The following is a 72,089-nucleotide window of genomic DNA, read 5'->3' as shown; positions in this document are numbered from 1 at the left end:
CTCTGACCTTTACGTGGTCGTGTTAGGTTTCTTTTCCCTGTATCTGTTTGAGCTTTTCATATGAGTCATTTATTAAAAATGGGCAAATCTCTTAACTTTCTAAGCCTCAATGGCCTCGTCTGGAAAATGGGATGAATACTCCAGTTAAAACTGTCATATCCAACATCACTCATCTGAGTCTTCAGCTAGATTCTCTTAGTTCCCTCTGAAAAGCCTGCTGCCTGATGCCCACAGCACACTGGACACTGTCAGCCGCACGTATGCACTTTAGCTCTTACCAGGGAATTGTATAACGTTACTTGTTTTACTTGTTAATTTTAATTATATACACTAAGTATTGTGAAAATTAATGAAATATGAATGCAAAAAAGAGAATTGTGTCCATGAAAACTAATTTGAATGGTTTGGAATGACTCAATAGAAGCAAATTGCTAAAAATAATTGCTTTGACTTACATATGGGTAAAATAACAGAGACTGAAAAAAGTAATAAAAGTTTAGGAAGATTCAGTACTCACATTCATTCTTAGTGTTTTAGTTCATACTTCACTTTAAAGAAACCAAAACTGGAAATCAGAGGTGATACATTTTTGTCTTAAAAACATTTTATTTTAGGAAAGCATTGCCACAAAGCATGGAATTTTCATCATCACAAGTTCTGTTGAGGGGCTTCCCTGGCGGTCCAGTGGTTAAGGCTCCATGCTTGCACTGCAGGGCACGCGGGTTCGATCCCTGGTTGCGGAACTGTGATCCCGCATGCTGCGCGGCATGGCCAAAAACTAAGATTAAATAAATAAATAAATTATTTTTTTAAACTCTGTTTAAATTCTTTCAGTCTTTGAAACCTTTGAGTTGCAAATGTTTGATTCTGTTGTTTTATTGCTATAAACTATGCATGGAAAACAAAATAAAGGTAAGGGTTCTTTGAAATGAATGAGCCAGTCATGATGAATCAAACAAACGAGAGGTGATACATTATCGGTTTGGTGTATACAAAAAAAGAAAAAAGGGACTTCGCTGGTGGCGCAGTGGTTAAGAATCCGCCTGTCAATGTAGGGGACACGGGTTTGAGCCCTGGTCTGGGAAGATCCCACGTGCCGCGGAGCAGCTAAGCCCGTGTGCCACAACTACTGAGCCTGCGCTCTAGAGCCCACGAGCCACAACTACTGAAGCCCGCATGCCTGGGGCCCATGCTCTGCAACAAGAGAAGCCACCGCAATGAGAAGCCCGCGCACCACAACGAAGAGTAGCCCCCACTCGCCGCAACTAGAGAAAGCCCGCGTGCAGCAACGAAGACCCAACGCAGCCAAAAATAAATTTATTAAAAAAAAAAAACAACAAGACTCCAAAAAATAACCTCATATTCAGGGAAAAAGCCTTGACCCTACATCAGAAGTGAATAGGTATATATTTGTTATAAGTTAGAAGTGTCTGAAGTACGTATGAATTTTTTTTCATGATTCTGTAGTTAACTTTTTAGATTAACCTACAAATTACTGGTTCTAGTCACATCAGCTACATGGATTTTTCCCTCATAGTGTTTTGGATGGATTATATAAAGCAATTGACATTATGCCTGGCATATTGAAAGCATTTGATCTTCAAACACAGCAGTCCTATAAGGTAGATAGGATATCTTTTTATTGTCCTGATTTTATATGTGACAGATCAGGTTCTGAGATGTTGTGATGTATCCAAGATCACAGCAAGTGGCAGAACCAGGAAGAGCCTTAGGCTTCAGGGTCCATGCTGTTTCTACTAGAGCATCCGGTAGGCTGACTCCATTGGGTCTACAATATAAGACTGCTGAGCTGGAATCCTGTCTGGACTTGTTACCGTTTATGCAAAATGTCTTCATGTAAGGCAAGCTGGGGTTCCCAGGGAGTATCATTTAAGTGACTATCACTGTCTCTTTTCCCTCTCTTTTTAAAAAACTTGCTCACATTCCTGTTTCACCATCTGAATGGTACATATTAACGTGACTTTGTGAATCTTAGAAGAAGATGTTAAATTATTAAATCAGGAAATTGTCCACCAGTCACAGATGAATATGGAAGAGGATAAACATAAGTCTACTAAGAGATGATGTTTTTGAATTTCAAAATTGCTTTTTTTAATTTTTATTTTTCAAACTTATTTTACTGAAGTATAGTTGATTTACAATGTGTTAATTTCTGCTGTACAGCAAAGTGATTCATTTATACAAATATTCTTTTTCATATTCTTTTCCATTATGGCTTATCACAGAGATGATTTTTTTTTAAATCTTTGAGTCTTTAACTTCTTTTAATGTTTTTATTTTATTTTTGGCTGCGTTGGGTCTTCGTTGCAGTGCACGGGCTTCTTATTGCGGTGGCTTCTCTTGTTGCGGAGCATGGGCTCTAGGCACGCAGGCTTCAGTAGTTGCGGTGCGTGAGCTTCAGTAGTTGTGGCACGCGGGCTCAGTAGTTATGGCTCACAGGCTCTAGAGCACAGGCTCAGTAGTTGTGGCTTAGTTGCTCCGTGGCATGTGGGATCTTCCCGGACCAGGGCTCGAACCCGTGTCTCCTGCATTGGCAGGTGGATTCTTAACCACTGAGCCACCAGGGAAGCCCGATTCTTTAAATTTTTTTTTTCAATTTTATTTTTGGCTGTATTGGGTCTTAGTTGCAGCATGTGGGATCTTTCATTGCGGTGTATGGGTTCTGTAGTTGTGGTGCGTGGGCTTAGTTGCCCCATGGCGTGTGGGATATTAGTTCCCCAACCAGGGTTCGAACCCGCATCCCCTGCATTGGAAGGTGTATTCCTAACCACTGGACCACCAGGGAGGTTCCAGAGATGATATTTTGAATGACTGCTTTCTGAAGATGAGAGGCTAAACACATATTTTAAACCAGAAAATTATATTTGGATCCAAGGCCCATCTGGCTGCTTATGAATGTAATCAAAGGCCTTTTTTATGCAAGTGATTTTTAGGTTTGTAATTAATTACTGCAACCATTTGCTGAACAAAGTCATCAACCATAAATAGAGATCATATCAAGAAGGTTGAAAAAGCCTACAACCTGCTTGAGCTGGTGACAGACTGTTCCATTCTAGAGAAAATTTCACATTTTTAAGCAAAATAGGACAATAACTTTAGAGCAGTGGTTTTGAATTTTTTTTGACCACAATCCATGGTAAGGAATACCATTATTGCAACCCAGACACTGAAGTTTCATGAAACAATGTTTACCTCCTATATGCACTTTGATAATTTCATACTTTCATTTTTCAAAAAATTTGGTCACATTCTTTAAATGCAGTTCTGCTCTTTTTTGATAACACTGCTCCAAGAACACTCAGATATAAACAGTAAAGTCAGCTTGGACAGGAAAATGGAAATTCCACTGGCTTCCCTATTCCCATTTATATCCCTTGACTCAGGGGTGATATTTAAAATATAAAAATATCATTTAAAAAGTCAGCTTGCCGAAGAGATCCCTCTGAAATTTTATTCTCCATATTCACACCAATTTTTCTAACTTTATAAAAGTACTGTATCTACAAAACATTTTGGTCTCAATCTACTAATTTTACCACCTACTAATAGGTGGTACCAGGTAGTTTGAAGAAAAAAAAAAAAAAACAAGACGGAGAGATCTCTTCGGAAGTTGAATTAGGAAATTTGGCTGAAGTCAAATTTGGGAGAATAGAATAGAAAACACTGCTTAAATTAGATGTGGTGGGCTCATCTAAGACTTTGACTATATTATGTTAATCAGTAATTGAGTTTTTTTAAAAATTTATTTATTTTTGGGTGTGTTGGGTTTTCGTTTCTGTGCGAGGGCTTTCTCTAGTTGCGGCGAGCGGGCCTCTCACTGTTGCGGCCTCTCTTGTTGCGGAGCACAGGCTCCAGACGCGCAGGCTCAGTAGTTGTGACTCACGGGCCTAGTTGCTCCGCGGCATGTGGGATCCTCCCAGACCAGGGCTCGAACCCGTGTCCCCTGCACTGGCAGGCAGACTCTCAACCACTGTGCCACCAGGGAAGCCCCAGTAATTGGGTTTTAAAAATAAAGAATAATCAAATTTCTAGAAAGGCTTTAGCCAAAGTGTGACTTCTTTCCATCAAATATGTTGGAATGACGCTTCCTGGATGACGAGAAAACACAAGAACCTGAAATTAATGTCAGGATATAATTATATACATTCATTCACGCATCCACCAGGCACATACAGGGCACCATCTTTGTGCAAGACCCTGTGCTGGGGGCATAGTGGCCACAAAGGTGAGTTGAGTAGGATTCTATGTTCAAACAACTGACAACTTGTGGCTACTGTGTCAGTTACCTTATTTTAAAAAAGAGGATGATAATTTCTTCAGTGGCCCGCTACTCACAAAATTGTTATAAAGATGAAATGAGAAATAGATATATACTTTGTAAATTATAAGGGGACATTAGTAAAAACAGTTGAACAAGTAAAATGTTCAATTGTTCTATATATACTAAGCAATCATTTGACAATTTGTTTTTCTTCCCCTTTAATCATCAATTTATAATAATTCTAGGCAGCAGCTAGAAGATTTTCTTTCTGAAGTTCATTTGTCTAAAAGCTTTAACTGTATTTAGTAAAATGTTGCTGATAAAAAGTGCTAGACTTGTAGATGAACAAGTTTCATTTCCTTCTAGTCTTGGTTGTACCCTATGTCCACAGGATAATTTAACTAAAAATGTTATCTTCCAATAAAAAATAATGAACCAAGTTCCTGCTTATCTCAGTAGATAGGATTTATTGATGCACAATAAAGATTAAAAAATACCCAGAAGACTTCAAAATAACGTGAAGTACTATTAGGTCACTCTTAAAAAATTACATGGCTACAGATATAGAGGTCATAATCTCTATAACTCTGGTAAGACTCAATCCTTAAAAGTTCTAGCAATGTGAATATCACTTCCCCAAGGTGATTCTTCTCAGTCACATCAGAGCAACTCAACAACACCAGGGAGGTGCAGAGATTAATAATACATAGTCAATATCCTCTAGGAGAAAGGATGAACAACAGTAATGATTGTGGTATACAGTGCAATAGAGGTAGCTACACAGAGAGAAGGAGACTATTGATTCTGTTTGGGGAGGGTTGGGAGATATGGGTTAGCAAAAATTAATAAAACAAAACCCCTGCCTTCAAAGAGCTTAGAGTATAGATGGGGCAGCATTTGATTGACTCGGCCAAGTATGGCAAGTAGAAATGAACATAATGTATTCTAGGACATAGAGGAGGATATCTAACACAGGTCCAAGAAAGGGTTCTGAAAGAGGTGACAGGAGCCAAATTCTAAAGGAATTATTGGAGTTGGCTGAGAAAAAGTTGGAAGAAAAGCATTGGAGACAGAAAGAATAATGTACAAGAAAGTAAGGAAGCAAGAAAGAGTAGGTAGTTTAGGATGACTGGAGCTCTGGGGATACGTGGGGAACCGGCAAGCCATGAGACCAATTCCTGACCAGCTAAGGGGTTTAGGTTGAAAGCTCTAAGCCATTGATTACAAGAAGAGAAATTGCATGATCGGATTTCCATTTTAAGCTCACTCTGGTGGCAGGGTGGACAGAGATTAGGAAAGGCAAGCCTTTGGACAGATTAGGAAGCCTTTCATTCATCATGTGTATATTAAGTGCCTACTGTGTACCAGGACACTGTGGTCATCAAAAATATACATGGTTACACTTTCATGGAGTTCCACTCTGGTGGGGGAAGTAGATGTTAAACAAATGAACACATAATTACAAAATGTAGGTATTCTAAATCACTGTGAGAGAGTAGGACAATGTGACTGTGGTACATCTCTGCTGTTGCTGGCTGCCCAACATTCCTTCCTTCTATTTTTTTTTTAAATTTATTTATTTTGGGCTGCATTAGGTCTTTGTTGCTGCACACGGGCTTTCTCTAGTTGCGGCGAGCAGGGCTACTCTTCGTTTTGGTGCGTGGGCTTCTCATTGCGGTGGCTCCTCTTGTTGTGGAGCATGGCTCTAGGCGCACGGGCTTCAGTAGTTGTGGCATGCGGCCTCAGTAGTTGTGGCACACGGGCTCTAGAGTGCAGCATTCCTTCCTTCTGACAGCAGTTTCCTTTAGGGAACCATACCTTCCCTACTCCATATGATATGTCTATCACATTGTCCCTTCTTCCTAAAAGGTGGACAAATAACAAAGACTAGTCAATTAAAGTGCTCTATCCTCCTGGCCCTGGTGCTTAGGCTCCAGGCTGGGCATAGGGGCCAAACAAAAAACCAGCCAGGAACTACTCTGATATTTGTTATGTGGATGCTAGGAAGGAGAGGGCCTCTCATTCTTTTGGCTCAATGGCTTGAACCATTAACATCTTTCCTGATAAATGTAGAGAACCAGAGAATGAATCCAATAAACAGGTGGAAGTAGAGCAGAGAGAGAGAGAAAGAAAAACAAAAAGTTTTGACAACATTATTTGAGCCCCTGGATCTAACTATGCCTAAAGCTGAAGCCACCTTTGAACATTCCAGTTACACTGAAGGGAATACAGGAGAAGGAGGCGCATGCTTTGGGGAAAAAATAATGAGGCCAACTTTAGACAAAATGAATGGAAGAAGCTTGTGGGATAACTAGGTGGAAATGCCTAATAGGGTCTGGACATATGTTTCTGTTGTGTAGAAGGGAAATCAAAGATGGAGTTACGTACTTGGGAGTTACTGAAATACAAGTGAAAGTTGAAGTCAGGTTTGTCTCTGAACTACAAGGAGAATCTATAGCTTGTGACGGAAGAAGAACAAATTCAGGGGAACATTGTCATTTATAGAAGAAACAGAAGCAGAGATGCCTACACAGAATAATGAGAAAACCCAGGAGAAAGGGAGGCTATTTGAGCTGAAGATGAATAAGGTTTTAACAAGTGGGCATCCTAGGTTCTTCTCTCTCTCACATGCCCTCCCCACACCCAATCTACCAGCATATTTTGTTGGCTCTGCTTTTCTCAGCAGTTCTACCTAGACTACCACCTTGGTCTACCATTGCCTGTCACCCAGGTTATTGCATTAGCATCCTAACTGGTCCATTTGATTCCACTCTTCTGTTCCTAACACAGCAACAATGTGTGATTCCTTTACAAAGTCAGCCAGATTGTATAACTCCTCTGCTTAAATCCCTCCCTTGGCTCCCTGTATTAGTTTGCTAAGGCTGCCATAACAAAGTACCACAAGCTTAATGGGGACATAGGTATATGTATAACTGATTCACTTTGTTATGAAGCAGAAACTAACACACCATTGTAAAGCAATTATACTCCAATAAAGATGTTAAAAAAAAATTTAACAAATGCAAAAACAAACAAAAACAAAGTACCACAAGCTTAGTGGGTTAAACAGCAGAAATTTATTGTCTCACAGTTCTGGAGCCTGGAAGTCCAAGATCAAAGTGTTGGCAGGGCCATATTCCCCCTGAAGACACTAGGGAAGGCTGTATTCTAGGACTTTCTCCTAACTTCTGGTAGTTTCTCAGCTTGTGCATAACTCCAGTGTTTCACATGGCATTCTCCCTGTCTTTGCGTCCAAATTTCTCCTTTTTTTTTTTAATTAATTAATTTATTTTTGGCTGCATTGGGTCTTCGTTGCTGCACGCGGGCTTTCTCTAGTTGCCGTGAGCGGGGGCTACACTTCGTTGCGGTGTGCGGGCTTCTCATTGCGGTGGCTTCTCTTGTTGCAGAGCATGGGCTCTAGGCTCGTGGGCTTCAGTGGTTGTGGCTTGCGAGCTCTAGAGCGCAGGCTCAGTTGTTGTGGCTCGCAGGCTTAGCTGCTCCGCAGCATATGGGATCTTCCCGACCAGGGCTTGAACCCATGTCTCCTGCATTGGCAGGAGGATTCTTAACCACTGCACCACCAGGGAAGCCCTCTCCTTTTTTTTTTTTTTTTAAGGACACAGTCGTATTGGATTAAGACCCCCCTTAATGACCTCATTTTAACTGGATTATCTCTGTAAAGACCCTGTCTTCAAATAAGGTCACATTCTGAGGTACTGGGGGTTAGGACTCCAACATATCTTTTTTCCAGGGGACACAAGTCAACCCATAACACTTCCCAACTCAGAGTAAAGTCCAAAGTCTTTGCAAAGCTTCTACAAGACTATAAGATGTGCCCATTCCCCTGCTCTTCCCCACCCCACCCCTTCTTACTGTCTGACAGCATCCCCTACTATCCTCTCTCTGTCATTCACTCTGATGGTGACACAGGGATTTCCAGGTTGTTCTCAGTACACTAAGCACACTCTACCTCAGGGCCTTTGCACTTACTTTTCCCTCTGCCTGAAAAAGTCTTCCCCCTAGATTTCTGCATGGATCTCTTCATCACCTTCTTCAGGTCTTGGCTCAACCATCATCTCAGTAAGTCCTTCTCTGACCCATTATTTAAAACACTCTACATTCAGATTATTCTAGCACTCTATCATTTTTCTTGCTTTACTTTTCTCCATAACACCTTCTGATGTATCATAACACTTTCTCCTAACACATTCTGATGTACAATATAATTTTCTTATCAATTTACTTTATTGCCTATCTCTTCCCACCAGAATAGATGCTTCATGAAGACAGGGACTTGGGACTGTTTTATTCACTAATATATCTTCAGAACCTAGAACAACGCCTGGTGTATGGTAGAGGCTTAATGAACATTTACTGAACAAATGAATGAGTGGTTAATAGTGTCAAATGCCACACAAAAAAGTCAATATGAAAAAGTTAGAAGAGCATCCATTGGATTTGGCAAGATGGAGCTTATTAACACCTTATCCAAAGCAGCTTCAGTAGAGTGGCAGAGATTACCGTGGATTGGGGAGTGAATGTGAGTTGAAGGAGTAGAGATAGCAGGTGTACTGTTTTCCTATCAGGCTGGTTCTGAGGAAGGAGAGATACAGGTCTGCAGCTAGACGGACACATGGGTAGGGTGGAAGAGAACTGTTATTTTTAGATGAGAGGAACTTGGATTTGGTTAAAGGCTGAAGAAGTAGCTTAAGTAAGAGGCTGGGCTCATGTGTGACATCTGGGCCCATGGATTACCTGGAGCCACATGGCTGAGTCTCTCTGCACTGTGCACCTTAGAAGCAACTAGAACAGGGGAGGGGCGAGAGGAGCTCTGTGAGGCTGGCCACTCCTCAGCTTCCTCTGCCCTGGTACTGAGGCTGCAGGGGGCCCTTGCAGCATCCTCTCCCCCTACCCACCTGAGGAGAACTGGGGAACGGAAGAGGAGGGAGTGGGAAGAGGGCCACAGCCACTGCTGAGGCTCAGCTCTGAAGCTGCGTGGGGCCTTCCCAGCAGCTTACACACTCCTAGGAGCATTGCCCCGTTTTCACTGCTCCCCCAACCCCCAACCACGGAGCAAAAAAGATACTCTTTCTCCTCTTTCCCTGACTTTCTGATGAACCTCTTCCTTGCTTAGACAAACCTATTTTTCATACTGTTGGGAAAAAGAATGAAGGCTCTTATTATATTGGAGCTTTTTTTTTTAATTCTCTATTTTTTTAATTTTTAAAATAATTTTTAAAAACGATTTATGTATTCATGGCTGCACCAGGTCTTAGTCGCGGCATGCGAACTCTTAATTGTGGCATGCATACAGGATCTAGTTCCCCGAACAGGGATTGAACCCGGGCCCCCTGCCTTTGGAGCGTGGAGTCTTAACAGCTGGAGCACCAGGGAAGTCCCTCTATTTTTTTAATTGAAGTATAGTTGATTTACAATGTTGTGCTAATTTCTGCTGTACAGCAAAGTGACTCAGTTATACACTATATATATACATTCTTTTTTAATATTCTTTTCCATTATGGTTTATCCCAGGAGATTGGATATAGTTCCCTGTGCTATACAGTAGGACCTTGTTATTTATCTGTTCTAAATATAATAGTTTGCGTCTACTAACCCCAAATTCCCGGTCCATCCTTCTCCCTCCCCCTCCCCCTTGGCAACCACAAGTCTGTTCTTTATGTCTGTGAGTCTGTTTCTGTTTTGTAGACAGGTTCATTTGTGCCATATTTTAGATTCCACATATAAGTGATATCATGTGGTATTTTTCTTTCTCTTTCTGACTTACTTCACTTATAATCTCTAGTTGCATCCATGTTGCTGCAAATGACAATGTTTCGTTCTTTTTATGGCTGAGTAGTATTCCATTATATATATATGTACCACATCTTCTTCATCCATTCATCTGTCGATGGACATTTAGGTTGTTCCCATGTCTTGGCTATTGTGAATAGTGCTGCGATGAACATAGGGGTGCATGTATCTTTTTGAATTATAGATTTGTCCAGGCATATGCCCAGGAGTGGAATTGCTGGATCATATGCTAGTTCTATTTTTAGTTTTTTGAGGAACCTCCATACTGTTCTCCATAGTGACTGCACCAACTTACATTCCCACCAACAGTGTAGGAGGGTTCCCTTTTCTCCACACTCTCTCCAGCATTTGTTATTTGTAGACTTTTTGATGATGGCCATTCTGACCAGTGTGAGGTGTTACCTCATTGCAGTTTTGATTTGCATTTCTCTAATAATTAGTGACGTTGAGCATCTTTTCATGTGCCTACTGGCCATCTGTATGTCTTCTTTGGACAAATGTCTATTAAGGTCTCCTGCCCATCTTTCAGTTGGGTTGTTTGTTTTTCTGTTGTTGAGTTGTATGAGCTGTTGTATATTTTGGTGACTAAGCCCTTGTCAGTTGCATCATTTGCAAATATTTTCTCCCATTCTGTAGGCTGTCTTTTTTTTTATATTATTGTTACTTTTTATGGTTTCCTTTGCTGTGTGAAAGCTTGTAGGTTTGATTAGGTCCCATTTGTTTATTTTTGTTTTTATTTCTATTGCCTTGGGAGACTGAGCTAAGAAAACATTGGTATAATTTATGTCAGAGAATGTTTTGCCTATGCTCTCTTCTAGGAGTTTTATGGTGTCATGTCTTACGTTTAAGTCTTTAAGCCATTTTGAGTTTATTTTTGTGCATGGTGTGAGGGTGTGTTCTAACTTTATTGATTTACATGCAGCTGTCCAACTTTCATATTGGGGCTTTTTTTAAGAGCTGGGAAATCTTTTCCCAGAAGATGCCCAGCCTCTCCAGTGCCCATTGGCTGGATCTGGGTCACACGCTCATCCCCAAGCCCATCAATGCCAAGGGGAATAAGACAACCCTGGTTGGTTTAGTCTACTCATGATTTGCCCTAGTTATGTGGTGAGGGAATTAAACACTGGGGAAAAAATCCAGGATCTGTTAAGCCTGGGAAAAGGGAGAAATGGCTTTGGGTGGGATACAAATATTAAGGGGTATGGATAATGATTCAGAGAGGCCATTCAAGATAGAATTGGGCTGCCTGAGGAGGTAACCTGGCTCTAGATGGGTCATCAGCCTCTCTTATTTTGTATCTTACTATTTGCTGCCACCTGGTGCAGAGACATTTCTTTCCATCATGACCAAGCATCCAGCCTCAAGTTTGGGGGCACCGGAAAAAGCCACTTGGTAGTCAAAATTTCAAAAAACGCAGTAGATATTGGAATCTGTAGACCTCATTCTTGAATTCCTTCTTTGCTATATGGGTTTGATTTTTCTAGTTGTCTAATTTTTATCCTTCCGCCGGTTAACCTACAGCTTTTGTGTGTGTGCCACCTAGTGGTGAGACCTGGTCCTGCAGGCTCTCCAGGGGAGTGAGGTTCTGTGTTCTTGGAGCCCCTTGGCCGCTGTACAGCAAAAGGGAAGCAGGCAGAGTGGACTGCACACTGAGAGGATTCTAGAATGGCTACTCGAGTAGGGCCAATGGGAGGCTCCCTGGGGTTTAGCATGAAGGCACAGATCTCATAAACGCATGACAGGTATTATTACCTTTTTCCCCTCTTGGACTCCCCTTCTGCCACTCCTCAAACCTCTCAATGTCCGTCCAAGAAAAAACAATAACAGCAACAATAAAACCCACAAAAGGTTTGCTTCTTCCTTGACTTGGCAACCATCCTAAAAAATTAGGAGAGAAAGAGAGCAGGTGGACCTGGAAGGGTTCCCCTTATCCTACTGGCCACCCCACCACTGTCTGTCCTCTTATGGCCCATCTCCATCCAGCCAAGCCCTTCTTCCTCCCGCTTCCCCTTTCCTCGACACCAAGTCCTCTGCTGCCCCGCTCTTTGCTTAGACTTTACCACAGCCTCAGTTTCATCATAGAATACTCCAACCCCCGTAACTAAAAACCTGGCTTTCTCATGAGGGAAGTATACATATAATTACATAAATGCATCTGGCAATACACGGTAATTCACAACCCTCCTGAGCAGAAGCTGCTGTTTCCCTGACACTCCTATCTGAGGACCAAGAGGTGGGGATGACGTGCTTTTAGCTACCCATTGCCCGATCCTCAGTTTTTCAAAAAGCCTGTCTTCTTTTCAGACTTATATCATCAGTCTATATCATCTTATCTCCCTTCTTAAAAACAACAGTTTTTTTAAAAAAGAAAGTAATATATATACACGGTAAAGAAACAAATATTTATGAAGATATAAAAATAACAAAAATCTATGCCTACCTCCCCTATACTGTCCTCCTGCCTCACCTTCACTGCCTATTCCAAAATAACTACGGTTAATACTTAGTTGTCTATGATGGTTTATTTTATGTGTCAGCTTGGCCTGGCTATGATGCCCAGTTGTTTGGACAAACAGCACCTAGATGTTGCTGTGCAGGTACTTTTTAGATGTGATAAGAGTTCATGATCAGTAGACTTTGAGGAAAGCGGATGATCCTCCATGATGTAACTGGAGCCTCATCCAAACTGTTGAAGGCCTTAAAAGCAGAGAGTGAGGTTTTCCAGATAAGAGGGAATTTTCCTCAAGACAACAACACAGGTATCTTGCCCAAGTTTCCAGCTTACTGCCCTGTGGAATTTGGTTTCAAGATAGCCACATCAACTCTTCTTTTTTTAAATTTATTTTTATTGAAGTATAGTTGATGTACAATGTTGTGTTAGTTTCTGCTGTACAGCAAAGTGACTCAGTTATACATATACAAACACTCGTTTTCATATCCTTTTCCATTACTGTTTATGCCACCTCAACTCTTACCTGAACTTCCAGACTGCCAGCCTGCCCTAAGGACTTCAGACTTGCCAGCAAACCCTCCCAACTCACATAAGCCAATTCCTTAAAATCTCTCTCTCTCTCTCTCTTTCATTCTCTCTGTCTATATAAACGTATCCTATGGATTCTGCTTCTCTGGAGAACACTGACTAATAGAATATCTGTAGTGGGGGTGGATAGCTGTCTCCACAAATTCATACTTCACTCTCCTAGTTAACCGATGATGAGTTGCAGCTTGGTGTGGCCATGCAGCTAAATTCTCTCCACTGGTGTGGGAAGAGAAGTGAAATGAGCGACTTCCATGCCTGACCCATTATACCTCCTTGCTCTTTGTCTTTCCTGGATGACTGGCAGGGTGACACAGAGGGCATCCTCAGAAACCATGTGCTGAAGATGGCATCCCGGGTCCTTCTGGAACTATAGGGAGCCAAGTCCCCTCCTCCCCACCCCTGGCCTCACAGATCTTAAACATCCTAACCTAGATGCCCCTGGACTGTTAGGTAAGTTGTAAATAAATTTCTTTTGTGTTCAAGCTCTTACATTTTGGATTTGTTTCATAAACTAATTTAACATACCCTGACTAATAGAAAAATTGGTACCTTGAAGTGGAGTGCTATTTAAAATAAACACCTAGGGAATTCCCTGGCAGTCCAGTGGTTAGGACTCCTCGCTCTCACTGCCGAGGTCCCGGGTTTGATCCCTGGTCGGGGAACTAAAATCCCGCAAGCTGCACCTGTGCAGCTAAAAAATGTAGAATAGAATAGAACAGAATAGAATGATTGGCTTAGAATTGGTAATATTGGCTTAGCGGAAGCATAGCAGGAGGTTAGGAACTGGTATCACTGGCTGAAAAGATGGCATCTCCTCTTCTGCCATGGCAAAACGTTTGGTAGAACTGATGCTGTGGTAACTTGAAAGGCAGACACAATCCCTATTGTGCCAGTCGTGCGAGGGAAGGTGGTTGGAATGAGCCAGAAAGTATGAGTTGGCTGCTGCCTGCTGTTTTTTTAGATTTTTTTTTTATTGAAGTATGGCTGATTTACAATGTTGTGTTAGTTTCAGGTGTACAATACAATGATTCAGTTATACATATATATATATATTTTTTTTTTTCAGATTCTTTTCCCTTATAGATTATTACAAAACATTGAGTAGAGTTCCCTGTGCTATACAGTAGGTCCTTGTTGGTTATCTGTTTTATATATAATAGTGTGTTAATGTTAATCCCAAACTCCTAATTTATCCCTCCCCCCCTTTCCCCTTTGGTAACCATAAGTTTGTTATGTCTGTGGGTCTATTTCTGTTTTGTATATAAGTTCATTTGTATCTTTTTTTTTGGCCATGCCTCAGGGCTTGTGGGATCTTACCCAGGCCCCCTGCAGTGGAAGTGGGGAATCCCAACCACTGGACCGCCAGGGAATTCCCTCTTTTGTTTTGTTTTTGTTTTTGTTTTTTTTTAGATTCCACATATAAGCGATATCATATGATATTTGTCTTTGTTTGGCTTACTTCACTTAGTGTGATAATCTCTAGGTCCATCCATGTTGCTGCAAATGGCATTATTTCACTCTTTTTTTATGGCTGAATAATATTCCATTGTATATATGTACCACATCTTCTTTATCCAGCCCTCTGTTGATGGACATCTAGGTTGCTTCCATGTCCTGGCTATTGTAAATAGTGATGTTATGAACATTGGGGTGCATGTATCTTTTGATATTATAATTTCCTCCAGATATATGCCCAGGAATGGGATTGCTGGGTCATACGGTAGCTCTATTTTTAGTTTTCTAAGGAACCTCCATGCTGTTCTCCATAGTGGCTGTATCAATTTACATTCTTACCAACAGTGTAGGAAGGTCCCTTTTTCTCCACACCCTCTCCAGCATTTATTATTTGTAGTGCTGCTTGCTGTTTTTATCTAGGTATTACAAGCAAGAGATGCACTCAGACCAGAATCTACTGGTTTGCAGGCAGAAGAAGGGAATAAAGAGCTCAGAAATTTGAGATGTTGTAGATATTAATAAGCCAACTGCTTCAATACCATAAATAGCAAGAGATGAGACTTGCTGCTTAGAGGCCTCTCATTAAGACATCTCAGTCAGACAAAGAGCTTATTTCAGTCTTGCCCAGTTGTTTCAGATGTTTTCAAGGCAACTACCACTATTGAGAAGGAGAAGCTTGGGGCAAGGAAGCAAAGTGCTGAAACAGATTAAGGACTCTGTCTAGAAAAGAACTCTGCGTGTCTCCCCTGGCACATGGAACTGAATAGAAGCAAATAGATTAAAAGCCTTGTAAGTTTGTAAAGTGAGAGTATTCCTGAAGAAGCCATAGGAAGCCTGGCCTAAAAAAAGTTTTGTTAAAATAAAACAAATCCTGGACTCTCAGATTGCAAAATCAGGCTGCAAAAGCCAAATAGTCCTCGAAGAAGGACTCCTTAGCACCCACTTTAAAATATCTATTTATCACAGGTTCGTAGCATTTTGATTAGGATGTGTTTTGATTTAGTTTCCTTAATATTTCTTCTGTTTGAGGTTCATTGAACTTCTTGGATTGGAAAATTTATAATTTTCATGAAATTTAGAAAAATGTTGACCAAATATTTCTTCAAATATTTTTTCTCTCCACCTCCTAATCCCCCCACCTTCTGAGAATCCAGTTATATATATGTCAGGTCACTAGATATTGCCTCATAGCCCGCTAAAGCTCTGTTCATTGTGTTTTTCAGTATTTTTTTTCTGTGTGTTTCATTTTGGAGTTTCTTCTGCTGTCTTCAAATCCATTAATCTTTTCTTCTGCAGTATCTAATCTGTTAATCCCACACAGTGTATTTTCAATATTCAGATATTATGTTTTTCATACATATATCTTCCATTTTCCTTCTCATCATGTTCATGTTTTCCTTCTTAAGCATATGGAATACATTTATAATAACTATTTTAACATCCACATCTAATAGTTCTATCACTTGTGTGATTTCTGGGTCTTTCTTTTGACTGATGTTCCTTCAGGCTCTTAGCATGCCTGATAATTTTTAATTGGCTTTTGGACATTGTGAATTTTACTTTGTTAGGTGCTGGACTTTACTGTATTCCTTTAAATATTTGGGGGGTTTTGTTCTGGGACACAGATGAGTTACTTGAAATTGATTTGATCTTTTTGAGGCTTGCTTTAAGATTTGTTCTGTCAGTCCCAGAGCAACCACTAGCCTAGGGCTAATTTGGTCCCACTATTGAGGCAATATCCTTTCAAGGACCCTACACAATGCCCTATGGTATAAGGTCTTTCCACTCTGGCTGGTGGGAACAAAAACAATTTCCAATCCTATATGAGCTCAAGGGATTTTTCTGTCTCCTCCTTTCTGGTGGGTTTTCCCTTGGCCCTGGGTAGTTTCCTCATTACTGAGTACTGTAGATCAGTCGTCAGCCTTCAGATCAGGGACTCCCTGCAGCTCTCCAAAGCTCTCTCTTTGCACAGCTCCTTCCTTTCTAGCTACTCTGAATTATGTCTCCTTCATACAGGAACATGGCTGGGCTATCTTTGGGTTTCCCCTCTTGCACTATGGCCTGGAAACTCTTTTAAGGTAGAGAGCTGGGAAATTTGAAGAGCTCACTTGCAGAGATCACTGTCCTATGTTACCTGTTGTCCAATGTCTGTAAATTATTGTTTCCTATATTTTGCCCAGTCTTCTAGTTGTTTAAGGCAGGAAGATGAATCTGGCCCCAGTTATTCAATCATCATCGGAAGCAGAAGTCTGAACAGCCACTTCCAATGAGGACATGGAAGATAGTGAATCAGAAAGTACCACAGGGCTTCCCTGGTGGCGCAGTGGTTGAGAATCTGCCTGCCAATGCAAGGGACACGGGTTCGAGCCCTGGTCTGGGAAGATCCCACATGCCACAGAGCGACTGGGCCCGTGAGTCACGATTACTGAGCCTGCGCGTCTGGAGCCTGTGCTCCGCAACAAGAGAGGCCGCGACAGTGAGAGGCCCGCGCACCGCGATGAAGAGTGGCCCCCACTTGCCACAACTAGAGAAAGCCCTCGCACAGAAACAAAGACCCAACGCAGCCAAAAATAAATAAATAAATAAAATTAAAAAAAAAAAAAAAAAAAAGAAAGTACCACAGTCAGGGACTCAACATTCTCTGGGTTCTCTCAAGTCTTTTTTCCCCCCTCATCTCCATCGAGGTATAATTGACAAAGAAAAACTGTATATATTTAAGATGTACGACTTGATGTTTTAAGTATGCATTGTGAAATAATCAAGCTAATTAACGTATTCATCTCCTCACATATCTCACGTAGTTACTATTTCTCTCTCTCTCTCCCTCTCTCTCTCTCTCTCTCTCTCTGTGTCTGTATGTGTGTATGTGTATGTGATGAGAACTCTTAAGACCTACCCTCTCAGCAATCTCTCAGCTCCTGATCATCCCCTTAGCAAATTACAAGTCAGTTCCTCAGTTTCATGGAGGACTTCATCATCTGGCCTATTCTGATCTTTTTTTTAATCATTTTTCTGCCATCATTCCAGGCATCTATAAAATCCTCAGAGCCAACGAATCCAATAATAATAGCTACTGCTTTTTAAATTCACTGTGCCAGATACTTCATATATGTTGTCTTCTCACATTGCTCCTACCAGATAGTTATTATTTCCCCCTTTTCTTAAAAAATAAGGAACACAGGGACTTCCCTGGCCGTCCAGTGGTTAACACTCTGCACTTCCACTGCAGGGGGCACGTGTTCGATCCCTGGTTGGGGAGCCAAGATCCAGCATGCTGTGCAGTGCGGCCACAAAAACAAAACAAAACGAAACAAACAAAAACAAAACAAAAAAAGGAAACACGCTGAGTAGGTTGAGCAACTTGTTCAAGAGACAGAGCCAGGATTTAATGGTAGCTATTGTTGTTTTCACTATGTCGTATGTCCTGTTTATTAGCTTTACAATTCCTAGATATCCTTTACTGCAGCAACCTTCCCCTCCAGTTCACTCCAACAATTCATTCCCATGAATTGATCTAATTACCACCTAAAACTCTGAAATCTTGAACATTGAAATCTCATGTGAACACACCCTGTTAACCTCCCAACTCTTCCACTCCTATATCCCCACCAAACCTGCTCTTCCACATCCTAGAAACCTCCAGAGCCTTAATCTCTACCCATCATTCTCTTTTTCTAGCTTCCTTTTCTTACCAACCCAACAAAATTATCATTCAACAACACTCTTGGGTGGGCCTTTGGTTCCCTTGCTCCATCGATCCTTACAAATACTAACACCTGCTTGCTCCTCTCCTGGACCACTGAGGATGGAGAAAAATTTATTCAACAGTCCAATCAGAAATGAGTTTTGCTCAACAATATTTTTACTAATTCTGAATCAGCAGTGTTTCTTATTTTTAATAAAGTGCTGTTCCTAAATTTTTATCTCCCATTTGAAGCTTTTCTTTGCTCCTCGTTTTCAGCAGGTGATTTTGTTTCCTACTTTATAGAGAAAAACAGTTCCCTTTCAGCCATGCTCCTTCACTTTCAAACATATGTATCTACACTCATATTTTTATCTTTTTTTTTTTGAGGGAAAAACCCATAGCATTACTTCTCTTCATGTCTTTACTTACTCTCTTTGTCCCACCCCTTTTTTACTTCCTTCGGAATTTTCCATCAGTTGTTCCTTCTTTCTCTTGGATTTGCAAGCTCTCTCTCTTCCTGGCTCCTTTTCTCTTCCTGAAACAGTACTGAACTTTTCTTCCTTTCATATACTTCTTGAAAGTACAGTTGTACATTCTCTGTGTCCACGCGACCTCCGGTTCATTCTGTAATTTATAGTCCAGCTTCTTCTCACTGTTCAACTGAAATTGCTCAATTTAAGGATGCTCGAGATTCCTTAACTGATAAACTTTAGCAGTCTCGTCTCCCAGCTTGACTCTAAAACAACATTTTCCAGAGTGTTTAACAGTTGCCGCTTGAAAAAAACAGTGTGCTGCATTCAAATAAGATTGGGAAATCATGGGTTACAACATTGAACAGATTTCTTTCTTTCATTGCTATTATTTTTTTATTGAAGTATAATTGACTTACAATATTAGCTTCAGGTATATAACATAGTGATTCGATACATCTATACATTACAAACTGATCACCACTATAAGACTGATGTAAAGTTTTCACAATATTATTGACAGTATTCCCTATGCTGTGTATTACATCCCCGTGACTCATTTATTTTGTAACTGGAAGTTTGTACTTCTAATCTCCCTCACCTATTTTGAACAGATTTCTTTACTGCAGCACTTACTTGAGCTCTAAATGTGCTAATAATTATTGCTGATTTCCAGGAGAAGGATATATTAAGTAGAATCCTTTTTTATAAGGAGCATCTTGCAAAATCAGTGTTCTGAGAGTCATAATTTGGGAAACAGTGCTTAGTCGTTCTGAGTGTGGTCCAAGGACTACGTCAAAATTACCTGGCATTAGAATTGCCTGGGGTACTTGTTATGATATACAAGTTGGCATTAGAATTGCCTGGGGTACTTGTTATGATATACAAGATGGTAGCTAAGTCTCGGTATGTCAGCAGCTCTTCTATGAGAAGTTAAGTGAGAATGGCCTTTGAAGGAACATGGAGAAATTAACATGTGAGAGTATCAGAGCAATGAGACAGAGGGTGCCTGAGTCCCTAACACTTTAGGGCCGCCATATTATTCCTGCACTGCTCAGCATGTTGTATGATGGAGAAAAAAATTTATTTCTTCTATAAGCATCTGCTATGTTTGCCTTTGATAATGCAATCAAATATGAAACGTAATTAATTCAACGGTAAACAGAGAACCTACTTTCTGACCAATCATGGTGAGATTAATTTAACTGTTCTCTGTTGTTTATCGTGTGGAATAGATTTTTCTGTTGTGCTTTCCTGCTATTGCAAAGTGAAAAAAATAAGGACTCCCCTTTCAAAGTCTGTGTTACCTATTTGAAATGTAAACCTTAGTATCTGTATGGAGATCAAGGTTTGAGAGATGTGTATTAGATAATTGAAGACTAATATGGCCAGATAGGAGATATTGATCATTTATATGTAGTACCTGTTGTTAATGACTTCAGGTCAAACTGAAAAATGAATCCTAGCTTAAAAACTTATTTTTCTACAACACTATAAAAATTTCACTGAAATGTCTGATGTTTGAAATTTCAAATCTGGTTTCTTGTTTTTCTTTTGCAAGGTTTAACCAAAGTACTTTGGACAATTTCTAACATAAATCATAATCCAGAACTTTTTTTTTTTTTTTTTTTTAAAGAAAGGCAGACTGCCACATGCTGGGCCTCATTTGGATGTGTCTGGAGTCTTGGAAGCTTGACTACCCAACATTTTCCTACAAATGGACCTTAAGAGCTTATCTGAATATTGGCAGGGGAGTGCTGCTATTCGTAGATCCTTGATGGAAGAATGGTCCAATTCATTATCAAGTCTTATCATTTCTACTTTTAAAACATATCTTGGACTCATCCACTGCCCTGCTACTCCAGTCTGTCCAGATACCGTCATCTCTTGATTAGATAGATGGCTGCAAAAACCTTTCCTAATTGGGTCCTTCTGCTGCCTTCCTGTGTTGCTCCCTCCCTCCAATCCATCATTCACAGAGCAGGCAGGGTGAGCTTTTAAAAGTTTATGCTCAATCAGGTCACTCTCCTGCTTAACACCTTTGACGACTGTCCTATTGCTCTTAGGATAAAATCCAGACTCCTTTCTGTGGCCGGATGCTGATCCTCCAGCTTTGTCTTGAGCCACTCTCATCCATCACAGCAACACTTCAGTTACCCTGAGTCATCAGTAGTTTCTAGACCATGCCCAGCTCTTCTCTGTCTGAGAACTTTCATGCCTTCAGTCCTCTCTGTCAGGAATGCTCTGCCCTCAACACTTTCCTTGCCTAATTTCTTCTTTTCCTTCCAGTTTCAGCTTAGTCGTCACCTCCTCTGCCAGACATTTCTGTTCATTTACCCACACAAATGTCACAGCATTTTTCAAATTTGTGATTGCATATTTATTTATTTGCTTATTCTCTATCTTACTGTCTTAAATCTTAGCTCATGAGCGTACAGATCATTTTTTTTTAAGGGATATCACTTTTTATTTATTTATTTATTTATTTATTTATTTATTTATTTATTTATGGCTGCGTTGGGCGTTGCTCCGCACGGGCTTTCTCTAGCTGCGGCGAGCGGGGGCTACTCTTCGTTGCGGTGCGCGGGCTTCTCATTGCAATGGCTTCTCTTGTTGTGGAGCACAGGCTCTAGGCGCACAGGCTTCAGTAGTTGTGGCATACAGGCTCAGTAGTTGTGGCACACAGGCTTAGTTGCTCCGCGGCATGTGGGATCTTCCCGGACCAAGGATCGAACCCGTGTCCCCTGCATTGGCAGGTGGATTCTTAACCACTGCACCACCAGGGAAGTCCCCATGTTTGTTTTATTCATCACCATTAACTTCATGCCTAGCACACAGTAAAATTCTGTTAAATGAACAGATGAATAGGACTCTTGAAGAGGATTTCTAGAGGACAGTGACATATATCAAGGTTGAAATAAGCTATTCTTAAATGTATTTACCCTGTAAAAAAGTCAAGGCTGTAATTTTTTTGGGAGGCAGAGAACCATAACTACCTCAATTAATTCAGTAGTGTATTTGTTATCTATTGCTGCATAAAAAAAATTACTCCAAGCTTGAGTAGCAGCTGACAACAATAAACATTTTAATTTCAGTTGGTTTCGGAGGGTCAGGAATCCAGGAGTAGCTTATCTGGGTGGTTCTGGCTCAGTGTCACTCATGAGGTTGTAGTCAAGCTGTTGGCTGGAACTAGCATCATCTGAAGACTAGGGCTGATGGGTGTGCTCCCAACCTGACCAGCATAGCTGTTCAAAATAGGCCTCAGTTCCTCACCATGAGGGCCACTCCACAGCAGCCTCACAACATGTCAGCTGGCATCCCCCAGAGCAAGTGATCAGAGAGAGACAGTGTCCAAGAGGAAAGCCACAGTATCCTTTATAACCTAACCCCTGAAGTGACTACTTCTGCCGTTTTCTACTGGTCACAGAGACCAACCCTGGTGTAGTTTGAGAGGAGAGTACACAAAAGTGAGAATACCACAAAGCAGGGATTATTCGAGGCCATCTTGGTAACTGGCTTCACAAACAGCTATTTAAAGTTCTTACTATGTGTGAGGCTTATTCAGCCCTGTATACTCTCACATCTAATTCAATGCCTTGTGCAGAACAGGTCCTCAAAAAAATGCTTGTTGGAAAGGCAGGTGAAAAACTGCCTACACATGTCAGACTTCTCAACAGTAATGTTGTAAGCTAGAAGATGATAGGTGTGTTGCCTTCAAAATTCTAAATGAAAATTATTTTCAACTTAGAATTCTGTACTTACCTGATCCCACCTAGATCATCAATCATGCAGGAGGTGAGAATGAACCTTTTTCAATCAGGCAATTTCCAAAAATTTACCTCCCTTATATCCTTTCTCAAGAAGTTACTACTAGAAAATGTCTTTGTTAAAATAAGGAATACACCAAGAAAGAAGAAGACATGGTAGGCAGGAAGCAGAGGAGACCACAGGGCAGAGGCAAAGGGAATGAATGCTTAAGATGACAGCAAGGGAACTCCCAGGGCAATAGCTGGGCAGCAGGTTGAGAGAGCAACCAGTGCAGAGTAGATGAGGTCAGAAGGCTTCAACACAGATATCTTCAGGGGAATAAAACACATTCTCTAATAGATCTGACCATGTAGAAATTGTATGGAGCATGGTTTTACAGAGCTGCTAGAGGGTGTGGAAGGACTTGGTCAAGTGTTCACAGAAAACTAAACAAATGGAAATTAGAAGCAATTATGAACTCCAGGAAAAATAAAAAGTTATAAAGAAAGCAAATGTAATTAAATTGGCCACTTATTACCATTGGCTCAGTGGCGACTAATATTTACACACTCATATAATAAAAAATAAACTGCCCACATATCTTGAGTGAGGTGATGGTTACATGAGTGTATACGTTTGTCAAAACTCATTGAACTGTCCCTTTAAAATGAATGTATTTTGGGACTTCCCTGGTGGTCCAGTGGGTAAGACTCCGTGCTCCCAATGCCGGGGGCCCGGGTTTGATCCCTGGTTGGGGAACTAGATTCCACATGCATGCCACAATTAAGAGTTTGCAGGCTGCAACTGAGAAGTCTGCGTGCCTCAACTAAGAAGCCCGCATTGCACAACAAAGATCCCACGTGCTGCAACTAAGACCTGGCGCAGCCAAAATAAATTAAATAAATAAATAAGTATTAAAAAAATAAAATGAATGCATTTTATTGTAAACTATACCTCAATACCTCTAGCTTTAAAAAAGGATGCCTGCAAATTTGTATCAAAAGGTTTAAAAACAATTATACACCTAGGTCTAACTAGGATTCTGTCCTAAGAAAACAACTAAGCCAATAGCCGATTCATTCATTCTTACTATCTTACTATCTAACATCTGACAAATTACTCAGTTTTGCCAAATCTCAGTTTCCTCACTTGTAAAATGGGGTTAATAGTTCCTGCCGTATAGTGTCATTTTGAGGAATAAATGAGATAATACAAAGTAAAACAGTAAAGTATGATAGTATTTAATAGGTGCTTAGCTATTAACATTATTTCTAGGTGGTGAAATAATTGCTTTAATTTTCTTTTAAAAAAATCTCTAAAGATTTTTCTATAGTGAGCATGTGTTCCTTTTTAATTTTTAAAACTTTATTTTGAAATACTATAGACTCAAGAAATTGGAAAAATATTCCAATATTCCTCTATAGAGAGGTCCTTGTTTAAGCTTTTAAAGTTTGTTTTTAACTGACTACATATTATACCCATGCAAATAATCAAAGTTCTATTATGTTTTAGAAAAAAACACTAATACAACCAATGATATATCATATACATGTAAAAGAGTTGAAATAATTCCAGTATAACTCTGCTCTCTCAGATACAGATGGGTTCTAAATTTTTCTGTAAGATCCATGATCTTTCATATTCTGGGGTTATTAGCTCCAAGAACAAATTCCAAAGTCAATGACTCTGATTTTCATTAAACAAAACAAAACAGAAAGGCACTGCAAACTATGAATGCATTATGGTTATAATGACAATTGTACAGTACTTTTTTTAAGACCACTTTCACAAATTCTGTTTCATACTACCTGATATTTACAAATTCGACCTATTTTTTGAACATATGACTATTACAGCATGAAAAATACGTTGAAAATGGAAAAGACTGGATTCTCCAAGTAGAGATAACTAACTGGCGTCCTGGAACATTTTTATCAGGGTGATGATGTCAAAGTCCAGATTTGCAACACCTCTGACTGAATTACTGTTCATTTGCTTATTCAACAAATATTCATTACAGACCTAATCCTAGCGTCAGGGTGCATAGATCAGGAAACCTATTAGATCTTGAGTAAGACAGTTATATTCTTTTTTTTTTAAATTAATTTATTTTTGGCTGTGTTGGGTCCTCGGTGCGCGCGTGCTTTCTTTTAGTTGCAGCGAGCAGGGGCTACTCTTCATTGCGGTGCCCCAGCTTCTCACTGTGGTGGCTTCTCTTGTTGCGGAGCACGGGCTCTAGGCGCACGGGCTTCAGTGGTTGTGGCACGAGGGCTCTAGAGCGCAGGCTCAGTAGTTGTGGTGCATAGGCTTAGTTGCTCTGCAGCATGTGGGATGGGATCTCCCCGGACCGGGGATCGAACCCATGTCCCCTGAACTGGCAGGTGGATTCTTAACCACTGTGCCACCAGGGAAGTCCCAAGACAATTATATTCTATATGTGAAGAATGTGTGCATTCTCAAGGCTTAAAATGGAATTCAATCTGTAAACTATTATAAGAGAAAGTCCCTGTAAATATGGGCAGGAAAAGGATTCTGAATAATTTTTTTCCTCTTTTTGTGTGGATGGTTTTCTGGTTCCTCATTGAAAGAATTAAAAGTGTAATAGATATATTATTGTATCCAGGAAAAAAGTTGTATGAGTGTTTATTTTTAATGTAGTTCTAGAAGATGGAGTAAGAGCTGGCTACTCCCTAAAGACATTTTCTTTTCCTCCTGGTAGATGTATCAAAGCATGGAGTACCGCTAATGATGAAACTAAGCCAAAGCAACAGCCTGGCAGCTGGATGACATGGGGGTGAGAGGGGAGTGAGGGACCCCAAATGGGTTCCCAAGGGCTCCCTCCTTTGGGAATCCTGGAGATGGGGGAAGAGGATCTAGTTGCTTTTCTTCTTCACCTCCAATTCTCTGGGGAAGGAAATTTGGATATGGAGGCGGCTTTAGTGGCACCCAGGCTTGGCTTTAAGCAAATTGTGAGGTAGGCAGTTTCTCTCAGCTTCTCCTCCTCCTTTAGCAACGATTCCACTCCTCCCACTCTTTATCCCTTCACCTGTGCCGTCCCTCGTGCATCCATCTCAGGAGGTGCACTCCTCTCACTCGGTGTGTGCCTGTCTCTTTAAATTTTCACCCTGATCACAACTGGCCAACACCCTCTTTGGCTTCTCAGCTGCTTTGGGAGTATTGCTAACAAGCTCCTTCCAGGAAATTTACAGCTTCTTTAAATCTTTTCCCCAGGGCCAGCTTCCTGGGTTTCAAAATCCCCCTTTTCTTTGATAAATGACCACCCAATTAAGAGTGAATTTTGATGGCAACCTTCATGGGGACACCATCTGGACCTGGTGTAGTGAGAAGAAATGTGCTTTGGATTTGCACAGACCTGGACTCCCATGCCGGGTCCTCCAGGCGGGGAGATGTACAACCTTTCTGAGCTAGTTGCCTCATCTACACAAAGGATGATAAAACCTGACTTGCAGAATTACCACTGAGATATTTATGAGTGCCCTATATGAGCTCCTCACTCAATCTGTACTAGTCTCCTTTTCTTTTACAGGGTTATTATGAGCATTATGTGAGGAGATAAATGTGAAAGGGCTTTGCAACCTATAAAGCTCTCTCTACATGTTGGGTTTTTCAAATAATAATATGTTAATATCACTAATAATAAAAGCACCGATAGGTAAGGGGCAGAGCTGAATATTTTCGTGGAGTTTTGTCATTTTTATAATCTATGAATTATAGCAACAGACATCATGACCATATGTCTAAAACAAACACCAGGAACCATGATCTGACAAGTCAAAATGCATTTGTTGGGGCAGAACATTATAAACAGGAATTGCACCCCCCAAGTAAAAACCTTGAGACCGTGTGGTCTCTGTACATGCAAATGACCATCTTTGATCCAGTGATCCTGGAAATCTACATTGCTGGTTATCAACTCATGATATGTTTCAATTCTGTTTCCAACGGCCAATAATAACAAAGGTAGTAGCTGAGTTTGGCCCCAGGTGTTCTAAGTCTGAATGTTGCTGTTTCCACTTGAGGACCAAGACCTACAAATCTCAGAAGCATTGCAAATTGGCATAGAGTTCTGGAAAAGTTCACCAGTGTAGTTTATTTCTGTTTCAAACCTGAAAATCACCCTCCCTAATATTGTGCTAGTAGGTAAAGGAAAGAACATTGAGCAAGCCTGCAGCCCCTAGAAGAGTAACAAGCCTGCCGGAAATAATGGAATGTGCATATTGGTAATTAATTTCTGTTCATGAAAGTCTCTGCTGCAGATGCATGGGAGTTCAGTATGAAGAATGAACAAGACTGCTTTTGTGTAAGATCCCTTAGCTGCTGGGACCTTGGGAGTGCCTTTCTTCCACAGGCCTTTTCATGAGGATTTTGCTCTTTATAACCTGTTATTAGGTTTCCGTTTGTGCTGCTGTCATTAATAGAATTTACATAGACCTTTCGGAATTTAAAAAGAAGTTTCAGATCAGCTCGGTGCTTTGTGACCACCTAGAGGGGTGGGATAGGGAGGGTGGGAGGGAGACGCAAGAGGGAGGGGATATGGGGATATATGTATATGTATAGCTGATTCACTTTGTTATACAGCAGAAACTAACACAACATTGTAAAGCAATTATACTCCAATAAAGATGTTTTAAAAAAAAAAAGCAGTTTCACATCAAAATATCATGGTTTTTTTACTTGTCTTAATTTATTCAGAATTATTTACTGCATTTATTGTTTTTGAATTTTTGAATTTTATTTATTTTTTATACAGCAGGTTCTTATTAGTTATCTATTTTATACATGTTAGTGTATATATGTCAATCCCAATCTCCCAATTCATCCCACCACCACCCCCGCTCCCAGCACTTTCCAAAATATCGTTATGTTTTCTTGACAGTCCTCCCGTTGGTCTTTACAATAACATTTAAAATTTTTTTAAATTTAATTTTTATTTTATATTGGAGTATAGTTGATTTACAATGTTGTGTTAGTGTCAGGTGTACAACAAAGGCAATCACTTTTTTAAAGTATTATTATACAGATAAAGAAATGGTGGCTTAAGAGTGAAGTAATCCCCAAAGTAAAATTACTAGCACTCCAATCCTCCGCTTTCTTCAGACGGAAAAATCGAGAGTAAGATCCTGAGATGATTACATGCAGTGATGTACCTGATAACTCTTGTTTCAAATATTGATCTGGAAGAAGAAAGCGAAAATGAGAGAGACGGAGGGAGGGAGAGAGAGAGAGAGAGAGAAAGCGTGCACGCGTGTGCGTGTGTGTAAGTCTCTGGTGTGTCGCCCATCCTTTCAGCTAAGCGAGGGCCAGACCTGGACCGCGGACGAGCCTAGCGTGGGCCCCCAATTGTCTCGCAAACTCCGCCCCGGAAGGCCCGGCTCCTTGCCTGGAGTTCCCTTAACTCTAGTCCAGCGGCGCCACGCCCCTCGGCCCGCAGCTAGCTCTGCCTCCCCGCGGCCCCGCCCCTCCCGCGGCGCCCGCCCCTCGCCCCCTCCCATTAACCTAGGGCACGACACCGCGCCAGTCCCCCATGTTCCTGCGAGCGGGTCTGGCCGGGCTGTCTCCGCTTCGCCACACTCTCCGGCCTGCTCTGGTCGCCGCCATGAGCACTGGCACCTTCGTCGTGTCTCAGCCGCTCAATTACCGCGGCGGGGCCCGCGTGGATCCGGTGGACGCCTCCGGCACCGAGAAGGCGTTCGAGCCAGCAACCGGTAACGGGACGGAGACCGGGGGGCAGGGCCGGGGCGGCGGGGCGGGGAACGCGGCGGGGACCGGGGTAGGGGCGAGGGTCGGGCGCGGATTGACTCTCCCCCGCCCCAGGGGTGAACCTAGTCTACCTCCCTGAACCTTCATGTAGTGCATTCAGCAGACGTTTACTGAGCACAGGTAAGTGACAGTGTAGAGTATAAAGTTGTATGTGTAGGCAGCTAACGGTGCTGTGCAAACTCGAAAGCGTGTGGACCGGACACGAAGGGGGTCGTAGGAAACTGGACAGGCTGGTGAGTTGCTCCATGGGGTCATGGGTAGTTTTACAACGGCCTGAACAGAGTCCACAAAGCCCCGGTGGGTGAGGTGGGGTCTTCGTTAATTATTAACTTTTAAGGTTAGGACTGCAGTAATGTCTTCAACCGTGCACGTAGTAGAGGAATTCTAGAAGGACGGGGTGAAAAGAAACACTTGTGCCAAAATGGAGGAGCGCGCACAGAGGTTTCTAATTAGCGTGAATGAGGACTTTGTTGCCATCCCCTAGTGTTAAAATATTTCCGAACGTGAACCAGAACTGGGAAAGGGAAAAAAAAAAAAAAAAATTCTGCTTTTATCCTATGTTTAATGTGTGCCCAGCACTGTGCCAGGCCCTCAGTTTGCCCTGGGAGCTCCATAGATCACAAAGCAAATGAGGAAGAGGTTTTTTGTTTTGGTTTTGCTTTGTGTTTGTTTTGCTGGGTGTTATGGAATATTTGTGAGGAGAAAAATGTAAATGTTTGTGCAAACCAAGTGGTATGTAGCCAGAGGGATAAAACTGGATTTCAAGAGACTGGAGAATTTACATTTGACCAATTACACCAAACCACAGAGCAGAGACTTGTCAGAGCAGGAAGGGGCCCACAGACACCATCAGGCTCTTCTTTAGGTAGGAGGAAACATCCTCTTGACCCCCACCCGCATATTGATACAAAAGAAAGAAAAATTGCTCTTTATTTTAATTGCCTACAGTGTGTGCGATCCTTAAGCACTGCCTTTACCAGTTGGCTATTCAAATTTGTAACAAATAGCAGGTTTGTGAAATCTCTGGAAAAAGCAGAGTCCCAGGTGTTCTTGTGGGAGGGGAAAAGAAACTGCTGACTTGACATCTTAGAGAATTCTTTTTAGTAGAGTCAGTCACAACCCTTGGGATTTGGGTCTAGAAAAACTGATCATTTCATATTTTGCCCAGGATAGGGAATAAGACTGAAATAAGAAAATGAGGGACTGTTGGTCTTTTCCCCATATTTGAGAAAAAAATTTTCTTGCTTTTAGGAATATCTTTTCTTGATATTCTGTTTATTAACCATATTCATCAAGTATCAGTATTATATGACTTGTATAGAACATAAACCAGTGATTTAAAATCAGAGTTCATAATCCAGGAGACGGAGTACTTTGATTTTGTAAGACCTCTGGGATTCTCAAACATTGTTAAGGAGCATTGTGAAATAATTGATTGGAGGTTAATGTTAGTAAACCCAAATGTAAAATAGAGGAGGGCAGGGGTTCTTACCCTGAAGTTCATGGTGTGCTAGGCAAGGGACATGTTCTCTCTATAATTCTGTGATATGGTTCAGTACATTTTTCTGGACAGAAGTCTGCAATTTTTATTAGATTCTTAAAAAGTTCAGCTGCTGGTATAAGGGTGGTCACTAAATCAAAACATACTTAAAAACAAGAAGAGGATCAATAAAAGGAAAATTGGATACACAATACTTTATTTAAAATATGTGGCAACCAATTGAGATAACACTGACTTTCCCTGTATTTATAGGGCGAGTGATAGCTACTTTCACTTGTTCAGGAGAAAAGGAAGTAAATTTAGCTGTTCAAGATGCAAAGGCTGCCTTTAAAATATGGAGTCAAAAATCTGGCATGGAACGTTGCCGAATCCTTTTGGAGGCTGCCAGGATAATAAGGGTATGTTTTAATTTAATGTCTTCCAGAAAAGTCCTCTTGCACTGTTCTGTGAGTTCTTTATGATGATTTGCAGTTAGACCTTGATGTGCTATTAGGTGATACCTTTTTGATGAAGTAGGAAGACATTTCCATATGCTCACCTTGGTATGTACAACAAGCTTTCCATCAGTGATTTCCTTCTGGCTCCTGGCTCCTTGTGACATCTCCCTCGGCAGGTTTTCTTTTCCTTCTTTGTTGGAGTGATAATGTATTCTTTGTAGCTTGTCTCCTTTTCATTTTACTATGTATACTTGTTTTCTTTTTACTTTTTCCTCTGATGACTCTTAAGTTCACTTTTCTTTTTCAGGTTTATTTTCTACCTTAGTTGCCTGGAAGATTTCATAGATTCATCGATGCTCCCCTCTTAAGACATAAAGTTTAGCTTTTTACAGTCTTAAAGAGCAAAAGTACTAGATTGTCATTACAGAATATTAGAAAATTCAGAGGATATACACCAAAATATAAGTCAAGGATATCTCTCAGTGTAGGCTGTGATGATTTTTTTTCCTCATCAGTGTGTTATGTCAGAAACGGAGGGTCTGATAGTTACCCTACTTGCAAGGTTATATGTGTATTCTGACAAGAGACATGAAGCTTTCTGGATTAGGGAAAGGGTTTATTACAGCACCCAGATGCTGTACCCAGAGCAATACTTTAGCACTAGTTTTCTGAGTCCCAGTCCCCATGGGGTGATGCATTGAGAGGCAGATGTTAACCCTGTTGCATGCAGTGGTTGCACCGCAGGAGAGGATCCCTAAAATTATGAGACTCAGCTTATATGGGGGCTGCACATCTGCCCATTCTCTTCTCTGGAGAGAGGTTACTCATTAAGCACATCTCCAGGATTAAGGGGGAAGGTGTCATTAGGTTTATTACCCTGGAATATAAGCAGATGTCTCCAGGAACAGGAAGTAGAGAGCTTTATATCTCTACATCGCTCCAGTGACCTCTATCTTTTGGGAGACCCTGTCTCTGCCTTCTAAGGCCTTTGTTTTTCAGTCAGCTTGCCAGTGTCCTTTGCTCAGAAAGCCTGGACCATTCAGTAGTGTCAAAATATTCCTGGAGAATTTTCTCCCAACAAGGTATTTTCTGCTATTAAAATTTATTTTTTATTTGATAGATTAAAAGTGGTAACTCAAAGCTGATAATTTATTGTTCTGATTTGTCTCTCACGTTTTCTTGCGCGTAAGCATTTGGGTTGTTATATCTTCTTAAGAACTGGCTCCTTTATCATTATAAAATTACTTTTTAAATCCTGAATAATACCTAACTTTTTTTTTTGCTCTGAAATGGACTATCTGATATTAATTTTCTTTTCCTTTAAACTCCCCATTCCATTTTCTTTAATATCTTATGTAATATTTTTACATATTACAGTCAAAAATATATTACTATATTTCTCTAAAGCTCTTCTCTGATGGTCATACCCTGGATCTGCCTTTACCCAAAATTATTCCATAACTAAACAAATCCCACCCTCTGACCACAGCCTACAGTTATAGCTCTCAGTTGTTCCTCTTGGTGATTTTTCTAGTTAATCATGATCTGCAGTTCTTTGCCCCTTCCATTTTTAAACTATGTACAATTATCTTTTATAAGATAAAAATATTTGATATTTTCCCACATTTTTAGCATTTCTAGTGCTCTTCATTCCTTTGGGTAGGCCCAAATTTCCATCTGTTATCATATTTTTTTTCTGCTTGAAGAAATTTCTTTAGCATTTTTTATAGTGCAGGTTTGCTGGAGATGTTCTTTCAGGTTTTGTATGTCTGAAAGTCTTTATTTTGCTTTCATTTTTAAAGGAATTCTAGGTAGATAATTCTAGGTTGACAGTTTTTTCTTTCAGTACTTTAAAGATGTTGCACCACTGTCGTCTGGCTTGTGTTGTTTCAGAAGAGAAGTCTGCTGTCATTCTTATTTTTGTTCCTCTGTTTTAATGTTTTTTCCCCCTTTGGCTGCTTTTAAGATTTTTCTTCTTATCACTAGTTTTAAGCAATTTCATTATATCTTCCTTTTTTTTTAAAACTTTATTTTATTTTTTTATGCAGCAGGTTCTTATTAGTTATCTATTTTATACATATTAGTGTATATATGTCAATCCCAGTCTCCCAGTTCATTCCACCCACCCCGCTTTCCCCCCTTGGTGTCTGTATGTTTGTTCTCTACATCTGTGTCTCTATTTCTGCCTTGCAAACTGGTTCATCTGTACCATTTTTCTAGATTCCACATATATGTGTTAATATATGATATTTATTTTTCTCTTTCTGACTTACTTCATTCTGTATGACAGTCTACGTCCATCCACATCTCTACAGTGACCCAATTTCATTCCTTTTTATGGCTGAGTAATATTCCACTGTATATATGTACTACATCTTCTTTATCCATTCATCTATCGATGGGCATTTAGGTTGCTTCCATGACCTGGCTATTGTAAACAGTGCTGCGACGAACATTGGGGTGCATCATTATGGCTTTTGATGCAGTTTTCTTTATATTTCTTTTGTTTGGAGTTTATTGATCTTGAATCTGTACACTTACAGTTTAGTTAAATTTGAAAAAATATTGGCTATTATTTCTTCAGATTTTTTTTTTCTGCCCCCTTTTATATCTCCTCTTCTTCAGAGCCTCCAATTACACATATGTTGGGCTGCTTGAAACTATTCTACAGCTCACTGATGCTCTGTTCATTTTTTCCCCAGTTTTTTTCCTCTGTGTGTTTTATTTTGGGTAACTTCCATTGTTATGCCTAAAGTTCATCTATCTTTTCTTCTGTAGTGTCTAATCTGCTATTAATCCCATCCAGTGTATTTTTCATCTCTAGAAGTTCAACATGAGTCTTTTTTGTTGTTGTTCCACATTGCTCCCTAACATGCTCATGTTTTCCTCTGCCTTCTTGAGCACATGGAATATAGTTATAATAACATTTAATATCCCTGTCTACTAATTCTGTCATCTCTCAATTCTGGTTCTGTTTCTATTGATTGGTTTTTTTCCTCCTGGTTAGGTGTTATATAACATTCCTACATTTTGCGTGTCTGGTAATTTATTACCAGTAGACATTGTGAATTGTATGTTGTTGGATGCCGAATATTCTTGTACTTTAAAAAATATTAATGAACTTTGTTCTGGGACACAGTGAAGTTACTTGGAATCAATTTGATCCTTGCAAGGCTTGCTTCTATGCTTTGTTATGTATGACCAGAGCAGCTAATTTTACCCCACTACTGAATACCCTCTTGAATACCTAGCTTGATGCTCTGTGTATTAGTGAGGTTTTTCTCACTGTGGCTTTTGGGAACATGAACTATTCCTGGCCCTGTGTGAGTTTTGGGGATTTTTTTCACCTTCTTGGTTAGTTTTTTTCCTGGCCTTGGGTAGTGTCCTCACAACTGACCAGTTCTCAGATGAAGACTTAAGGGGGATCTCTGGGGTTCTCCTGTGCAGCCCTCTTCTGTCCCATACTCAGCCTGCAGACTGTAGCCATCACATACTCCCTGAACTCCCAACCTGTTTCCTCAACTCAGAGTATCTGTTGGGCCCCACCTAAGTTCCTCCTCCCTGCTCTGTGATGAACTGTTTCCAGGCAGTAGGCAAGAATATGTGTAGGGCTCACCTCATTTGTTTCTCTCTCAGGGATCACTGTCTTGAGCTGTCTGTCCAGTGTCTGAAAATTGTTGTTTCACGTATTTTACCTGGTCTTCTTAGTTGCTTAAGGTGGAGGCTAAATCTGGTCCCTGTAACTCCACCTTAGCTGGAAGCCCATTGACTCCTAGTGAAGTGAATGGTTTTTGGTATATTTATTGGTCTTATGTTTCCTTTTTCACTTTGAATCTTTTGATGCTTTTTATCAGATTATAAAGATCTTAATGGTAGGCCCCAATCGTTTCTTAGTTGGAGTGTTCTTATGAAAGTAGCTATCGTTTGGCTTTAAAAGGAGAGAGAAAATGTGTTTTAAAACTATGATAACACATTTACATATAAAAAGATTATGTATATAGAATATGCACTTGCCTTCAGCGACTGCTTTGCTCAGCTCTGCCTCTTAAAGCAAGCAGGGGCTCAGGCTTGTCAGGGTTTAGTGGGCGTGTCTTTGCTCAGGTGGTTCTCTTATAAAAGCTAAACACTGAGCTTGCTGGGGGGTTTGAAGTGAAGGAGAGAGGCGAATCTCCTGCCCTTTGCTTCTTCTCTTTCATCCCAGAGGACCCCTGGTCAGGTCACATGTGAAGCAGGGTGGTGGAGAGGATGACAGGGGTATATAGGAAGTACATGTTTCCCAAGAAATACTTACAGCAGTACATGGTCATGGTGGACAGTTTTGTTTTGTGATGGCTCTTGTACTAGTAGGGGCAGGAAACTTATATTGTTTTCCCCTTCTTCCTCTGCTCTCCTTATTCTGGGAGGGAAAGCAAATACCGTTTCCCTGAAAGCAATATTAAGTATCAGTAGAGATCCACTTGGACTCTTTGATAGTTTTCATCAGGGACTTTTTTTGATGATCCTTGAAGGTATGTTAAAAGATCTCATAATGGCTTTTTATCTTATTTTTTTTATTTTTGGCTGCGTTGAGTCTTCATTGCTGTGTGCGGGCTTTCTCTAGTTGTGGCGAGCGGGGGCTACTCTTTGTTGCAGTGCATGGGCTTCTCATTGAGGTGGCTTCTCTTGTTGTGGAGCATGGACTCTAGGTGCACGGGCTTCAGTAGCTGTGGCACGTGGGCTTGGTAGTTGTCACTCATGGGCTTAGTTGCTCTGCGGCATGTGGGATCTTCCCAGACCAGGGCTCGGACCCGTGTCCCCTGCATTGGCAGGCAGATTCTTAACCACTGAACCACCAGGGAAGTCCCTCATAATGGCTTTTTAGAAATAACCTTTTTTGTGAGGGTAGAGAATGCTGGAATAAGACAAGAAAAATCTCAAAAGGCCAGCCGATAAATTGAATTTTCTCTTTGAGTTCAAACCTTGAAACAGTCCTCAAAGCTAATTGCCTGTCCATTGTTTACCAAAAAAAAAAAATAATAATAATAAAACTTCCTTTCTTAGTAAATATTCCAAGGCTTTTCAGTGATTAGCACAGATTACTTCCTGTCTGTCCACTCTTGTATTAATTTGGAAGACAACAGCATTTCACTTTTGCCAGTTTAATATTTCTTCATGTGTTTGAAGTGTAATATACTGATTCATCAGTGTATTCATGCTGATTAGTGAACCAGTACCTACTTCCTCTTTAGGGACTAGTTGCCCTCTTGCATTCTAGAAATGTAGTTTAAGTCACTTATGGTTGATGGTGCCTTTTGAAAATGTGTTTCACGTTGATCATACTCAACAGATCCAAGAAGGGGAATAACTTACACCTAGTTAAAGAACTGTTACATCAGAACTGATGCTTGTTGTCCTCCTAGGTACCCTCTTTCCAGTATCAGTAACTGGGAAGCAAGTTAGTTGTTAAAAAGTCGCTTTGGTGAGTATAGAATCAGAGAAAGAGAAGGTAAATTGCTGGTTTAAAAGACAATTTAATTTAGACTGTGTTGAATGTAAACAAATTATCCTTTCTGAAGGAACATGTCTATTCAGTAATTGCAGAATTTATTTAGAAGTTACTAACTTCCTTTTTTATGTTTTTTGTTTTTTGATTTTGTTTTTTTTTTTGTTTTTTGGCCGTGAGGCATGTGGGATCTTAGCTCCCTGACCAGGGATCAAACCCGCACCCCCTGCATTGGAAGGCAAAATCTTAACCACTGGACCACCAGGGAAGTCCCACTAAGTGAGACTCCTTGAAGTGAGCTCCCTGAAGGCAGAGACTGGATCTATCCTTTTTTTCTTAGGCAGTCATTCCATTTGTTACATTCCATTTGTTACATTCCATTTGTTACTGTCTCCACTTCACTTAGTTGTTGTTCTGGGGTTTTATCCTGTTCCTTCATCTGGAACATATTTCTCTGCCATCTCATTTTGTCTAACTTTCTGTGTTTGTGGTCTCTGTTCTGCAGGCTTCAGGGTTGTAGTTACTCTTGCTTCTGGTGTTGTCCCCTCGTGTAGGAGGCTGGTCTAGAGGCTTGTGCAGGCTTCCTGGTGGGAGGGACTGGAGCCTGCCCACTGGTGGGTGGATCTGGGCTTTGTCCCTCTAGTGGGCAGGGCCATGTCAAGGGGTGTGTTTCGAGGTCGTTGTGGGCTCAGGAAGACTTTAGGTAGCCTGTCTGCTGATGTGTGGGGCTGTGTGCCCACCCTGTTGGTTGTTTTGCCTGAGGCATCCCAGCACTGGAGTCTATAGGCTGTTGGGTGGGGCCAGGTCTTGGTGTCAAAATGGCGGCCTCCAGGAGAGTTCATGCCAATGAGCACTCCCCAGTACCTCTGCCACTAGTGTCCTTGTCCCCACAGTGAGCCACAGCCACCCTCCGCCTCCCCAGGAGACCCTCCAAGACTGGCAGGTAGGTCTGGCCCAGGCTCCTGTGAAGTGTCGGCTTTTTCCCTGGGTCCTGGTGTGCATGAGACCTTGCGTGTGCCCTCCAAGAGTGGAGTTTCTATTTCTCCCAGTCCTGTGGAGTTCCCGCAATCAAGCTCCACTGGTATTCAAAGCCAAGTGCTCTGGGAGCTCCTCCTCCCGATGCCAGACCTCCAGGCTGAGGAGCCTGACATGGGGCTCAGAACTCTCCTCTGGGAGAACCTCTGCAATATAATTATCTTCCAGTTTGTGGGTCTCCCACCTGGCGGGTGTGGTATTTGATTAGATTGCGAATGCCCCCCTCCTACCATCTTATTGTGGCTTCTTCTTTGTCTTTGGATGTAGGATATCTTTTTTGGTAGGTTCCAGTCTTTTTTGTCCATGGTTATTCAGTAGTTAGTTGTGATTTTGGTGTTTTCATGAGAGGAGGTGAGCTCAAGTCCTTCTACTCTGCCATCTTGTCTGGAATTCGACAAATACGGAATGAATGAATCAAAGCACTTTATACCTCTGGTCTTTGTAGAGACAGAACATGTCCAAATATCATTATCATACTGTCCTTTCATGTATTTCATACTGATTTTCATATTCCTCCTTCCATCTTTTCTGAGATTTGTACTCAATCTTGATAGAGTTTGTATTAATTAGATGCTTGTGTTAATTTCTGTTGCCATTTCATTTTGCTTCTGGTAAGCCTTACTGATTATCAGTTTTAGTAAGAGAATGCATCTTCTTGTCAATTATTTGATTCATCTTTTATGTATGTTTAGATTTTGACCACAATGTTTATTTTAAATTGGATCCATAATAGCAAATGTCTATTTCTTACATATTCAATTTTTTGATCTCCTTTAGGGGCATTATTTAGCTTTTCTTTTTAGGTCTAATTTCCCAAACTTTTTCCTTCATCCCTGGACTGTCTTACCTCTAAGTTGTATAAACTACATCTGGAAACAGTATTAGAAAAGAGAATTGATGAGTACTAAGCATTAGAAAATAATTGTCTTGTGATTATCTTATGATTTTAACATGCTGCATTTCTTTGGGTGAATTAAAGCCATGTGTATATAACCTTTTAAATGTCGATTGTGTGTTTGGCTATTTTGTACAGTTTTCCTAAGGACTGTTTGCTCTTACTCTATACATGCAAACACATGCACACATATCTATACATATTTATAGAGATGTACATATATAATATTTATTTCTCAAAACATTCCTTTTCTAATTGATCTTGAAATGAGGTCTTGGTCTTGTATCTGTGACAGTTACTTGATGGGGAGAACAGGGTACTGTTTAGCAATAAGTTTTATTTCTCTTCCAAATGTCACACTGCCATTCCTTCTGTTTTCATTGAAAGTGAAAGCTGTTTCTATTTTTAAAAATTGGGCAATGTATTCTGGTTTGATTGTTGAATGTGTTGAGGTGTATGGTAATTTGTCTTAAATCTGGTCTTCTGTTTCACCCAAAGGATCGGAAGGATGAAATCGCCACTGTGGAGACCATCAACAACGGCAAGTCCATCTTTGAGGCCCGCTGGGACATTGACACTTCCTGGCAGTGCCTGGAGTACTATGCAGGCTTAGCGGGATCCATGGCCGGTAAGCCCTCACCTGGCCTTCTGTGACCAGCTGACAAGGAGGCAGGAGAGCAGAGCCTGGGGGCGTAGGGTACAGATTTTGGAATTAAGACAGGCCTGGGTTAAAATCCTGGGCTTATCACTCTCTACTTTGGTGACATTGAGAACTACTTTATCTTTCTTTATTTAAACTGGAGATGGTAATCTCTATCTTCTTGGTTATTATAAGGATTAAATGAGATGATGTATGTAAAGCACCTAGCCTCATACCTGAGCTGTAGAACAGGTTGTGGAAAAACCAGTTCTTGCAAGAGTCAGTAAGTACATCATATTTATTAGTTTTACCTACTTAGCAAAAAAATTTTCTTTGTCTAGGAAGTGTACATCAGTTTACATGTCGGCTGGTTTAGCAGGGCCCAGGAGGGCTGTGGGGAGCCAGAAGTCTGAGGTTTCAGGGTCCTCAGACTCTTCAGCTGCTGAGTCTTTCCCCATTTCTGTTTCATTTCATCTAAGTTATGTAGTGGATGCTTGGTTAATTTTTAGAGGGTTATATTGAGTTGAACGAACATGGTTTTGAAGGATAGAAAAGACTATTTATGTGAAGAGAACATGCAGAAGCAGTGTAAGAATGACTAGAATGAACAAAAGAACAGAGGTGGGGTGAGCCCAGTGGCTGGGGCCTGGGAGGGGGCTGGTCTGACAAGTCCAGAGTGAGTCCAGGTGCTGGTGGAGTCTTGGGACAAGTGGTACTGCACTCTCCTTTACCCTCTTTTTCCCCTTAGGCGAACACATCCAGCTCCCCGGCGGATCCTTTGGTTACACCAGAAGGGAACCACTAGGGGTGTGTGTCGGAATAGGAGCGTGGAACTACCCCTTTCAGATCGCCTGCTGGAAGTCGGCTCCAGCTCTGGCTTGTGGTAAGAATGAATTATTCCTCTACCTGTGAGCCACCCTTTCTCCCAGGACACGGTCTCACCCCTGCCCTGCCCCTTACGGAGCTTTGAGATTATACACACAGATCGTGTCTACATTATTCCCATTTTTATTTAATTTATTTTTGTTTATGGGAAGGAAGAAAGTTAATTTTGGTCTTGGAGGTCTTTTTTTTTTTAAACTGTCAAATGAATTAGATTTGTGCTACTTGTAAGTTCTCTTCCTTTATGGACAAGAATTCTGGGCATGAATTTCTGTGTAGGGGATAGCACTTAGGAGTTTTGACTTCATTTAGGAAGCAGAAGATAAACTTCCTCCTTCATTTGTGTCTTAAAAGAAGTGATAAACAAGGCTTCCATCGGAGAAGCTTTGGCTGATTAACAAAAAGTTTTCTCACGCTATTTAAAGAGAAGAATCTGTCGGTAAAGAAGACATTGTACCTTAGAAAAACTGTCAGGTTAAAAAAGCTTTACTGTTAGGACACTGTATTGAAATGCAGCTTTTTTCTTTTTGCTGCTTCACGTTCTTTTTGCACATTTCTCTGTGATAGAGGAGAAATAGAATTAAGTTACTAGCTTTGGGTACTTGCATCAAATTAATTAACCTTTCTGGTCTTCAGTTTCAACTCTTATAAAATGGGTCTGATCATACCTACTTCTTACCACTGTTGCAAATGTTAAATGAGATTAATATATGCAAAAAGGCCTAGATATGCAAGTATAAGGTATTATTGGCTGAGACACTGCAAGTGTGTGGCTTGGGGTCTGTTTAATGAGAGAAACCAAAGGGGGAAGAGCAAGATATATTTACTTATTAATAACATTTTTGACCTAGAATTTGATGGGGAACAGGAAACAATTGGAGGGGCTTCCCTGGTGGTGCAGTGGTTAAGAATCCAGCTGCCAATGCAGGGGGAACACGGGTTTGAGCTCTGGTCCGGGAAGATCCCACAGGCCACAGAGCAACGAAGACCGTGTGCCACAGCTACTGAACCTGTGGGCCTAGAGCCCGTGCTCCGCGACAAGAGAAGCCACTGCAATGAGAAGCCTGCACACTGCAACAAAGAGTAGCCCCCACTCACCGCAACTAGAGAAAGCCCGCATGCAGCAATGAAGACCCAACACAGCCAAAAATAAATAAATAAATAAATAAATAAACTAATTAACTTTTTAAAAAAGGAAACAATTGGAGTTGTTCTTGATGTGTCTTCTTGTCCTGTCTTCAAGGGATCCTCAGTCTTAAAAGTCTTCCTGTGTTTGTGTCTCGGTAATGCAGGTAATGCCATGGTCTTTAAACCTTCTCCCTTCACACCTGTGTCCACACTGCTGCTGGCTGAAGTCTATACTGAGGCCGGCGTGCCTCCTGGGCTCTTCAACGTGGTGCAAGGAGGGGCTGCCACAGGCCAGTTTCTGTGTCAGCATCGCGATGTGGCCAAAGTCTCCTTCACCGGAAGTGTGCCCACTGGCTCAAAGGTGAAGACAAGACCAGTATAGGAGAACATAAATGGCATGTAGATCCGGCTGTGTCAAGCCTCCCCAGAATATATGTTGGAGGCTTATCCTCTGATTCTACCCAGCTTGTATTGGCAGGGAGGCTGTAGGTATTATTGGGCAGAGGTCTGAAGTGTGCTTTAAAAGTGTGAAGGATAATTAGAACAGCCCACTGGTGTTAGGCTCACTGGGGATGGGAGTCATCTTCTCCTGCCTGTGTCTGAGAGGGCAGGCCCTGAGCTGCCACTTGTATTGTTTGGTGACTTACCTCATCTATAGCAGCCACCTCGGAAGAAAGGGTATTTTCTCAGTTTATTTCAGATTCATTGTGTTGACCTTAGTTTGTGCTCTGAACTCTGTCCGCCTTGAACATAGTAACAGTAATACAAAAGAGTTTCTGCCCATGACAGTCAGGGGAATTGACAGTATTTTTTAAATGAACTCCCTATTCAGACTATCAAGTGCAATTCTGTGGATTCTCTTCAGTGTTCTGGAAAATAATATTTCAAGTAGACAGAGGACAAAGTATACGGAGAACAAGGCTGCAGGTCATGCCTAGTTCAAGATGACTTTGGAGGGTCAGGGTCTTGTTAACGTAGCATGTAATCTCATTGGTGCTAGACTTCTGAATGCTTTTGTTCTTGTTCTGTAAGATCATGGAGATGTCAGCTAAAGGAATTAAACCTGTTACCTTGGAACTTGGAGGCAAGTCTCCACTGATCATCTTCTCAGATTGTGATATGAAGAATGCTGTGAAGGGGGCACTGATGGCCAACTTCCTCACGCAAGGCGAGGTGTGTACCTGACCCAGGAAGAGGTTTAACGGGAATCTCCACCCCTTCATCTCACAGCGTGTTTTAAAGCTTGTTATTTTGAAATAGTTTCAGACTTACAGAAAAGTTGCACAAATAGTACAAAGAATTCCAATCTATCTTTGAACCAGGTCCCTCAGTGTTAACATTTTATCACATATACCATTCTGGTGGTATGTCTATACCTACATATGCATATTATTACTGTTTTTTTTTTCTGATCTGTTTGAAAGTTGCAGACAGAAGATCCCTAACCTCTACAGTCCTATGTGTATTTCCTAAAAACAAGTGCATTCTCTTAAATAAGCACAAAATACTTAGTAAAATATATAACTTGTTATTAATGTAGTACTATTACTCAATCTATAGCCCTTATTCAGATTTCTCCATTTGTTTGACTAATGTTCTTTTAGAAACAATTTTTTTTTGGCTGGTCCAAGATCTAATCCAGGAAGGTGTATTGCATTTACTTGTTGTGTCTCTTTAATCTTACTTAATCTGGAACAGTTCTAAAGTCATTCTTACCTTTCAGGACCTTGCCATTTTTGAAGAATACAGGCCATTTATTTTGTGGAATGTCCCTCATTTTGGGTCTGTCTAGGTTTTGTTTGTTTTTTTTATATTGGATTCAGGTTATGCATTTTTGGCAAAACACCACAAAAATGATGTTTTATATTTCACAGTGGTGTTGCTGACTTTGATCACTTGCTTAAGGTGGGTCTTTACAGTAAAGTTACTGTTTTTTCCTTTGTGGTTAATAAGTATATTGTAGGAGATAAAGTGAGACTATCTTGTTCCTTATCAAACTTTAACCTACTAGTGTTAGCACCCTTTGTTGATGTTTGCTGGAAACATTTTTTTCTGGTGGTTGCCAAGTGGTGTATTTCCAATTCTGTTACTCCTTCTACCTTTATATAGTTCACTGTCTATTACAAGAAAGAACTTTTTTCCCTTTTCCTTAGTTTGTTTTTCATTCATTATATCAGCATGGACCCATGGCTTTTTATCTCATTCTGCAAGTTATAACCCATTGCTAGTATTATTTATTTTGATGCTCAAATAATTGCAGATTCATATAGTGGGAGCCTCTTTCTGTGACTTTTTGATATGTTCTCATTATTCTTTGAGCACTTCTTTACTTCCTGGCACAGCAAGGTGTTCTAGACACATCTTGTGCTTTCTCTGGTGGAGCTCTGTAATGAGCCGTTTCTCTAAGGAGGCTTGGTTCCATTTAGTGGTAAATGGTATTTAGAAACCAAGATCTGGGTGCCAGGTGTACTCGTTTCTACTGGAGTATCATTGCTCCTATGTCTTCTCAGAGGCCAGAGCCAGGAAATGTATATTTGGCATATGTGTATGTATGCACAGACACATGTATTTATGTATCCATCTATATTAATAACTACAAGTTTATACAGATATTTCCAATCATTCCAACGCTGCAAGGTTTATTTTAGCCTCCTCCCTTTCATATTTATAATTTCCTTCTCTGACAGTGATGAGACATTTAGCTTCCATTACTCACAATGTATGTAGTTACTCCATCCTAGAATATGTTTATAATCGTTTCAGATTTGTGAAAGTACACTACTGTGAAAAATAAACCTTCTAACTAGAGTGCAACATTTTTTTTTTTTTACAGCCCTTTTTGTCTTTAGCCTGGGGTACAGTTAAAATTCTGTGTTCAGAAGTTAATGAGTCAGTTCTTCCTTCACCACCCCCTTCAGTATGGTTATGATATTCATTTTAAATAATGAGTTTGTTCGTTTCTGTTTGTATTTCATTTGGGGTTTATTTTCACCCATCCTTGCTTCAGGCGAAATACTAACATGGTTCTAAATGTCAGAATTTTACCAAAAAAGCAAACAGAAATGGCATTCCTCCTATCCCTTCTACCCACTCCCGTTCCCTCCTTCTTCCAACCCATCCCTATCCAGCCAAATCTGTTTCTCATTTTTCCTTCCTATTTCTTTTTACACAAATGACCAGGTACTTATATATTTCTTATTTTCTCTTCTTTCCTCAACACAAAAGATAGCTAGTAGTAACTAGTAACTAATAGTAACTAATTAGTAGTAACTAGTAACTAATAATAGCTAATAGTAACTCTAAGATATTAGAGTTACTGTTTTGCTTTTTGCTTTTTTCACCTGGAAATCACTTCATTTCATAGAAATCTTCTTTCTTCTTTATAGCTGTGTAGTATAATTCCTTATATAGCTGTTAGTTTATTCAACTACTCTCTTTTGGATGGGCATTTAGTTTCCAGTATTTTGTGATTACAAACAGTTCTGCAGTGAATAACCTCGTGCACGTGTGTGTTCATATTGTTGGAGATATATTTTCAGAGTAAATTCCTAGAAGTGGTAAATGTATATGTAATTTTTTGTGCCTATTTTTTTGTGGTAAAATATATATAATATAAAATTGACCATGTTAATCATTTTTGAGTGTACAGTCCAGTGGCATTAAGTACATTCACATTGTTGTGCAGCCATCACCACCATCCACCTCTAGAACTCTTTTCATCTTACAAGACTGAAACTCTACACATTAAACAATAACTTCATAAATCCTTTCTTCCCAGTCCCTGGTAACCACTATTCTACTTTCTATCTATATGGATTTGACTATTCTAGGTATCTCATATAAGTGGAATCAAACAGTATTAGTCCTTTTGTGTCTGGCTTATTTCACTTAACTTAAGGTCTTTAAGGTTCATCTACGTTGTAGCATGTGTCAGATTTTTCTTCCTTTTCAAGATTGCGTAGTATCCCGTTGTATATGTATGCCATATTTTCTTTATCCATTCATCTACTGGTGGACATTTAGGTTATTGCTACCTTTGGCTATTGTGACTAGTACTGCTATGAACACTGATGTACAAATATCTATTCAAGTCCCCGCTTTCACTTCTTTTGGGTACGTACCCAAAAGTGGAATTTCTAGATCATATAGTAATTCTGTGTTTAATTTTTCAAGAAATTGCCATACTGTTTTCTACAGCAGCTGCACCATTTTATGTTCTCACCAACAATGCACAAAGGCTCTAATTTCTCCACATCCTTGCCAGTACTTGTTATTTTCTGGTTTTTTTTGGTCGCAGCCATCAGAGTAGATGTGAAGTAGTATCTCACTGTAGGTTTTTATTTGTATTTCCCTTATCATTAGTGATGTTGAGTGCATATATAATTTTATAAGATAATGCCATATTCCCCTCCAAGTGGGTTGGACCAACTTGCATTCCTACCAACAATATATGTGTGCCTATTTCCTCACGAGGTAAGAGGTGATATTTCATTGTACTTTTAATTTCAATTCTCTAATTATGAATGAGATTGAACATCTTTTCTAGGCTTAAGGACCATTTATATGTGTGTGTGTGAATTGTGCATAACTTTTATCCAATTTTATATTGAACATCTAGTCATTTCCTTCAATTCTTTTTGTAGAGATTTTTTTTCTTATTCACACATAGTAAAGTTCCCTTTTTTTCTTTTTGGCCATGCTACAACACTTGCAGAATCTTAGTTCCCCAACCAGGGATCAAACCTGGGCCCTTGGCAGTGAAAGTGCCAAGTCCTAACCACTGGACTGCCAGGGAATTCCCAAGTTCACTTTTTTTGGTGTGTTATACTATTTTGATTTTCCCTCAGTTTTTATAAGTTATTTAAATATTGGTGATAGTACCCTTTATCTGTGATGTACGTTGTAAATGCTTTCTTCCAGTTTGTTGTCTTGGCTTTGTTTAGGATGTTTTTGCCATGCAAAAGATTATTAATTTTATGTAGTCAAATTTATCATTTTTTTCTTTCATTGCATCTAGATTTTGAGTACTAGTTAGAAAACCTTTTCCTGCACCTAAGTTATAGAAGAATTCACCTATATTTTCTCTCAGTAATTGTTTTTTTATTCTATATTTAGATTCCTTATACATTTGGGGGTTACTCCTGTGTACAGTATGAGATTGTATCTTATTTTCCACATGGCTAACCAGTGGAACCATTTGTTACTAATTCATCTTTACTCTAGTGGTTTTAGATTCCACCTTTATCATAAACTAAATTTCCTTGAGTACTTGGATCTATTTTTGGACTTTCTTTTCTATTCTACTGTTCTGATAGCATTTGAGTAGCATTTATGTTCATGTCTGTGGCAGGGTCTAAATAGTCATTACTTGTGTATGTGTTTTTTTTTTAAATTTTGGTTGCTACGTGCGGGCTTTCTCTAGTTGCAGCGAGCAGGGACTATTCATAGCGCTGTGTGGGCTTCTCATTGTGGTGGCTTCTCTTGTTGCGGAGCACGGGCTCTAGGCACACACGGCCTTCAGTAGTTGTGGCTCGCAGGCTCTAGAGTGCAGGCTCACTAGTTGTGACGCATGGGCTTAGTTGCTCTGTGGCACGTGGGATCTTCCTGGACCAGGGATCGAACCCATGTCACCTGCATTGGCAGGAGGATTCTTAACCACTGCACCACCAGGGAAGTCCCATTACTTGTGTTTTTAGAGACAAACATTGACTCTGCACCGCCCTAGGTTTTTATTAGACTCAATACCTCAGTTCTTGTTCTATTTTTACTCTTCAGTCCCTTCCACTCTTACCTCCTGCTCTCAAAATATACAGCCAAATTGAGCATCTGAGATGAGGAAATAGGAGAAGTCCTATGGGTCATATGGATCTATTAATTGTTTTAAGGAAATTTAAACAAAAACAAAGGCATAACTTTTATCTCAAAGGGCAGAGAGTTTGTGTGTGGGGTAGTATGTCCACAATTACATGTGTGATACAATTCAGTATGGTAATTTTTAGGAATGGAACTAACCTTTAAAGAAAGTATACTGTCTCTTTTAAATTTAAAGCTGTTGGACTTTTTTTCCTTTTCCTTTTTTCCCCCTCATCTACATATAAATTTTTATGTGTCTGTCCTTTAGGTTTGTTGTAATGGTACAAGGGTATTTGTGCAAAAGGAAATTCTTGATCAATTTACAGAGGAAGTGGTGAAACAGACCCAAAGGATAAAAATTGGAGATCCCCTCCTGGAAGATACAAGGATGGGTCCCCTGATCAACCGACCACATCTGGAGCGAGTCCTTGGGTTTGTTAAAGTGGCAAAGGAGCAGGTGAGAAACAAGTGGAGGTGAGATGAGAGGAGGGGGAGGGGTAGTTACTCCTAGGTTACTTGCTCTATGCTTCTTTCCTATGGTCATATCCATTTGGGAGCTGTATTCTGCGTTGTACTTGCCGTGGAGTGACTAAGTATGCATTTGTTCAGGACACAAGTGGCATTTCAGGAATGCATACTGGGGTTTTATGTTTAACATAAAATATGCATTCTTTTTTCTTTTTTGGCAGGGTGCTAAAGTATTATGTGGTGGAGACCTCTACGTACCTGAAGATCCCAAATTAAAGGATGGGTATTACATGAGACCTTGTGTGTTAGGTATGTCCTCTTCTTGTTTGCTTTTAAACAGTTTGAATTAAATGTCAGATAGACGAGAATATTTATAAAGCTGTGTATATGGTGTAAGGCAAGGGTTGGCAACTGTGTGTCCCTGCTACTCAGATTTAAGGAGTAGTTCTCCCTTACCTTGGAAGCCTCATGTGTGCCCCTCCTCTTCTTGGACAATGATATCAGTTACCTGGGACTTAACTGGGTGTACAGCTGTTGTTCTAGAATCAAGGCGCTCCAAAGAAATTAAAGGGCATGTTTGTTAAAAATTCAGTGATGAATTTCTTTTCTCAAGAAAGTTGGTAAAGAATGTGCTTTTCTTTGAACTTTAGATCATCAATATAATAAAACCAATTTGTTGGACAGTATATTAATATTTTCAAAAATTATATGATATAATAATTTTAGCACTTCCTTTCAATCTGAAAAATCTCCTGGTTTGGACAGTCAAGTATGTGGTCATCCTACTGTCCCCACACCCATCTCCTTCCCTTCTACTGGGGGTGACACTGTTCTAGATGTTGTTGTTGTCATTTACTTTTCTCTGTCATTTTATATTGTATGTTAGTATCTCCTATAAAAATATTGCTAGTTTCCTTGACTTTAAAAAACTATATATAGATGGAATTATGTTGTATAATTCCTTTCACCTTATCCTGAAGATAGATTCAGCTGATTTTTGTCCCTGAGGTTGATAGTGGTGTCACTTTTCAACACTTGATATTTGGTGCAGTTTAACCTTTTAGCTCTTGCTAAAAAGCTAAAGATCCGCTGAGGCTTAAGGGCTGTGAATTTAGCATCCATGCTATGGATTAGCTTGTAGCTATTAAGGAAGAGGGAAAACTTACTATAGGTTTTTACGTAGAAAATACAGGTTAAGCAGTAGTGTATATGGTATTATCCCAAATCTATTAAAAATCAAATATGTGCATGGGGAAAAGAAGGAACAGAGAATATGCATCATAGTATTTTTTTTTTAAAGGAATCAGGTTTCTGTTTTTTTGTTTTTTTTTTAATAAATTTATTGTATTTATTTATTTTTGGCTGTGTTGTGTCTTCGTTGCTGCACATGTGCTTTCTCTAGTTGTGGTGAGCGGGGGCTACTCTTCGTTGTGGTGAGTGGGCTTCTCATTGCAGTGGCTTCTCTTGTGGAGCATGGGCTTTAGGTGCACAGGCTTCAGTAGTTGTGGCACGGAGGCTCAGTAGTTGTGGCTCACAGGCTCTAGAGCACAGGCTCAGTAGTTGTGGCGCACGGGCTTAGTTGCTCCGCGGCCTGTGGGATCTTCCCAGACCGGGGCTCGAACCCGTGTCCCCTGCATTGGCAGGCAGATTCTTAACCACTGTACCACCAGGGAAGTCCGCATCATAATATTGATAGTGGATTTCTCTAGATGCTGGGATTAAAGGTGATTTTTTATTATACTTTGTGCATTTCTGAATATTACAGATTTTCTACAGAGAACATGTATTTTACAATTAGGAAAAAAAATATTTTTAAACAAACTGTGAACCTATGCAGAGGACAGGGAGCTAACTACCTTAACTTCATTCTAGTGATTCTGAAAGCCTTGTTTGTCATCTACAGCATCAATATCACTTGGAAAACTTGTTAAAAATGCAGATTTCTGGTCCCTGCCCTAGACCCCCAAATGTCACTTTCAGGGCCCAGGACCTTGAGATCTGCACGTTCATAAGTCCTCAGTTCATTTTTACGCATGTTGAAGTTTGAGAATGACTCCAGAGCCTCAATCTTTAGATTCATTTACTTGAGATTTGGGGCTAGAGTATAATGAGTGTTATATGTGGGGCAGGAACCTTTTCTTTTCTCATAACATCAACTGCCGCTTTATCCCCTCATCTCTTTTGACTCTCCAATATAGAATGCATTGCACACAGAGCCATACTGTGTTATCAACCTGTGTAAGACAAACTGTATTCTGGGACTGTTGGGTAATGAATTGTCTTGAGTAATTTAATATTCTGGCTAACAATTTCCCGAAAAATTGTATGTGGCTTAGTAGTTTTCAAAGATTTAGATTATAATAAACTATCCTTAAACACAGCCTAAAATTATTTAATATACCTTTGAAGATAGTTTAGGTGTCCCCAGAGTACAGTGTAACGTACAGACGACCAGAGTGCTGTTCTTAACTTTGTATGCACAAGCTCTGATTCATCTCTTATGAGATTTTAGAGTCCTCCTCTTTGTAGGTATGTGAGAAGTTGGTTTTTAGCTTTGGCTAGTGCAAAGCTGGTGTTTAAAGTAGGGTTCTCAAGCTGTATTTCTGCCTCCACATTGTTTACATGTATCACACAACCTTACAAACAACATATCTGACTCCATGCGTGGTTGCCAGCATTGAGGTGAGCTGTTCTTCAGCCAGAGTGCGGATAAAAGCACCACTGTCTTGAGGATCAGTGGGGTTCAGTATTTCACATCTAAATATATGAGCTTCTTTAGACATATATGCATATTTTAAAATGTCATGTGTGAATTTAATCTTTTTAGGGAATTAACCACTTAAAAACTTAAGTACATTTTCATATAAAATGAACACTCCTTCAGTTATTTCTAAGTTATTTTTTTTTTGCATTGTATTTTCTTTTTTAAAAATATTCTCATTCTAATCATATCAGAGTCATTAAGAAAATGTGAAAAAATATAAAAAATGTTAGTCATGTGTACATTTTAACAGAAATTGAGAGGATATATACAGTTTGTATCTTTTTCAGTGAGTGTTAATCATGAGCATTTACTTATTAAATTTTCTTCAAAAACATTACTTTTTTTTTTTAGTAATCATTTTAATTCATTTGGAGTGTATCCTATACACACACACACACACACACACACACACACCCACCCCGTTTTTTTGTTTTTTTGTTTTTTTATTTTGGCTGCGCTGAGTCTTTGTTGCCGTGCATGGGCTTCTTTAGTTGTGGCACATGGGCTTCTGTAGTTGTGGCATGCGGCTCCAGGGCACGCAGGCTCACTAGTTGGGGCGCCTGAGCTCTCTAGTTGTGGCATGTGGGCTTAGTTGCCCTGCGGCATGTGGGATCTTAGTTCCCCAACCAGGGATCGAACCCGCGTCCTCTGCATTGGAAGGCAGATTCTTAACACTGGACCACCAGGGAAGTCTCCAAAACATTACTTTTTGAGGCTTCATAGAAATTCATCATTGGGTTGTGTACCATTCACGTGATCATCCCATCTGTTTTGGATGTCTAGTTTGTTGCTTCTAGTTTTGACTGTCACAGGAACGTTGTGATGGAAGTCCTTGTATGTACATCCTTGTCCACCTCCTTAGCTATTTCCTTGTGATGAATTCAAAAAAGTAGATTTAGAATGAATACAGAGGCCATGGCTCCTTAATACGTAGTGTTAAATCGTCATGCAGAAAGGATGCTCGGATTTATATTCACACTGAAAATGTCACATTGAAATTTCTCTAAAGCTGTGTATTCACTGTTTACTGTGAACAGGAAATTTTAACGTGCCAGAAATAATCATTCCTTCGCTGATGTTTGGTTTTTTAATAATGTTTGCAGCTAATTGTAGAGATGACATGACCTGTGTGAAAGAAGAGATCTTTGGACCGGTTATGTCCATTTTATCATTTGACACTGAAGCTGAGGTTCTGGAAAGAGCCAATGATACCACTTTCGGACTAGCAGCTGGTGTCTTCACCAGGTAGGTGGGGGAGGACACCCCAAATGGCTTTGAAGAAATGGGGCTGCAGTGTCTTCTTAGATATGTAATTGATCTTATTCCCTCACTGGAGTTTGCCCTCACTGCATTTTCATCAGCACTTTCTGTTTGCTTCAGCTAAAGTCAAAAGATGGCAAAGTAGCATTTCACAGTTAGCCATGAATGGCCAGAGAACCCTAGTGTTGAGTTTAAATTAGCTATTAGCTTTATTGATGAAAATTCTATCCTTTTTTCATTCATACATTGAATAAATATTTAAGTTTCTGATCTATGTAAAGCATCCTGTTAGGTGCCTATTAAAAACATGTATGTCAAGGAATTTAGAAATCCATAAGCATATAAATACTGGGCAGTATTCTTCAAAGCCATGATTTTTAGCTTTATAGTAGTCCCTAAATTAGAATGCATTGTAACACATGTGGGCCTTTTTTCTATTGTTGTGTATTTAGGGTGCTATTTCCAATTTTAACTATTGTAAGTTATGTTGGGATTAATATCTTTGTACATAAACTTTAACCACTATAAGAAAAACAAAAAGTGATGACGGAGAAAAATTTCTTAGAAAATGCTTGCAGATTGCTTGTTTATGTACAAACTCTGATTAGTCTTTGGCAGTAGTAGGCAGTTTTCTAAGACTGTTTACACTTGGGATTATGCTATTTCTTTAGTGATACACAAGGTTATTATTTTTTGTAGTTTTGTGGTCAGGAACGTGGGATGGAAGACCCAAGTCTCCCTTGAAGACCTGATGTAATAGCTTCTTTTTGAGTTCTGAAGAAAAAAGTGAGGAGCTACTTTTTTTTTTTTTTTTTAAATAGACTTTATATTTTAGAGCACTTTTAGGTTCACTGCAAAACTGAGTGGAAGTACAGAGATTTCCCAACTACCCCAGCCCCACACATGCATAGTCTCCCCCATGATCCACATCCCCCACCAGAGTGGAACAGTTGTTAGAATTGATGAAGCTACATGAACACACCTTTATCACCCAAAGACTACAGTCCACGTTAGGGTTCACTCTTGGTGTGCATTCTATGGGTTTGGACAAATGTATAATAACTTGTACTCACTGTTGTAGTATCATACAGAGTAGTTTCACGGCCCTAAAAGTCCTCTCTGAGGAGCTGCTTTTTTGTTTGCTTGTTTTGTTTTGTTTTTTTGGGCCGCGCCTCACAGCTTATGGGATCTTAGTTCCCCGACCAGGGATTGAACCCAGGCCCTTGACAGTGAAAGCACAGAGTCTTAACCACTGGACTGCCAGGGAATTCCCAGGAGCTGCTTTTTTTTTTTTGGTATATATATGTATATTTTAAAATATTTATTTATTTATTTATTTGGTTGTGCCGGGTCTTAGTTGTGCACATGGGCTCCTTAGTTGTGGCAGGCGGGCTCTTTAGTTGTGGCATGTGAACTCTTAGTTGCAGCATGCGTGTGGGATCTGGTTTCCTGACCAGGGATCAAACCCATGCCTCCTGCATGGTGAGCTCGGAGTCTTAACCACTGCACCACCAGGGAAGTCCCAGGAGCTGCTTGCTTGCTTGCTTGCTTGCTTGCTTGCTTGCTTGCTTGCTTTATTTATTTATTTATTTATTTATTTTTGGCTGTGTTGGGTCTTCATTTCTGTGCGAGGGCTTTCTCTAGTTGCGGCGAGCGGGGGCCACTCTTCATCGCGGTGCGCAGGCCTCTCACTGTTGCGGCCTCTCCCGTTGCGGAGCACAGGCTCCAGACACGCAGGCTCAGTAGTTGTGGCTCACGGGCTTAGTTGCTCCGCGGCATGTGGGATCTTCCCAGACCAGGACTCGAACCCGTGTCCCCTGCATTGGCAGGCGGATTCTTAACCACTGTGCCACCAGGGAAGCCCTAGGAGCTGCTTTTTTTGATTTGAGGATTGAGTGGGATAAGTCTCTCCTCTTGCTTTGCTTCGCCACCAAAATGCAGACAAAGGCCAGTTACAAAGGGGGGGTAACTCCTTTTTTTTTTTTTTTTTTTAAAAAAACAGCTTTGTTGGGATAATTCATGTACCAAACAATTGACCTATTTAAATTGTACAATTCAGTAGTTTTTAGTATATTTACAGATTGTACAACTGTCATTATAATCTAATTTTAGAACATTTTCTTCATTCTAAGAACAATAACAGTTACTCTGCATTTTCCCCTCCCCCCAGTTCCTGGCAACCACTGATCTACTTTGTCTTTATAGATTTGCGTATTTTGAATATTTTACATAGATGAAATCATACAGTATGTGACCTTTCACGACTGGTTTCTTTCACTTAGTTCATCTACTGGCTTCTTCTCAAAGTTCATTTATTGTTATAGTATGTATCACTACTTTATTCCTTTCTACTACTGAGTAATATTCTGTTGTATGGATATATCACATTTTGTTTATTCATTGACCCATTGATAGACATTTGGGCTGTTTCTACTTTTTGGCTATTATGAATAATGCTCCTATGAGCATTAATATATGAGTCTTTGTGTGGATATTTGTATATTTCATTTCTGGTATATACCCAGGAGTGGAATTGCTGGATCCTATGGTGACTCTGTGTTTAACTATTTGGGGAACTGCTAAACTGTTTTCCAAAGTGGCAGTATCATTTTACATTCCCATCAGCAATGTATAAGGGTTCCAGTTTCTCCACATCCTAGCCAGCAATTGTTATTGTCGGTTCTCTTGATTTTAGCCATCCTAGCGGTTGTGCAGTGGTGTCTTGTATCAGTTTTGATTTGCATTTCTGTGAGTTGTCTTTTTACTTTCCTGATAGTCTCATTTGCAGCACAAAATTTTAAAATTTTGTCAGTGTAATTATTCTATTTTTTCTTTATCTGTTACTTTTGCTGTCATGTCTAAGAAGACTGTATCTAACCGAAGGTAATGAAGATTTATTCCTGTTTGCTTCAAAGAGTTCTGTGGTTTTCACTCTGACATTTTAGGTCAGTGACCCATTTGAGTTAATTTTTGTGTGTAGTGTAAGAAAGGGATCTTCCTTCATTCTTTTGCGTATGTATATCCAGTTGTTCTAGCACTATTTGTTGAAAAGACTATTTTCCCCCATTGAATTGTTTTGGCACCCTTGTTGCTGCTACTTATTTTGTACATGCGTTTGGATGAGACTATAAAATTCAAATCCTTATCTATTTTGCATGGATGGTATAAGATTGTAAAACACATTTTTGAAGAAACAAGAATTTGGCAATGTTTTGAGACCCTTAGAAGTGACAGTCTAACTTTTCCTGTTAAGGTTGTAGCAAAAGAAACTATGAATAACCAATGCATTTTTTCCTTCATAGGGACATCCAGCGTGCCCACAGAGTGGTGGCTGAGCTTCAGGCTGGAATGTGCTTCATTAACAACTATAATGTCAGCCCAGTGGAGTTGCCCTTTGGTGGATATAAGAAGTCAGGTGAGGATCTGGGAACTGTGAAAGCAAACCCCTGTCTCTAGAGACACTGGTCATAATTCAGTCCTTATGGAACAGGTTCCTAAACCTGTGTGTATATCAGAATCACCTGGAAAAGTATATGAATTCCTGGTCCTCCCCAGGCCCACTGTATGCGTCTCTGGGAATGGAAGCTGAGCATCTTTATTTTTTCCAAAAGCTCTCCAGAAGTCTTTGATGTGTAGACTGGATTGTGAACAGCTGACATACATCTTAGAAAGGTTTATCTCATGGGTAGGATTACTTTTTCCTCACAGTCTGTGATTGCCATTAAGTGTAAAACCACCCCTAGGCGTTCTAACCATGGCAAGTTTGTAAATCTAGTCTGTTAGGAGATTTGAGGCATCAGGAACATAGCCATTGCTTTGAGGTTCTTTCTTTGGAGTTTGTTGCTAATTTCACCAATTCTGTATGAAAATTGGTTTGGACTTTGTAGGTGCACCATTCTAAGAGTCTGACCCCTAGTCTCCTGGCAGATATTTATGGCCATCACAGTGTTGGCAAACATATAAACATGGATGAATGATGATGAGATGGTGGGTGTTAATTTGACAGTTTTATGTGGTATTGCGTTTGGTATCATTCTGGCATTCTCTAGTCGTACTTCACTAGTCATTCTTGTCCCTGTGGGTACCTGGAGGAGCTGTAACACAGACGTAAATGCAGGGTAGGAACCAAGGCTCTGTTTTATTAATTAATAACCCTCAGTTTGTTTAGAATCTGCAGCTTTGGCCTCAGTGGGGCCTCTGAGACCAGCTTTCCCTTCCCTAAACCTGAATCTTTGGATCAGTGCCCATGGATATGCCTACATGAGATGAGAGGGACAGAAAGCTGGCCTAACATGCCCAATGGGCTCCGTGCTGAGAGGATTTGGAAAGGAACAAAAGGCAGAGTGAGGCCTTAGCAGGGCCATTGTGTATGTCCCATTTGGAATGATGCCCCCTGGAGATGTGCATTTTTGGAGACTGGGCCTTGCTCTTAGGATGCAGAGCCTGCCTCAGTCTGGGGTAGGGGACACAAGGAAGGCTGTCCTTTTAGCACGTAACCTCATCTACTAGTGATTGGCAGTGTCTTGGCTTTGAGTAACCTGAGAGCCAAAAGGGTCCACTCCCCACATGAGTGGACAGAGTGTAAATAGTAGGTGCTCTTACAGATTTAGTATAAGAGAAGGTTAATAAGCCTATTATGTAGAGTTAAGTTTTAAGTTAGCACTGACTTTCAAAGGCATCAGGTTGATTGATAATTGTAGAGAATGCTCTAATGCTTGATAAGAAAGTCTGAACATTTTTAGACCTTAGTCTAGAAAAGTAGATACTAGAAGTTAATAGAAGAGTAGATACTAGAAGTTAAGAGTCATACTGGTAAGAAATGGAACCTAAATATTTCCCCACCCCCAAAGGCTAGTGTGTCCCTTTTCCCGCGTCTAGCTCCACAGCTAATACATGCAGTTGAGGACTTGATCCCAGAATTTCTTGGCCCTGCGCTCTTCCCCAGCCCTGGGAGCAGTGCCTGTTTCTGCAGGTCGCTGTGGCTGGATTACCTCAATGGCTCACCCTCACCCTTTCTCTTCCTTTCAGGGTTTGGCAGAGAGAATGGCCGTGTGACAATTGAATATTATTCACAACTAAAGACTGTGTGCGTGGAGATGGGTGACGTGGAGTCTGCTTTTTGAAAAAGTGCAGTGAAGCCAGTGAACACGGCCAGGCCTGGGAATAACGAGAACCAGCTCTCTTGACCGCGGCCGTGCAGCCACCTACCAGTTTAGATCCAGAATGTTGGCCATTCAGGATAAGAGAATGGTTCAGTGTTACTCTCCATCGCTCAATCAATTTCCTAAGTGAAAATGTGCGTAAGTGCCTTTTAGATGCTAATCAAGAAAGCTGTGATTTTCCTTAAAGCAAATTTCTCTGAAATCTTTGAGAGCCACTAGCACACTACTGGAGAACAGGGGGCGGGAACAGGATTGTTCTTCCACAGAGCCGACCCACTGACAGGTTCATTCTCTAGCTTGCTTTAAAGAACCCGTGCCTTTACAGGTTCCTGGGGGAATCAGCAGAGATTTCTGCTCCTTGACATTTTTAAAGACATGGCCCCTTGTCATTCCATTCAGAAGGCTGGCAGTCGGGAGAGAGGGCTTGGCTAATAGACGGGTCAGTTTGATGTGAATGCTGACTGGCCAGAGCCAGTGCTGCGAGGATGGGGGAAACCGGCTCCAGTCCTTGAGTTACAGCTTGCTCTCTTATGACAGAAGAGTTTCCATTTAAACGTAGAGATTATTTGTAATCCACTGCAGTATACTGAAACTAAATAAATCACACCGTCAGTCCTTTCAGTGTCATGTTTTGAAGCTATACACATCTCAGGGTTATAGGAGGACACAGGATAGGGCTCAAGTTAAACATTTAAGGCAGAGGATTTGACCTTCTTTGCAGTGAGTACACATGGGCAGGCTTCTGTTGCTGTAATGAACTTTCAGTGGCCCATTCAGACTTCTGGGCTCCATGTTCTTCCCAGCCCAGATAAACAGGGCCTGTCCGTAAAGGGCTGTCAGATCATGGTGACTTCTCAGACTGTTGCAGTGATCCTCATCTTGCCCTCTTATCTCCCTTTCAGGGGAATAATTTAGATTTAATAGTGGTATTAGGGTTCTCCAGAGAAACAGAACCAATAGAATAGAACAGATACGTATAAGAGAAGATTTCTTATAGGAATTGGCTTACGTGATTATGGCGGCTGCGAAGGCCCACAATCTGCTCTCCACAAGCTGGAGACCCAGGAAAGCTGGTGGTATAATTCAGTCCACGTCCCGAGGCCTGAGAACCAGGAGTGCTGCTGTCTGAGGGCAGAAGATGGATGTCTCAGCTCAAGCAGAGAGAGTGAATTTGCCCTTCTTCTGCCTTTTTGTTCTATTTGGGCCCTGAATGGATTGGATGATTCCCACCACATGGGGAGGGCCATCTGCGTTACTCAGTTCACCAGTTCAAATGCTCATCTCTTCTGGAAACACCCTCATAGACATACCCAGGCATCCCATCGCCCAGTCAGGCTGACATGTAAAATTAATTATCACAGTAGCTAAGAGGTAAGGGATGATTCTTGTTACTGGGCCTGCATCTGATTATCTATTATGTTGGGTAAAAACTGTAATTAGAGGATGAGAACAATTGAATCAGCCTCTCTTGGTGGATATTCGCACAGCGGGCACATATATGATACCGAGCAAGGCCAACAATGATCTCACCCTGGGTCTTCGGGGGTCCTTGTGTGACTTCCACAGTAGGAGCCGCCTGGGAGAAGACAAGGTTCTGGCAGTTCCTCTGAAGAGAAAACAGCCAGGGAGAGGGAGCCAACATTTGAATACTCCCTGCGATCCATCTGCTACTTCCCTTCTCATTGAATACTCACACTAAACATGAGGAAGTTGTTAGCCCCAATTTTCAGATGAAGAAGCTGAGAATTGGAGAAGTCTGGACCACAGCCAAGTCAGTAAGTTGAAGAGTAGAGTTCCAATCCAGCTATGTGGGACTTTAACTCTTATGCTTTCTGCTCTCCTTCCCCGATTCCTAGACCTTAACTCATTGTATTCATTTCGTATGACTGCTGTAACAAATTACCACAAATGTGGGGACTTCAAAACAACACATTTATTGTCTTGTAGTTCTGGAGGTCAGAAGTCCAAAATGGTTTCACTGGGCAAAAACCAGGGTGTTGGCAGGGCATGCTCCTTCTGTAGGCTCTAGGAGAGAATCTTTGCCCTCCTTTTCCAGTCTCTAGAGCTGCATTCTGTGGCTCATGGCTCCTCCTCTTTGTTTAGCAGCAACAGCTTAGCATCAAGTCTCTCTGCTTCCATTGCCTTCTTCCTCTGTAGTCAGATCTCCCTCTGCTTCCCTCTTATGTGGACACTTATGATAGCATTGAGGGCCCACCAGATGGTCCATAATAATCTCTTATCTCAAGATCCTTAACTTAATCATATCTGCAAAGTCTCCTTTTGCCATATAAATATTCACAGGTCCCGAAACTTAAGATGTGACATAGCTGGTGGGGAGCATTATGCAGCATGGTCCAAAGTGTGTTCCAGGATGTCATCAGCTATCGTACTTCACAAATTTACCTGAACAAAGATTCTTGTTTGTTAATGAAGCATCTTAGGAGAGTAATAATATGTACAAAAGGCACTTAAGGAAACATGATTTAACCAAGAGACCAGGCCTTCCTTTGATTTGGAAGAAGTTGTATCATCTAGTTAAATTCTCCTGGAGTCTCCTTTTTCTCTACTAGTATTTTTTTTTTTTTTAATATTTATTTATTTGGCTCCGCCAGGTCTTTAGTTGCAGCATGCAGGATCTTCGTTGGGGTGTGCAGGATCTTTAGTTGTGGCGTGCAAACTCTTAGTTGTGGCATGAAGGCTCTTAGTTGTGGCATGAAGGCTCTTAGTTGTGGCATGTGAGATCTAGATCCCTGACCAGGGATCGAACCCTGGCCCCCTGCATTGGGAGCGTGGAGTCTTACCCACTGGAGCACCCAGGAAGTCCCTCTACTAGTATTTTGATTAACTTTTGAAAGTTAAGCAGAAGGTACCCTTCTTTTTCCTTCTCCCATCTAATATTATCTCCCAGAGGTAACTACTGTTAACATTTGGGTGCATATCTTTCCTAGGATTTTCTTAAAGGTAATAACTGACAACTAACCCTGTATCCTGATGAGGCCACGTGTAAATTTATTCAACTCATGTCCTTTTATATGCATTTTAAGATTTATTTGGTTGACAGCTTCCTGTGCTACAGCGTCATTTAACTGCTACTGATAGAAATGGTTTTGGAATTGCATTAATGAGAGAAAGAAGAAAACCAAGACCCGGGCTTCCCTGGTGGCACAGTGGTTGAGAATCTGCCTGCTAATGCAGGGGACGCGGGTTCGAGCCCTGGTCTGGGAAGATCCCACATGCCACGGAGCAGCTGGGCCCGTGAGCCACAACTACTGAGCCTGCGCGTCTGGAGCCTGTGCCCCGCAACGGGAGGGGCCGTGATAGTGAAAGGCCCGCGCACCGCGATGAAGAGCGGTCCCCGCACCGCGATGAAGAGTGGCCCCCGCTTGCCGCAACTAGAGAAAGCCCTCGCACGAACCGAAGACCCAACACAGCCAAAAATAAAATAAATAAATAAATAAATAAATAAAAAAAGAAAGAAAAATAACAAGTGACAAGTGTTGGCAAAGATTTGGAAATATTAAAAAAAAAAAAAAAAAAAAAGAAAACCAAGACCCATGTTGGCTTACTCCTTTGCAGTAGCTGAGTCCTGATCTCTGGCTTGGCTTTTCTGTGACTCCAAACAGAGGCAGTCTCTCACTTCGGCAGGTTTTTTTTCAGACAAAAGGTGGCCACTGGGTCCCTTCTTTCCTCCTGCTGCTCTTTATTTGTTACACCTTCTATCGTCTTGCTGCCTAAGGCAAGAATCTGGCAGAAGGAAGGTGGGCTACAGTTTACTGACACCCTCCCCGGAAGTCATCCACGAGGAGCTTCCGGAGAAGGGGGGCAACCCTGAGTTCCTCGCCTGCTTCTTACAATGGCAGAGTCTCCACCCTAGCTTCTCTGAAGTGCCTAGTTCTGAGTTTGGCTTTCCTCAGAAGTAAAAATGATTCCTTGGTTTTTCTTATACCTAAAGACCTATCTTTGTATTTCTTTTTACAGTGTGAGGGGGAATAAAATCAGCAAAGGGGAAAGAGGAGACCAAGCCTTAGCAGTTAAATGATGCTGTGAAAAACTATCAGAAAGTCAGATCAGCAGTGAGCAATCTCTTCAGAGTAAATCAGCATTCCTCATGCTCTTGCTTAAGGCCCTACTGCGGCTTTTAGTTCAGTTAGAACACAGTCCAGACTCCTCACCGTGACCACCACTGCCCTTCTCTGATCCCCCCTCTGTCACTCTCCCTGTTCACCTGAGCGTTATCCTGCCAGGCCTGTTCTTGCCTCAGCAGCCTCTTCCCCAGAGAGCATGTTTCTCCAGATCTTCGCCTGTAGGCTCCTGAAAGCCGAAAACTAAACATTCACCTCCTGAAATCTGCAGTTGCTGCACACATCCTTATCCCACTACACGGTTTTATTTACTTCAAAGCATTTATCACTGTTTGAGATCACAAGCTTATTATTTCTCCGATTAGAATGGAAACTGTAAAAGCCAGAACTGTCATGCCACTGGGCTCAGAAAGTACCTAATGTTTGCGTAAGTGAACGGATTAGAAGGGCTGGGGTAGAGCCTTGGTACTCAAGTGTGGCCCAGGGGCAGCAGCCTGTGCTTGTTTGACCTGTGGAATCTCAGTTCTCACCTCAGGCCTCTGAATCAGAATCTGCATTTTAACAAGATCCCCAGGAGGTTCTTACGCACAATAGTTTGACAAACACTGGTTTTAGAGCAACGGTTCTCAACTTTGGCCACATGTTTGAAATACCCAGGGAGAGCTTAAAAAATACTGAGATTGTAATTTAATTGATTCGGGGTGTGGGCTGCTCATGTGGATTCTTAAAAGGTCCCTGCTGGGGTGAATTTAGGGGACAGACAAGGTTGAGAACCACTGCTTTACTGCTGTGCTATCCAAGTACAGTAGCCACTAGCTACATTTAGCTATTTAAATACAATTAAAACTAAATAAAAACTCAGGTTTTTAGTTGCTCTCGTCACATTTCAAGTACTCAATGCCACACATGGGTTTTGGTAACTATAGTGGACAGTGCAGTTGAATAATACTTCCATCATGTCAGAAAATTCTATTGGACAGTGCTGCTTAAGAGAGGGAACTGAGAGAGCTGTTTTCGACTGAGTTAGGAGAGCATCTTTGGAGGCAAGTGATATAGGGATGAAAGGAAAGTGGGGCAAACTCTGGGGGTGTCCTTGGAACATAAGAAGATAACCTAGTTGCTGACTTTTGATGGATGAAGTTTCACCAGCAGGTGGCTCTCCTGCTTCCTACCACATCTCATGCTGGAACCTGAGCTGGCCCTTGGCCACGGGAGCACCGCGCTAGGTTTGATCCTCAAGAACCTTATACAGTAAGGACAGGTGGAGGTCAAGATGGCGGAATAGAAGGACGTGGAACTCACCTCCTCCCACAAATACATCAAAAATACATCTACATGCGGAACAGTTCTCACAGAATACCTGCTGAACTCTAGCAGAAGATCTCATACAACCAAAGCTGTAAGAAAGATCACCGGGTAGGACAAAAGAAAAAAAGTAATTAGGACAGCGCCTGTGCCCCTGGGAGGGAGCTGTGAAAGAGGAAAAGTTCCCTCACTCTGGGAAGCCCCTTCAGTGGCTGGGAGATCAGCCGGGACAGAAAGGGAGCTTCAGAGGCTCGGAGGGCAGTGCCGTAGCTGCATCGTGGTAGGCAGAAAAAAGAGAGACCTACACAGACAGTCCTGGCCACGGGCAAACTAAATAATGCAGAAGAATGAATAAGTGATCTGGAAGATAAAATAATTGAAATCACCCAGTCAGAACAGCAGACAGACAAATGAAAAAAAATGAAAGCAGTATATGAAACCTATGGGATAATATAAAGTGAGCCAATCTATACATAATAGGGATCCCAGAAGGAGAAAAAGGGGATCAAAAATGTACTTGAAGAAATTTTGGTGGAAAACTTCCCAAACCTAAAGAAGAAAACAGATATCCAGGTATAGGAAGCACAGAAGGTCCCAAACAAGATGAACCCAAACTGACCTACACCAAGACATCTAATAATTAAAATGGCAAAAGTTAAAGCAGGCATCCTGAAGACAGCAAGAGAAAAACAGAGGGAATCTCCATAAGGCTATCAGCTGGCTTCTCTACAGAAACATTGCAGGCCAGAAGGGAGTGGCAAGATACATTCAAAGTCCTGAAAGGGAAATATCTGCAACCTAGGATACTCCACCCAGGGAGACTATCATTTACAATAGAAGGAGTGTTGAGCTGCACCCCGCAGGCCTACAAGTCTTGTACTTGCCCATCCTTGAGACCAAAGAAAGATCCTGGAGTCAGTGATAGAGACCTCAGTGGTTTAATGGGTGGTGGATCTTTCATGTCTGAAGCGAGATCCTGGAACGACACCCCACCATGTGTGGCAGACAGTGGGTAGGACATGGCAGCAGTCTTTGTTCCTGGTGCGAGGGCGAGGCTACCAGTTATAGGGGGAATTGAGGTCAGGTTGGCTCATCAGTTACCAGGGAAACTAGCAGAGGGGCACGCCCCTCACTACCCCATGAATAAGTTGTCATGGTGGAGATATTCTGATCTGAAGATTAGAACAATCACTAGCTGGATTGGGGGCAAGTATGTAGGAAGGTCAGTCATGTGAGTATGGTGTAGGTGAAGCAGGCACTGGTTGAGCAGGGGATGTGCAGAGAGCAGCCATCTTGGTGGCCTGATCATACACTCCACCCCTACATACCTTGCACGACCCTCACCATCTTGGTCTGCCCCTCTTCTGTGATATCCCTGGGGTCAGGTATGTAGGGGGGGGCACTGCAAACAGATGCCACAAATACAGATGGCAGCAGCCAAAGAGCATCAAGAGTAAGATACCTAGTAGGCTAAGAACAGTCATTTGCCAGAATGTGGGCAAATTTTGGAGCCAAGCGCTTACTGGGGTAATGGAGAGGGAGTCAATAGCAGCAGTGCCCTGTCTGGTTATAAGGAAGGCAAGGCCAACCCTGTTTTTCACAAATCCCGAGCAACCCCTATGAGGAGGAGAAGGCCCCGGCTCTAAAAAATACATTCTGGTGGAGTTAGCAGTTACCCCATGTTTTGTTAGGGGTGGACGCATTAGGTCTTTCCAAACAAAAAACAGTTAATCACACTAGTTGGACTTGTGTGTCCAGAAGCCAGCCTATTCCACTCCACACAGCATAGCCTGGGGGGGCTCATGGGCAGTCAAAGTGTATGATGTGTTACATGGTAATGTTTACCGACAGGGTCCTTCTGACGTACTGGCATGTGGGACAGGAAGATGGGAAGGGTCTTCCCCCACCCCTCCCCCCACCCCGCCACTGTCAGTTGTCTCCACATGGTCACATTAGCCAGGTCGATTTTTCATGGAAATCCAGAGGAAGACAACAACGGCATCTTGCTGTTGCCATTAACCCAGCAATTAGACTCTTTTCTCAGTGAGGTTATTGTTGCTGCTCAGTCCTCGAATAGATTTCCTCCACTCAGGCTAGGGACAAAATGTAAGACACCTAACAGGCACAACACAGGGAAGATCATGACCATTAAGCAAAATACAAGCTGTATCCGTATTCTGAGATAATACCAACCACACCTGCCTGTCGTTTTTGTCCAGGTCTGTAATATAGTTCAGAAAACAAGTTTTCAGTAATACAGGAATGTGTCCAAAAATCACACCTACAGTGGCCACCTAGGCTCCTCCAAACTGGCTGTGGTGGAATTCCTCACAAGTCTCAGACTGAATTCCCAAAAGGCCTCTCAAGGCCAGGAAAGCCATACCACGGCCTGCCATCAACTCTGCCTCAGTGGAGTCCCCTCTTGTAGAAGCCCCCCAAATATTGAGATTCCTGCACATGCCAGAAGACAGTCTTTCCAATTCACCTGCCTGGAACCCAAGAGTCTCCAATTTCTGGAGGGACCAGGCAGAGAGAAAAGAAAAATGTTTCAATTTACCCATAGGTATAGTTTACCAAATTGCTGGAAGTCATAACTAACTTGATGGGAAGGGCGTCCCTATATCTGGAAAACATAGATCAAAACCAGTAATACTCCAGACAAAAACCATAAAAATTATAACCGTATATACCAGTTCACTCAGTAACCAAACCTTTTAACTTTTTATGAAATCATCAGGTTTTCCATTAGCATTCCTTGATTTCTTACCCAGTTCAGCAGTATGAGCTGAAACTTATGAGACCTGTACTTGTCAAAAAGTCCTTCCTATGAATCTTCTTGAAGATGAAGCACTTTTTGCAAAAGCATCAGAGTACAACAATAATTGTCTATAAATGACAGAAGACTTAAAAAGGTACAGTTAAATACCTGATTACAATGTAATCAATAAAGAAACTTGGTTACAATAACTAGAATTATGACTGATTATAATCTTAACCCTTAAAAACCTTAATCTCTGGCAAAAACCAAGGAGTAAGTAATTGTGAACTTTTTTTATACCAGCATTTCCTGATTGGAAAACTAACGCTTTAGTCTTCCTCTCCTAAGAAGGCAAAGGTAGGTAAACTTAGACCCACCCAGCAATTAATGTTCCAATATTTTATCCTATTTGAAATGACCCAGATAGTCAATGAATTCTCTTCATTTAGTTTCAAGTTGCCAAAATCTGGAGAGACTATTTTAGATAGATATTCCCAAAATTTTATCCTATTTGAAATGACCCAGATAGTCAATGAATTCTCTTCATTTAGTTTCAAGTTGCCAAAATCTGGAGAGACTATTTTAGATAGACATTCCCAAAACATAGTAATTCCTAGAGAGTTTGTCCCAAATCTCTTATCTCATTTACATTTCCTTAAAGTTTCATTATATCAAGTTCTTTTCTTTTTTTAAATTAATTAATTAATTAATTTTTGGCTGCGTTGGGTCTTCACTGATGTGCGCAGACTTTCTCTAGTGGTAAGCGAGGGCTACTCTTCATTGTGGTGCATGGGCTTCTCATTGTGGTGGTTTCTCTTGTGGAGCATGGACTCTAGGCGCACGGGCTTCAGCAGTTGTGGCATGCGGGCTCAGTAGTTGTGGCTCGTGGGCTCCAGAGGGCAGGCTCAGTAGTTGTGGCGCACTGGCTTAGTTGCTTCACGGCACGTGGGATCTTCCCGGACCAGGGCTCGAACCTGTGTCCCCTGCATTGGCAGGCGAATTCTTAACCACTGCGCCACCAGGGAAGTCCCCAAGTTATTTTCCTTGCTGACAAATTTGCAACAGATATATTAAGGTTTTATTTGACCTCTCGTAAACCTAGGTACAACAGAAGTATTATACTTAACACCGATGACTCTAAAGACATATCTATATTAATCAAACCAACAAGCTTAAGTAGTTTCAATAGCAGATATCAATTCAGTACTGAATATTTCCCAGATCATGTGAACCTGAAATTCATTCTGGACAGTTTCTTTTATCTTTCTGAGAATTTATATAAGTGCTTAATTTCTTTTAAGCCAATTAAACAGAGCTCATCCACAAACCAATCTTCGCCATGCCATTTGGAGACAGCGATACATCATATTTATAAGGTACACATAGACATACATATATCTATATAGACACAGAGACCTCACAGTTTTCCTGCTAGAGTTTAAGAGGGTCTCTTTTTCCCCCTTCACTCTCAGGTAGATTATTTATGTCTCAAAGGCACAGGAAGAGAAATACCATTTCCTTCTAGAAAGCTAATTTCCTCTAATGGCATATGCAAAAAACAGTTTTAGAATGTCAAGAGTCCCATCTTGGACATTTTCAGGGAATTTTTTCAGTTTCTGAATAGCCAATTCAGTTTAAACAAACAATAGTGATAGACAGTAGTACATATCATTCACTCACATTCATATCCATCACTTTCAGAGGAACATGAATCAGCATTCAAGTTACCAGGACCCCCTAACAAGGGTCAAAATCAGGGAGAGACAACAGGATTTGGACTCATATACTGGGGCACTCATGCACACACCCAAGAGTAAAGCCAAACCAATTACAAAAGGCTCATTTTGATACAATAGCAGAGCCATTAGGCCATTGTTCTCCATACTCTCTTGGCAGCCCTCATTCATCAAGGACAGCCACCATAGGGCCCCACATACTAGTGGATAGCCACCCCAGGATTTCCCCTGCAACTTATGGGCCCCATGTGTTAGTAGATGGCCACATTGGGATTTCTCCCACAACTTTTGTACCCCACATGTTAGTGGACAGTCCCTGCAACTTTCCATTCCCTGTCCTTATTTCCTGATATCTCTGTGCTCACAGGAGTTTCCTGGGTCTCCTTGCTGGCTTTGTCAATTTTGGGGCTGCACCCTGCAGGCCTACAAGCTCTGTACTAGTCCATCCTTGAGACCAAAGAAAGAGCCCTGAGTCAGTGACAGAGACATTAATGGTTTAATGGATGGGGGATCTAACATGACTGAAGCAGGGTCCTGGAGCAACACCCCACTGTGTGTGGCAGATGGGCAGGACATGGCGGCAATCTTTGTTCCCGGGGTGAGGGCAAGGTTACCAGTTATAGGGGGAATTGAGGTCAGGTTGGCTCATTGGTTACCAGGGAAACTAGCAGAGGGGCACACCCCCTCAGTGCCCCTTTGATAAGCTATCAATCATGGTGGAGATATTCTGATCTAAAGATTAGAACAGTCACTAGCTAGGTTGGGGGCAAATATGTAGGAAGAACTAGCTGGGGTGGGGGCAAGTATGTGTAGGAAGGTCAGTCATGTGAGTAGGGTATAGGTGAAGCAGGCACTGGTTGAGCAGGGGATGTACAGAGAGCAGGAGAACAACCATCTTGGGTGGCCTGATCATACAAGGAGAGAGAAAGAATTTCTCAGACATGCAAAAGTTTAAAAATACAGCAATACTAAATCTATCCTGAAAGAAATATTGAGAGTCTTCTCTAAATAGAAAAGAAGCAAGAATCTACAAAGGAAAGAGAAAATCACAATAGGAAAGTAAAACACTAAAATAAGCCAGTACATAGATTAAAAAAAAAATCAAAAATTTTTTGTGGAAGTGATTATAACTACAATGAACAGCAAAAGGATAAGCATGAAGATGTAAAAGAGGATATCAGAATCATAAAATGTGGGGGATGGGAGTAAGAAAAATGTAGATTTTTTTCTTAGACCGTGTTTGAGCTTATATGACTACCAATCTAAAGCAAATAGATATAGTAATGAGTTAACATACTTGAAAACCAGGGTAACCACAAACAAAAAGAAAGGAACAAAGAAGAAATACAAAATCAACTAGGAAACAAGGTTTAAAATGGCAAAAAATACATATCTATTAATTACCTTAAATGTTAATGGACTAAATGCTCTGATTAAAAGACATAGAGTGGCAGATTGGATAATAAAACAAGAGCTTACAATATGTTGCTTATAAGAGATCCACTTTAGGACGAAGGACACACAGATTGAAAGTGAGGGGATGGAAAAAGATATTTCTTGAAAATGGGAATAGCAAGAGAGCGAGGGTAGCAATATTTATATCAGAACAAAATAGACTTTAAAACAAGACTATAAAGAAAGATAAAAAAGGACACTATATAATGATAAAAGGATCAATACAAGAAGAGGATATTATACTTCTTAACATATATGCTCCCAATATAGGAGCACCTAAATACATAAAACAAATACTAACAGACATAAAGGGAGAAATTGATGGGAATACAATAGTAGTAGGAGACGTTAACACCCCACTGACATCAAGGGACAGATCTTCCAGACAGAAAATCAATAAGGCAAAAGAGATCCTAAATGACACAATAGAACAGTTAGACTTAATTGATATTTTCAGGACATTACATCCAAAGAAACCAGAATACACATTCTTTTCAAGCACACATGGAACATTCTCTAGGATAGACCACATACTAAAACACAAAACAAACCTCAACAAATTTAAGAGGGTAGAAATGATTTCAATCATTTTTTCTGACCACAACAGCATGAAACTAAAAATCAACCACAGGGACTTCCCTGGTGGCGCAGTGGTTAAGAATCCACCTGCCAATGCAGGGGACCTGGGTTCGATCCCTAGTCCGGGAAGATCCCATATGCTACGGAGCAGCTAAGCCCGTGGGCCACAACTACTGAGCCTGCGCTCTAGAGCCCGTAAGCCACAACTACTGAGCCTGTGTGCTGCAACTACTGAAGCCCACACGCCTACAGCCCATGCTCCACAACAACAGAAGCCACCGCAATGAAAGCCCGCACACCACAAGAAAGAGTAGCCCCCACTCGCCGCAACTAGAGAAAGCCTGTGCAGCCATGAAGACCCAACGCAGACAAAAAAAAAAAAAAAAAAATCAACCACAGAAAGAGAAACGAGGAAAAAAAATGATTACACGGAGACTAAACAACATGCTACTAAAAAAAACCAATGGGTCAACAATGAAATCAAAGAAGAAATTTTAAAAATACCTTGAGACAACTGACAATGAAAACACAACTATACAAAATCTATGGGATGCAGCAAAAGCAGTCCTTAGAGGGAAGTTCATAGTGATACAGGCCTTAATCAAAAAACAAGAAAAATCTCAAACAACCTAACCTACCACCTAAAAGAATTAGAAAAAGAACAAACAAAACCTAAAGTCAGCAGAAGGAAGGAAATAGTAAAGATCAGAGAGTAAATAAAATAGTAAAAAACAATAGAAAAAATCAATCAAATCAAGAGCATGTTTTTTTTTTGGCTGAGTTGGGTCTTCATTGCTGCACACAGACTTTCTCTAGTTGTGGTGAGCGGGGGCTATTCTTCGTTGCGGTGCACAGGCTTCTTATTGCAGTGGTACCTCTTGTTGCGGAGCATGGGCTCAGTAGTTGCGGCATGTGGGCTCTAGGGTGCGCAGGCTTCAGTAGTTGTGGTGTGGGGGCTCTAGAGTGCAGGCTCAGTAGTTGTGGCACACGGGCTTAGTTGCTCCGCGGCATGTGGGATCTTCCCGGACCAGGGATTGAACCTGTGTCCCCTGTATTGGCAGGCAGATTCTTAACCACTGCATCACCAGGGAAGTCCCAAGAGCATGTTTTTTGAAAAAATAAAATCAACAAACCTCTGGCCAGGCTCACCAAGATGAAAAGAAAGAGGATCCAAATAAAATAAATGAAAGAAGAGAAATAACAACTGATACCACAGAAATATTAAAAACCATAAGAGAATACTATGAACAATTATATGTCAACAAATTGAACAACCTAGAAGAAATGGACAAGTTTCTAGAAACATACAGCACACCAAAACTGAATCAAGGAGTAGATAATTTGCACAGACCAATCACTAATCTGCAATTTAAAAAACTCCCTGCAAAGAAAAGTCCAGGACCAGATGGCTTCACTGGGAAATTCTACCAAACATACAAAGAAGAACTTATACCAATCCTTCTCAAACTCTTCCAAAAGACTGAAGAGGAGGGAACACTCCCAAAGTCTTTCTATGAAGCCATCATCACCCTGATACCAAAACCAAGGACACTAACAAAAAAGAAAACTACAGTATTCATCATTTCTGATGAATATAGATACAAAAATTCTCAACAAAAATATTAGCAAACCAAATCCTACAAAACATAAAAATGATCATACACCATGATCTAGTTGGGTTCACCACAGGGTCGCAAGGATGGCTCAACATATGCAAATCAAAACAAAACAAAACTGCTTAGTTTACTTGGAAAAAATATGCAGCTTATAGCTATTTAATCAAAAGTCAGAAGTCTTTACTATTGGCATAGAGAAATCAGGTGAACTGTTAATTTATAGTCCAGTTACGAGCATAATTTATCCTTCAGTGTTGGTCACATGAAAATATTAACATCATAGTAATTCTTCTTTGTTTATTTGAAGTATATGTAATCTAATATGTACATATATTTCCCATTACTTGTGGGAGCTCATGCAATATAATCTATTGTAAAGTTTTCTTTGGTTCAACTTTTCCTTTGTTTCAATGGGATAAGCCTTAAAACTTTTCCATAAAATAAATTACTTCTCCCAATACGATTTGATTTTAAAAAATACACAAGTCAATCGATGTGACACACCACATCAACAAAAGAAAAGACAAAAACCACATGATCATTTCAATAGATGCAGAAAAAGCAATTGATAAAATTCAACATCCATTCATGATAAAAACTCTTACCAAAGTGGGTATAGAGGGAACATATCTCAACACAATTAACAGTCAACATAATACTCAGTGGTGAAAAGCTGAAAGCCTTCCTGCTAAAATCTGGAACAAGAGAAGGATGCCCACTTCTATTCAACATAGTATTGGAAATCCTTGCCACAGCAATCAGAAAAGAAAATGATATAAAAGGTATCCAGATTGGAAGGGAAGAGGTAAAATTGTCATTACATGCAGATAACATGATACTATATGTAGAAAATCCTAAAGATGCCACATAAAAACTACTAGAACTGATAAACGAATTCAGCAAGGTAGCAGGATACAAGGTTAACATACAGAAATTGGTTGCATTTCTTTACGCTAACAGTGAAATATCAGAAAAGGAAAGTAAGAAAAAAGTCCCTTTTAAAATCACATTAAAAAAATACATAGGAATAAACCTGACCAAGGAGGTGAAAGATTTATATCTGAGAACTATAAAAGCTTGATAAAGGAAACTGAAGATGATTCAAAGAAATGGAAAGTTATCCCATGCTCTTGGATTGGAAGAATTTGTATTGTTAAAGTGGCTACACTACCCAAAGCAATCTACAGATTTAATGTGATCCCTATCAAATTACCCATGATATTTTTCACAGAACTAGAACAAATTATCCTAAAATTTATATGGAACCATGAAAGACCCAGATTGCCAAAACAATCCTGAGGAAAAAGAACAAAGCTGGAGGCATGACCCTCTCAGACTTAAGACAATACTACAAAGCTACAGTAATCAGAACAGCATGGTATTGGCACAAAAACAAACATGGATCAATGGAACAGAACAGAGAGACCAGAAATAAACCCACACACCCACAGTTAATTAATCTTTGACAAAGGAGGCAAGAATATACAGTGGAGAAAAGACAGTCTTTTCAGCAAATGGTGTTGGGAAAGTTGGAAAGCCGCATGTAAATCAATGAAGTTAGAACACTCCCTCACACCATACACAAAAATAAACTCAAAAAGGCTTAAAGACTTAAATATAAGACATTACACCATAAAACTCCTAGAAGAGAACATAGGCAAAACATTCTCTGATATAAATCATAGCAATGTTTTCTTAGGTTAGTCTGCCAAGGCAATAGAAATAAAAGCAAAATAAACAAATGGGACCTAATCAAACTTACCAGCTTTTGCACAGCAAAGGAAACCATAAAGTGACAAGACAACCTATAGAAGGGGAGAAAATATTTGCAAACGATGTGACCCACAAGGGCTTAATTTCCAAAATATACAAACAGCTCATACAGCTCAATAACAAGAAAAACAAAACCCAGTCAGAAAATCGGCAGAAGACATAAACAGACATTTCTCCAAAGAAGACATACAGATGGCTAACAGACACATTAAAAAAAAAGCTCAACACTGCTAATTAGCAATGGATTAGAAAAATGCAAATCAAAATTACAGTGAGGTATCACCTCACACTGGTCAGAATGGCCATCATCGAAAAGTCTACAAATAATAAATGCTGGAGAGGGTGTGAGGAAATGGGAGCCCTCCTACACTGTTGGTGGGAATGTAAATTGGTACAGCCACTACGGAGAACAGTATGGAGGCTCCTTAAACAACTAAAAATAGACTTGCCATGTGATCCAGCAGTCCCACTCCTGGGCATATATTTGGAGAAAACCATACTTCAAAAAGATACATGCACCCCAATGTTCATAGAAGCACTATTTACAATAGCCAAGACATGGAAGCAATCTAAATGTCCATTGACAGATGAATGGATAAAGAAGATGTGGTGTGTGTGTGTGTGTATATATATATATATCTATATATATATCTATATATCTATATCTATATATATATATATATAAAATGGAATATTACTCAGGTATGAAAAAAATGAAATAATGCCATTTGCAGCAACATGGATGGATCTAGAGGTTATCATACTAAGTGAAATAAGTCAGACAAAGACAAATATCAAATAATATCACTTATATGTGGAATCTAAAAAATGATACAAATGAACTTATTTACCAAACAAATACACTCACAGACATAGAAAACAAACTTATGGTTACCAAAGGGGAAAGGGGATAGGGGAGGGATGTTAGGAATTTGGGCTTAGCAGATACAAACTACTATATGTAAAATAGATAAGCAACAAGGACCTACTGTATAGCACAGGGAACT

At 40.7% G+C, this 72,089-nt stretch overlaps 1 protein-coding gene and 1 long non-coding RNA gene across 3 annotated transcripts; one reads left to right on the top strand and one right to left on the bottom strand.

Moving 5' to 3' along the window:
* The first annotated feature begins 27,943 nt into the window (after positions 1-27,943).
* ALDH9A1 (aldehyde dehydrogenase 9 family member A1) lies at positions 27,944-56,393 on the top strand. The gene is made up of 11 exons (XM_059935322.1): positions 27,944-28,216; positions 30,025-30,170; positions 38,120-38,249; positions 39,010-39,144; positions 40,436-40,632; positions 41,304-41,444; positions 46,393-46,581; positions 46,814-46,901; positions 50,460-50,601; positions 53,919-54,031; positions 55,645-56,393. Exons 1-11 carry the CDS (start codon positions 28,036-28,038, stop codon positions 55,737-55,739), a joined length of 1,557 nt encoding a protein of 518 aa, XP_059791305.1. The 5' UTR covers positions 27,944-28,035; the 3' UTR covers positions 55,740-56,393.
* On the bottom strand, positions 55,987-60,780 carry LOC132373014 (uncharacterized). 2 transcript variants are annotated; one of them, XR_009505328.1, is made up of 4 exons: positions 59,345-60,780; positions 57,309-58,181; positions 56,788-56,903; positions 55,987-56,673 (listed from the first exon to the last, which is right to left on the bottom strand). It is a non-coding gene; the product is annotated as an uncharacterized LOC132373014 (long non-coding RNA). The 2 variants fall into 2 exon arrangements; XR_009505324.1 differs by having other exon boundaries at positions 56,788-58,181.
* Between the last annotated feature and the right edge of the window lie 11,309 nt (positions 60,781-72,089).

The sequence above is a fragment of the Balaenoptera ricei genome, chromosome 1 (assembly GCF_028023285.1).
Source record: "Balaenoptera ricei isolate mBalRic1 chromosome 1, mBalRic1.hap2, whole genome shotgun sequence".
Taxonomy (NCBI): domain Eukaryota; kingdom Metazoa; phylum Chordata; class Mammalia; order Artiodactyla; family Balaenopteridae; genus Balaenoptera; species Balaenoptera ricei.
This window is presented reverse-complemented; position numbering and strand designations above follow the sequence as displayed.

Bases quoted from the DNA above. Each gene is read 5' to 3' on its own strand.
- ALDH9A1 (XM_059935322.1), top strand. From the start codon at position 28,036: ATGTTCCTGCGAGCGGGTCTGGCCGGGCTGTCTCCGCTTCGCCACACT. The intron at 46,902-50,459 runs GTATGTCCTCTT...TAATGTTTGCAG, and splicing joins CATGAGACCTTGTGTGTTAG to CTAATTGTAGAGATGACATG. The intron at 54,032-55,644 runs GTGAGGATCTGG...TCTTCCTTTCAG, and splicing joins TGGTGGATATAAGAAGTCAG to GGTTTGGCAGAGAGAATGGC.